Below are 72,089 nucleotides of genomic sequence, written 5' to 3'. Positions count from 1 at the left end.
TTTATTATTTTTAGTTAATATATATTCACTTATCGAAATTTTATCTATAACTTTAATAATGCAAGATTGAAATAATATTCATGTAACAAAAAATTTCGAAAAATCCGACAAAACCGAACCAATCCAAATCGATATAATTGATTTGGTTTGGTTTGGTTTTGATAAAATTTGAACCAACTCGGTTCATGTACACCCCTACCTGTCAATATGTTAGCGTTGAACTACTTGTTTTAGTTTCTAATAAGTTAGTTAATGTTCTTTTTGGTAATTAAATACTCTTACTAATCACCAATGAAACATTACAAAACCACGGTACAACCAGAGGTAGACTCACGATTTCAAGTTTATGGGTTCGTAATTCTATATCGTTTTACAGCTTGTTTGGATAGTTGTTACCCATTGTATCGTATTGTATTGTTATCTCAAAATAATATTTGTTTTGATTGTTTCATTAAAATTGGTTGTATTGTATTGTTAAATCCATTGTTTCGGAACAATGAAAAGTCCCATTTTTTTAAACAACTGATTTGGTGTGGTGAGATTGTTTTCTATTTTTTTTTCAATTATGCCCTAACTTATTACTCCATAATTCTATTTTACCCTTTACTTTTTTTTATTTTAACTCCAAATCTCAAACATATAACATACTTTGTCTTAGTCCCCTTTTTTTTAGAACTTCTGCCGCTTCTAACTCCAACATAAAAGATATAAGTTTTACCTTCTTTTTATTTTGTTTTTTCTTCTAATGTGATTTTGACTCCAATTATAATTACTTTAACTTCAATTCTTTGTTCTGCCAATTCTCATTCCTTTCTTTATCATAGTTCTTTATTTTTTTTAGTGATAGTTAAAGACATATTTGGTGATAAATTAGTAGAAGGGGATTTTCTTAAATTATTTTTTGCGTAATTCATGATAATTTTAATATTTAAATAATTGAGGGTATTTTAGTAAACTTATCAGTTACAATACAATACGATACAGTCAAACAAAATAACAAAATGTTATTTAACAACAAAAAATAATACAATCTATCCAAACATTGTATTTATAAAACGATACAATACAATATAATACAAATACAATACAATACATTATAAAACGATGGGTAACAACCATCCAAACAAGCTGTTAAGTTACTGTGTTCTAAATTAATAATTTATATATATTTAATGAATTTTTAAGACAAATACAATGTTCGAATCAAAGCTACTGATTTTGACCGAACCCGCTTTCGACACTCCGCTGAGTATAACTAGACACAGGTCGCACAGCTAACTACTGCCAAATCTATCGTTGCACAACCAAATAGATCAGTATAGCAACTACCTCCATGTATTAGAGGCACACTTTCTAGGAAGGGTTTCCTCAATACCTTTAGGGGCCGTTTGGTAGGATACATAAGAAAAGTATTGAATAAAGTGTATTAATAATGTTGAGATTAGTAATGCTCGAATTAGTTATGGTGGGAGTATTTTTTATCGGTTGTTTGGTTTGGTGTATTAAGGGTTTTGAAAGGACAGTTCTATCTTTATACATATTTATCCATGTATTAAAAATTACGGTATTACTAAACCATAATTTGCTATGTATAAGAATAATATTGAATACGGTATATAATTAATATTATACATAAGTTAAAAAATATTACTATCAAAGATTAATAATGTCAAAGCTAATAGATATATTATTTTCCTTAATACATCCTACCAAATGACCCCATAATGTTCTAGCAGGGCTTTCAGTTGCCCCATACCCAAGTGCTAATTGATAATGGGCTCTTCGGCGGTATAATTTTTTTTCTATGGAAAGCAAACATACCCTGAAGATGTAAAAAGATTAAGTGAAAACTCGTTAGTTTTACTGCAGTTTGTTGGGTCAGAATAGGTAGGAATGAGTCCTCGAAAATAGCAACAAAAAAAAAAGAATATAAAATATTTATGTACGATAATGTGCAAGTGTAATGAGATTATAACTCTGAAAATGCAAATGCGGCAAATTTAAATATACAATAGCAGGTACTCCTCCAATTGAGATTATATAAATATAATAAACAACATTTAAGTACAAGTAATTCTAAATTCCAAATCTCCCTTTATCTTTTATATAGATGTACAATGCTAGGTACTTCCCTAAAGTAAATCTCACTCCCTTCAATAATTCAACACCTAATACCCACAAAAAAAAGAAGAAAAATCACTTTTAATAATACGGTGTAAACAAAGAACTAACGAATATACTTAATTAAAAGGCTCTTTGAGAGAAATCATGAAGTCTCTGCCAAGATTCTTCTCGTTGCATTTTCAACTGCATGTAGAAATTCCCAATAAATGTTTCAGCTTTATTAAACAACTCTTGCTCGCTTATCTCCCTAATCTCCTCATCTTCTAAGAATTCTTCCTTTACGATCTCGTGATCTTTTGCTTCACTATCCTCGTTACTTGCAATGAAAAACAAGCTTGGTGTTGAAGGACATTCTAGTAATTTCACTGCATCATTCTCCAGTACTTTTGTAACCCCAACTATTTTCTCAGAAGCACATTTTTCAACTACTTTTGTAACGCTAGGGGAAATTATTTGTTGTTGTTGTTGTTTAATAATAATATCAGGAGATGAAGAGTTGTTGTCATGTGGGGATTTGGAGGAAATGAGGCCAGCTTCAGCACCTAAGGAGATGATGAGAAGGTTAACTATGAAATAGAGATAAGGAGTTCTTTGAGATGAGGATAATAGAGGAGTTATGAGTAGAAGGGTGGCTATGAGTAAAAACTTTAGAACTTGGGATTTCATAATCTTGTCCATTTTTGGTGTTATTTTTCCTTCTTTATTTAAAAGGATGTATGAATGTTGGAGATGGCTTGATATAGAGGCAGGTTGGTTGGTTGATGAGACAATCGAATTATAGTTTCAGGTCGACAGACAGGTGGTAGTGGTACTGTGGTAGGGGTAGGGGCCAACCTTCTTATTTATAAAGAAAGATGAAGAGTGTAAAAAGGTTGTTACTTGTCTTTATCCAATTTATTATATGATACATCCAGCTTCGATTTGTCACGAAAAAAAAAGTAATGAGGTAAAGCATATTATGACATGCAAGTGTAATAAACCTTCTTCCATTTTATTAATTAGACTAGACACAAAATTTAAATTTAAGAAATTAAAAAATATATGTAAGAATTGCATTTTGCATATCTTATTTGCTTTAAGACTTAATTTTTTTTTGTATATATATTCTTGATGGCCTCTCTTTATACCCAAAAGTAACATCAGTCTACACTTTGAATTATCTTTCTTTCTTGGATTGGTGAGGCTCGGGCATGATTCAAGTCGGACATTGCCATTAATTTTCATCTTCGTCTATTGGCAGATAAATAATACTCCTATTGTCACGGGCCGACTCCTTTACGCTCGCCAGCGGCACCGACTTGCCTGTGCGGCGCCTGCAGTTTCCCTCGCTGCAGGCCAGCCTTCATCCTTTCCCAGGTTTTCAAGCACGATCTTGTGCCTGATGGTGGAGCTCTCCCATGTGTCGCCCGTAAGACGTCTAGGCACTTGGCCCTAGACATGTCGTGGTGCTTCCGTCTTAGGATCATAATCCATGCGCGCCCTGGGGGTTGGCTTAGGACATGTCTTGTCCTTCGCCCAAGACTGAGCATCGCTCTCGCGTGCACAACTCAATCCTCAAACTTGGCACTTGCCTAGTGCATCCGCAACCGGCTTGTGCCTCGCCAGAGTAAGGAAACCTTTAGTCCTTGGCCATTGTCATGCGCGACTTTCGTGCCATGCCCATACATAGCCCTCGCGACACGCTTCCATCCCGAATAGTGCAGTGTTGCCCCACAACTGCATGTTTAGGCCAACGGACCGTTGCTTGCATGGTTGAACCCAACTCATGCTCACAAGTCGACACATGATGCCCCTAAGATAGGTGCATCAAGTATCCAATCGGCACGGAGGTCTCTTCTAACATTTCGGCAGCCCGCGGGGCAGGCCATCCCACACATCGAGCCTCTAATGCCTACTTGATGCCTAATACTAGCCCGAAGGCGTTGCGCCGTCCATAGAGTTCCCTAACTCATATGGATACCTAGGACACACCTTTGAGTCATCCAGGCAGGCCCTTGAGGTTCCCCCTCAAGGTAGCTCATTCAATACAGCTCGGTGGCAGCACGTATGGGGGAGACAGGTCGGAGCTTTCATCACCTATACCCCCTTATATAAGCTTAAAATTAAAAAGCCCAAGTTGCCTGAGTAGATAGATCTACGTAAGACAATCAGAAGAGCCTTTTCTCACCAGTTCTTGGCCGAAATCACAACCCCAAAGCGTGGGTTGTGACATCCTCCCACACTCATTATGTCATCGTCCCCTGTGATACATCATGATCCATGACATCCCGGAGTCTGCCCCCTCAGGTATGTACATTGTGGCTCCATTGATCCTGTGGGTCGGACTTCCTCGAAGTCCTGCTCAACTTGAAGTTGTGCCCCTTGCACTTCTCCCCCAAGTATCTTCTAAGCGTGCCTCTGCACTTCACCTCCATTCGGTGTTCACTTGGAAAGTGCCTCCGCACTTGTACCCTCTGGTGTCTAACTTTGAGATTGACCCACACTAGTCAATCACACCATGACCCTCACGGCCTTCATGTCCGTCTGAAGCTTTCCCTTCAATGGTAAGCATATCAACGTGCTCTTTGGTGCAACTTTAGTAGCTCAATCGCTCACATAACCTTAAAACGCCCTCCGGCATAGCTCCAGTAGCCTTTCGCTCCCGTAGCTTTTCCTTGCCTGCATTACCTTGAAGATGTGTTAGCTTCCAAACTCACAACTTCGCCCGTATGCCTCTTGCATAGGCGGATCCTCCCACACTCAATGTGGAGGATACTTCTTAGCGTTGTCGTCCCACTTGGCATTCGCCCAGCTCTTGGGACGACACTTGGTGAGTACTACACTCTCAAAGTCATAGCATCGCCGCATTCCTTAACAAAGCTCTTTGTTTTCCAACTGTCACTTCCTCAGCAAGTACCCAATGCTCCCGGTAGTACGTCAATACTTGCCCTATAGACAGGTACTCTCTGGGTCCTGCTAGCACGGCTTCCCGGTTCGGTTGTGCCTCGCACTTGGACTCTCAACGGTCCCCGATCATTCGGCGTACCTCTTTCCAGAATGACACCTTCTAACTTGGAAATTCGCCCAATTCAGAAGCTTCGCTATACCCTCGAATCCGTCTCCTCACTTTGGCAAAATTCCCTCAGGCAACTCACAAGTCTATCCTGTAGGAAAGACACTCAAATGATGTGTTGCACGCATCCTTAGCAAGATCTCCGCTATGATCATGCCGAATATTTATAGTCCATGGATCCCACTCTTTGCAATATGGTTGCACGGTGACTTTCTCTTGGAAAGTCACCTGGAAAACATGACTTTCTCTTGACTATCTTACTCATCGGCATATTACCTCAATCAATAGGAACCAGACTTTCGAAAGACAATGGAACCACCCATTTCTTTCTTCGACCAGCAGTATCGGATTCTCGAACTCCGGTGGCATATGAACATCAATCTCTGCTTTGACATGATCTCCGCACTGACATCCAAAATTAACTTGCCATCTCCACCCTTGCCTTGACATTGTTTCATGGCATAGTTTGGTCTGAATCAGCTCTGATACCATGTGTCACGGGCCGACTCCCTTACGCCCGCCAGCGGCACATACTTGCCCATGCGGCGCTTGCAGTTCCCCTCGCTGCAGGCCAGCCTTCATCCTTTCTCAAGTTTTCAAGCACGATCCTGTGCCTGATGGTGGAGCTCGCCCATGAGGCTCGCCCCAACTTGTGACGCCCGTAAGATGTCTGGTCACCATGCCCATACATAGCCCTCGCGACATGCTTCCATCCTGAATAGTGCAGTGTCGCCCCACAACTGCACGTTTAGGTCAACGGACCCTTGCTTGCATGGTTGAACCCAAACCATGCTCACAAGTCGATACATGATTCCCCTAGGATATGTGCATCAAGTATCCAATCGGCACAGAGGTCTCTTCCAACATTTCGGTAGCCCGCGGGGCAGGCCGTCCCACACATCGAGCCTCCAGCCCCTACTTGATGCCCAACGCTAGCCCGAAGGCGTTGCGCCGTCCATAGAGTTCCCTAACTCATATGGATACCTAGGACACTCCTTTGAGTCATCCAGGCAAGACCTTGAGGTTCCCCCTCAAGGTAGATCATTCAATACGGCTCGGTTGCCGCACGTATGGGGGAGGCAGGTCGGAGCTTTCATCACCTATACCCCCTTATATATGCTTAAAATTAAAAAGCCCAAGTTGCCTGAGTAGACAGATCTACGTCAGACAATCAGAAGAGCCTTTTCTTATAAGTTCTTGGCCGAAATCACAACCTCAAAGTGCGGTTGTGACATCCTCCCACACTCATTATGTAATCGTCCCCGATGACACATCATCGCCTACGACATCCCAGAGTCTACCCCTCAGGTATTTACATTGTGGATCCCTTGGTCCTGTGGGTCGGACTTCTTCGAAGTCCTGTTCAACTTGGAGTTATGCCCCTTGCACTTCTCCCCAAGTATCTTCTAAGCATGCCTCTGCACTTCACCTCCATTCGGTGTTCACTTGGAAAGTGCCTCCGCACTTGCACCCTCTGCTGTCTAACTTTGTGATTGACCCACACTAGTCAATGACACCATGACCCTCAGACCTTCATGTCTGTCTGAAGCTTTCCCTTCAATGGTAAGCATATCAACGTGCTCTTTGGCGTGGCTTTAGTAGCTCAATCGCTCACATAGCCTTAAAACGCCATCCGGCATAGCTCCAGTAGCCTTTCGCTCCCGTAGCTTTTCCTTGCCTTCATTACCTTGAAGATGTGTTCGCTTCCAGACTCACAACTTCACCCTTATGCCTCTTACATAGGCGGATCCTCCCATACTCAATGTGGAGGATACTTCTTAGCGTTGTCGTCCCACTTGGCATTCGGCCAGCTCTTGGGATGACTCTTGGTGAGTACTACATTCTCTAAGTCATAGCATCGTCATATTCCCAAACAAAGCTCTTTGTTTTCAAACTGTCACTTCCTCAGCAAGTACCCAATGCTCCCGGTAGTACGTCAATACTTGCCCTATAGACAGGTACTCTCTGAGTCCTGCTAGCACGGCTTCCCGGTTTGGTTGTGCCTCGCACTTGGACTCTCAATGGTCCCCGATCATTCGGCGTACCTCTTTCCAGAATGACACCTTCTAACTTGGAAATTCGCCCAATTCAGAAGCTTCGCTATACCCTCGAATCCGTCTCCTCACTTTGGCAAAATTCCCTCAGGCAACTCACAAGTCTATCCTGTAGGAAAGACACTCAAATGAGGCATTGCACGTATCCTTAGCAAGATCTTCGATATGATCATGTCGAATGTTTATAGTCCATGGCTCCCACTCGTTGCAATATGGTTGCACGACCTGGCAAACATGACCTTCTCTTGACTATATGACTCATCGGCAAATCACCTCATTCAATAGGAACCAGACTTTCAAAAGACAATGGAATCACCCATTTCTTTCTTCGATCAGCAGTATCGGGTTCTCGAACTCTAGTGGCATGTGGACATCAATCTCTGCTTTGACATGATCTCCGCACTGACATCCAAAATGCACTCGCCATCTCCACCCTTGCCTTGACATTGTGTCATGGCATAGTATGGCCTGAATCAACTCTGATACCACGTGTCACGGGCTGACTCCCTTACACTCGCCAGCGGCACCGACTTGCCCATGCAGCATCTGCAGTTCCCCTCGCTGCAGGCCAGCCTTCATTCTTTCCTAGGGTTTCAAGCATGATCATGTGCCTGATGGTGGAGCTCGTCCACGAGGCTCGCCCCAACTTGTACCGCCCGTAAGATGCCTAGTCACTTGGCCCTAGACATGTCTTGGAGCTTCCGTCTTAGGATCATAATCCATGCGCGCCCTGGGGGTTGGCTTAGGACATGTCTTGTCCTTAGCCCAAGATTGAGCATCGCTCTCGCGTGCACAACCCAATCCTCAAACTTGACACTTTCCTAGTCTATCCGCAATCAGCTTGTGCCTCGCCCGAGTAAGGCAACCTTTAGTCCTTGGCCATTGTCATTCGTGTCTTTCGTGTCATGCCCATACATAGCCCTCGCGACACGCTTCCATCCTGAATAGTACAGTTTCGCCCCACAACTGCATGTTTAGGCCAACGGAGCCTTGCTTGCATGTTTGAACCCAAGTAATGCTCACAAGTCGACACGTGATGCCCCTAAGATAGGTGCATCAAGTATCCAATCGACACAGAGGTCTCTTCCAATATTTCGGCAGCCCGCGGGGCAGGCCGTCCCACACATCGAGCCTCCAACGCCTACTTGATGCCCAACGCTATCCCGAAGGCGTTTCGCCGTCCATAAAGTTTTCTAACTCGTATGGATACCTAGGACACTCCTTTGAGTCATCCAGGTAGACCCTTGAGGCTCCCTCTCAAGGTAGCTTATTCAATACGGCTCGGTGGCAGCACGTATGGGGGAGGCAGGTCGAAGCTTTCATCACCTATACCCCCTTATATATGGTTAAAATTAAAAAGCCCAAGTTGACTCAGTAGACAGATCTACGTAAGACAATCAGAAGAGCCTTTTCTCACCAGTTCTTGGCCGAAATCACAACCCAAAAGTGCGGGTTGTGACATCTACCCTTTATCAAATCAATGTCGTTCTTTCTTTTTGAGAAATTCTATCAAAAGTCTTGTTCCAGAAATCTCCTTAGTAAATAGTGGAAGCTAGAACGTTACTGAAATGGAAAAATGTGTCGAGCCAAGAACCCCAAAAATATTTGTCACGTTGGTCCAAATTTTCCAACTGTAATAGAAGAAAGTTGTTTAAAGTTCAAAAAAGAGCTAATCCAAATAGTAGTTCTTCTCAACAAATAAGCATATTTAGGACGTCGTTCTCCCTTCTTTTTTAAAAAAAATTAAATGTCTCCTATATATTACACAGGGAGACATGAGAAGAGGAATGGCCTAAAGCAACTTTTGAACCCTCTTTATTACAATAGTTTGATTTTTTCTTCATGTAAAACAAATTCAATAGCTCACATATTATCAAAAATATCATTTTTACCTTTGTATAGTATAATTTTCGATAAAGGAGATTCGATAAAATCCCTTCCCTTTACTTAAATTCCCCCTGCCTATTACGTGAGAAATTTTCCACACTATTATTCCTTCTATTTCAAAAAGAATGAATCTATTTGTTTACCCAAAAAACGGATAGAGTTGGATTTGTACGTGGTTCTAAGGGTACGTGGTATAATTTGACACAAATCGTAAGAGTAAATAGGAATATCGAATATTTACTATAAAGAATGAAAATACAAACAAAGTTTAAGGGAGGACGATTTATGAACAAGCAAAATGAAATAATGCCTAAAGCTCAAAAATGATAATTTCTCAATGTGGGAGTGTATCAACAATATCTGAGTTATAGTATATTACTCCTTTCATGGATGATTCTTTATAGATATAATAGCCACCACTCTTATAATAGAGGATCCTACTTTAAATATAATTAAAAATACATAGTAGAGAACCATGATAAATCAATTTTTTCCCTTTTTCTATCGAGATTCTCTCTCTTAGTACGGCTGTAACGGCTCTTGTCTATAGGCTCGATATTGACTCGAGCTCGATTTTGACTCGGGGCCCGGTATTGATTCGGGCTCAGCATTGGTCGGTCTTTGGATCTCAAGATCGATAAAGACTTCGAGCTTCGGTGTTGATCGGTCCCTGAAACGTGAACCTCGGTAACCCGGCTTCAGATCTTATCCCGAAATTATGAAGACACTCTTCGGTTTATTATGTTCCCATCTCGACCAATCGTACGAAGGCCGAAATAGGTTTCGGCCGTATACAGATGTTCCCAATGGCTCGATCAAATATATACCGGTGTTTGCATCGAGCCCGACCATGACGCATGTGCTAGTTGTCCCGTCGGTTCAGTTTACCAAGGCATTAAATGCATGCCAGACGGTGGTCGGCCACTGCTGATATTGAACCGCCATTCCCCAATCCATAAATAGCTTCTCTTTTTACCATTTTTATATCTCCAGATTCCGAATTTTCTAAGCTTTTTCTCGCATCTTCTGAGTTTATCTGCAAACCTGTGATTTTTACTGCAAAACCTTTCTTCTGTGACTTTCACCGCAAAACCTTTCTTCAAAATGCCATATCTTTGTCATCTTCTTCTATTCTCGATCTTCATAACCAAAATGGTGAAAACATCAAAAATCGTTCCTCAAAAAGAAAAAGCTTCTTCCTCAAGTTTGCCGCCGATAAAACACCGGTGGAGCCACGACCTGAGGAGTGCATTCCTGAGGTGTGTGTTCTTACCTCTGATTTAAAGGTCAACAAAGGCTCGTCAGTTCTCGGCCGATGTGACCCAGTATAGAATTAAATGTGTTCGATAACCGAGGGGCATCTCGAATAGATAAAGAAAATTGCAACCGGGAGGACAAATAAGTGGTAATCCCGTCTCCTGAAGAAGATATTACCACTCACGTGAAAGGGTTTTTAAGTGTGTATACTTACCCTTTCACGTTAGGTCCTCTCGACCCTATTATTATTGATTTCTGCCATCAATACCAAATAACCCTAGGCAAATCCATCCATCTTTTTGGCGGATCGTTATTTTGATCCGTTTCTTTGTGAACAAAATCGAGGGGATGTCTTTCACCCTCGACCATCTCATTCGATTGTACATCCCCCACCTCTTTCGAGGTAGTTTTATTAAAACTTCAGCGTCGGGCTACCAAGGTTCTGTTCTCGAGCATAGACGAGGACAAGGATCGAGGTTGGATGGGCAGGTTCGTTTGAGTGAAGACTTCGGACCTCATTTCGACCGAAAAGATGTCGTTTCCCGAGGAGTGGAACTTGAAGCGTAAGTGTAACTCTATTGTTATCTCCTATTATTTTACCCCTTTGTTTCTTTCTTACTGATATCCTCTTTTGTGATACAGCAGTTCCTTGGATGCCTGGTGCATTTCCTGACCTCAATAAATGGGTACGGAACCTAGCTTCGACCTCTACATACACCGTGCGCTCGTGGCGTGATTTGATAAAGGGCGGATAGGAGGCCAAAAATTATGGTAAGCTTCTTTCTCGTATCTATAGTAGTTCGAACGAGATGCTTTCCACATACTTAAATCAATTTTCTTGTATGTAGGCCTGGGAAAAGATGCGGTTTTGAGGCCCCCGTCCGTCGAGGAAGAGGCTTCGACCTCTATTCCAAAACCGGTGAAGGATAATAAGAGAAAAAGGGATTCTGCTTCCAAAGATCCAAAATCGAAGATGAGGATGGCTCGTAAGACGAGGAAGAATATCATCCCCTTAACCATAGAATCAGTTTTGCGTCTAATGGATGAAGACGAAGAAGAAGAAGAAGAAAACAATGGGTCTGTACTGGTGGCTCGAGTGAAGAAAACCATCTATGCCCCAAAGGCAGCTGGATCGATGGTGGTTCATGCGTCTCCACCTCGGACTGAGGTGGGATTGGAGAAGGATTCAGGCAAAGTCTCCGAGTTAATGGAGGTCGAGGATGCCTCCCACCGAAGTCGACAACCGGTGGGTATATCCGTAAGGGTCGATCCCAAAGCTCTCCGAACCGAGGAGAACGCCACAAGCGAAGGCTTAGTTTATCCCGAAAGGGTATATCCCAACTTTCCTCTGCTTTATTCTTTGCCTTGTGAAGATTTTGTTTTATTCATGCCTTATGAAGGTTTTCATAAGGCTTTATGCAATTTGATCGAATTCGGACCTAGTAGCTTTTATAACCGAGTGAGTGTTTACTCGAACTTGAATAAAAAATAGCCCTTAGGCTTAGTAGTCGAGTGAGTGATTTCTCGAACTCGAAATGATACAGCCCGTAGGCTTAGTAGTCGAGTGAGCATTTGCTCGAACTCGAAGTAATATAGCCCTTAGGCCTAGTGGTCAACCGAATGATTGCTCTAACTTGAAATAAGATTAGCCCTTAGGCTTAGTAGTCGAGTGAGTGATCACTCGAACTTGAAATGTTGGAGCCCGTAGGCTTAATAGTTGAGTGAGTGTTTTGCTCGGACTCAAAGTAATGTAGCCCATAGGTTTAGAGATCGAGCAAATGATTGCTCGAACTCGAAATAAGATTAGCCCTTAGGCTTAGTAGTCAAGTGAGTGATCGCTCGAACTCGAAATGCTATAGCCCGTAGGCTTAATAGTCGAGTGAGCATATTGCTCGGACTCGAAGTAATGTAGCCCGTAGGCTTAGAGGTCGAGTGATGATTGCTCGAACTCGAAATAAGATTAGCCCTTGGGCTTAGTAGTCGAGTGAGTGATTGATCGAACTCAAAATGTTGTAGCCCGTATTAATAGTCGAGTGAGCGTTTTGCTCGAACTCGATATAATGTAGCCCGTAGGCTTAGAGGTCGAGTAAGTGATTGCTCAAACTCGAAATAAGATTAGCCCTTAGGCTTAGTAGTCGAGTGAGTGATCGCTCAAACTCGAAATGTTGTAGCCCGTAGGCTTAATAGTCGAGTGAGCATTTTGCTCGAACTCGAAGTATTGTAGCCAGTAGGCTTAGAGGTCGAGTGAGTGATTGCTTGAACTCGAAATAAGATTATACCTTAGGCTTATGTGGTGCTTGATCTCGTTGATTTTTCGGTTGGCAGTCCCTGATTTATGGGGTAATGGTCGGTCCTCGAGCCTGTTTGCATAATAGATAACGAAATAGAGGATGGATTGTGAGATATGAGATATCGGTAAAGGAGAAACTTCTCTTTATGTCATTATACATGTGTTACTGTTTTGTACCATGGATCAAGCAAACTATACAGGCATGGTTCGTTTTGACCATTTGGCTCTTACAATTTTCCTTATCGAAACCATGTTGTCATGAAGTAACTTCCTTGCATCGAACTTGATATATTCAATGGTAATGTCCCCCAATATTTGAGGTTGATTGTAAAGAGGCCTTGGATACTATTGAATTGTTCTAAGTTAGCACGATCAATAGTTGCCTCATTAAAAACCTTGTCGAAAAACTCATTTGGGATAAAACCGGTTTAAAGGAAAAAGAGTGTAACGCGTGCTTTCAGGCCTAAAGGCTTCGGGTAGGACGATCCGTCCTTGTTCCTGGTCGAACTTCTGTAAGGGTTAGTTTCGAAATATAAATGAGAATGGGAGGGTCGTACCTTATCAGTAGTACCGTTTTAGGTGCGACACATTCCAATTGCTTGGTAGTTGTTTGCCGTTTATCACACTGCTTGTAGGATCCTTTACCGACGATTTCGAGAACCTGATATGGTCATTCCCAGTTAGGACCCAGTTTCCCTTCATTTGGATTTCGGGTGTTGAGGGTGACTTTCCTTAGCACTAAGTCCCTGATTTTAAAATGTCGAAGGTTGGTCCTTCGATTATAATATCTTTCTATCCGCTGCTTTTGGGCGGCCAATCGGACGAGAGCGGCTTCTCGTTTTTCATCCAATAATTCGAGGCTAGTATTCATAGCCTCATGATTTGAATCTTCTGTTGTATATCGAAACCTGGCACTGGGTTCCCCGACTTCGACTGGAATCAAGGCTTCAGAGCCATATACTAAGGAGAATGGGGTTGCCCCCGTACTAGACTTTGATGTTGTTCGATATTCCCAAAGAACTTCGGGTAGAATTTCTCTTCATTTTCCCTTAGCGTCTTTCAACCTTTTCTTTAGGTTTTGAATGATAGTCTTGTTTGTCGATTCGGCCTATCCGTTTCCGCTAGGGTGATACGGTGTTGTTAATATCCTTTTTGTTTTGTGGTCTTCGAGGAATTTCGTCACTTTGCTGCCGATAAATTGTTTCCCATTGTCACACACTATTTCGGCGGTTATCCCAAATCAACATACGATATGATCCCAGATGAAGTCTATAACCTCTTTCTCTCTTACTTTCTTGAACGCCTGTGTTTCAACCCATTTAGAGAAATAGTCAGTCATAAATAAAATAAACTTAACTTTACCTGGGGCCGATGGCAGAGGGCCAACGATATCCATTCCCCATTTCATGAATGACCATGGGGATATGACTGAGTGAAGCTTCTCTCTGGGCTAATGGATCATCGGTGCAAACCTTTGACATTTATCACATTTTTGAACAAACTCCTTTGCATCTTTGTCTATATCGATCCAATAATATCCTGCTCTGATTACTTTTCGGACTAATGAATCGGCATCAGAATGAATTCCACGAGTGCCCTCGTGAATCTCACATAGGATGTAGCCGGTGTCTCCTGGCCCTAAGCATACTGCCAATGGTGCGGAGAATGTCCTTCGGTATAATGTTCCATCTTCAGTCAATGTGAACCAAGCAGCTTTGGTTCGTAGGGCCCTCGAATTTTTAGGGTCCGATGGGAGCTTTCCTTTCTTCAAGTATTCAATATACTTATTCCTTCAATCACAGGTTAAGCTTGTAGAGTTTATCTCGGCATGACCTTCCTCGATCACGGATCTCGAGAGTTGAACGACAGTCCCCGAGCTGATCTCATCTTCCTCGACCGTCGACCCTAAACTTGCAAGCGCATCTGCCTCACTGTTTTGTTCTCGAGGTGCATGTTGTAAAGTCCATTCCTTGAAATGGTGCAAGGTTACCTGCAGCTTGTCCAAATACCTTTGCATTCTGTCCTCTCGAACTTCGAAGGTTTTGTTTACTTGGTTTACCACCAGTAACAAGTCACACTTGCCTTCAATGACTTCTGGTCCTAAGCTTTTAGCTAGCTTGAGACATGTAATCATGGCCTCATACTCGGTGTCGTTGTTAGTCAACCTAGTAGCTTTGATGGATTGCCTAATAGTGCTACCCGTGGGTGGATTTAAAATGATGCCTAGCCCGGACGCCTTCACGTTTGAAGCCCCATCTGTGAAAAGGGTCCATACCCCCGATGATATACCCGATTTTAACAAGAGTTCCTTTTCAACTTCGGGTACGAGGGTTGGCGTGAAATCGGTCATGAAGTCCGTTAAAATTTGAGACTTGATGGCCATCCGGGGTTGATATTCGATATAGTACCCACTGAGTTCGACAGCCCATTTGGCCAATCGGCCTGATAGTTCGGGCTTGTGCAAAACATTACGAAGTGGGTAAGTGATTAATACGCATATGGGCTGACATTGAAAGTATGGTATTAACTTTCTAGAGGCGCTTATTAGAGCTAGTTTCATTTTCTCTAAGTGTGGATATCTTGTTTCTGCTTCTCCTAAGGTTCGACTTATATAATAAACGGGAAATTGCATACCTTGCTCTTCTCGAACTAGGACACCACTTACCGCGATTTTCGATACTGCCAAGTACAAGCAAAGTTTCTTGTCTGCCTTTCGAGTGTGAAGCAGTGGTGGGCTGGATAGGTATAGCTTCAATTACTCTAATGCATGTTGGCATTCCGGGGTCCAGGCAAAATCGTTCTTCTTTTTGAGTAAAGAGAAAAATATGTGACTTCGATCCGACGACCTTGAAATGAATTGGCCTAAGGTAGCAATCCGTCCCGTTAGCCTCTGCACATCTTTTACATTGTCCACGATGGGTGATGTCTTCGATAGTCTTGATTTTATCGGGGTTAATCTCGATCCCCCAATTCGATACCATGAAGCCAAGGAACTTTTCCGAACCGACCCCGAAAGCACATTTCTCGGGGTTGAGCTTCATGTTGTATTTCCTTAAAATCTGGAATGTTTCCTGCAAATGAGCCAAATGGTCCTCTGCGCGCAGGGACTTAACTAGCATGTCATCATTATAAACTTCCATTGATTTACCTATTTGTTCCTCGAACATTTTATTTACTAGGCGTTGGTAAGTAGCTCCTACATTTTTTAGCCCGAAGGGCATCACATTATAACAATATGTTCCATACTTTGTGACAAATGAAGTTTTTTTCCGGTCCTCCGGGTTCATTTGGATTTGATTATATTTGGAATAGGCATCGAGAAAAGAAAGGACCTCGTGGCCAGCCGTGGCATCGATCATGCGATTGATGTTGGGCAGCGGAAAAGAATCTTTGGGCATGCTTTGTTTAAATCCTTATAATCTATACACATTCTAAGTTTGTTCCCTTTTTTAGGGACTACAACTACATTGGCTAACCATTCAGGGTATTTCACCTCTCGGATGGACCCTATTTTGAGAAGTGTAATTACCTCATCCTTTATGAATGTGTGCTTTACCTCGGATTGAGGTCTTCTCTTTTGCTTCACCGGTTTGAACCCAGGGTCCAGGCTTAGCCGGTGCATCGTTATATCCGGTGGGATCCCTGTTATATCTAAATGGGATCAAGAAAAATAATCTATGTTATCGATAAGAAATTGAATAAGCGTTTTCCTGAGTTCGGGGGTTAATCCCGTTCCTAGGTATACCTTTCGTTCGGGAAAATTCTCGATTAGTATGACTTTCTCCAGTTCTTCAATCGTTGATTGGGCAGCGTCGGAATCATCGGGGACCACGAAGAATCGAGGAATCCTTTGATCATCATCTTCATCAATCTTCTGATTTTCTAGTCGGGTTGAAGCTGACATCCGTGATTGCTATTTGGCATCTTGTTTCCCTTTTGAGTCCGACCACTTTGTTGACGAAGGTGAGGATATCGAAATTGCTTCTTCGACGGCAAACATTTCTCTCACGGACGATTATTCTCCGTACACTGTTTTGACTCCCTCCGATGTTGGGAATTTAAGAACCTGGTGGACGGTCGAAAGTACAGCTCTCATATTGTGGATCAATGGCCTTCCAAAAAGGGTGTTGTACCTCATGTCGCCTTCAATTACGTGGAACTTCGTTTCCTGGATGGTCCCGGCCACGTTTATCGGCAGAATTATCTTGCCTTTGATGGTTTCACATGCCATATTGAATCTGTTTAGAACCAGGGTCGCGGGTACAACCTGGTCATGTAGACCGAGTTGTTCTACAACCTTCGATCTAATAATGTTGGCCGAGCTACCTGGATCAATTAACACATGCTTGACTTTAGTTTTATTCATAATTACAGATATTACCAGTGCATCGTTGTGAGATTGCATGACTTCTTCTGCATCTTCATCATTAAAGGACAAGGTTCATATGAGTGCGTAATCCTGAGTTCGATGTCGCTTCTCTCTCATAACCGATGTATTAGTGCGTTTAAGCACCAACCCTTGAGGGGTATCGACGCCACCGAAGATCATGTGACAGAGACGGATCCAGGATTTTAGGAGGATGGGTGCACCAATATCCAACCACCGTTTGATTTGGTCCTTTAAAATTTTTTCATGACAACAACTTGACAAGTAAACAACAATCAATATTGTTATTACAGAAAATTATCATTCCATAGACAAATGTCTAAATAGTTTCCCTACCTCAATGATAGCATCATTATTTATAGTTACAAATACTGAGCTCGATATATTAAAATTAAATAACTATTCAAAAAAGAGTGGTAGTTGAAAAAAGAGGGAACTTAACATTGGAAAGATTCAAATTAATTCAAAATTTATTTTTTAGTTTTTGAAACTCAATGATTGAACCAAGAAAGAAAATGAAGAAAACACAAAAGAAGAAAAAGAAAATTAAAGAGAATCCCAAAAAAACTAAAAATTTAATTAAAAGATATGTCACAGAGTGAACCAAAAAACAAAAGAACGCATAGATAAAAAAGAAAAACAGAAAAGAAAGATTGGGCGGATTTCAGTTGAAACAGAAAAGAAAGAAAAAGAGAAATAGAAAACTGGTTTTTGAGGTTATACGGAACAGGATTCGAACACTGGACCTAGGGGCCAAAGGTGCGTGAAGCCACCACTAAACCAAATATTGTTTTGAGCATGGATTCCGACATGGATTTATAAGTACTTTATCCGATAAATACCATTGTAATACACAGTCTAAGGAAGGTAGCATGGGTTCACGTGCCTCATGCCCTTCCACGTTGATCCTCCCCTGCATGTGGATGATGTGCTGTCGTTCTTCATGTTCGTTTTGTTTACAGAAATCCCTATTTTTGAAATGGTTTTTGGCCCTGTCGCTTAATAATTCTCGAAGGTGCCCTTTACTGAATAACCGGGATACCTCCTCTCTTAGTTTCCTGCAATCTTCCGTTCTGTGGCCATGGGTTCCATGATATTCACACATTTGATTGGGGTTCCTCTGGGCAGGATCGATCTACATGGGTCGAGGCCATTTAGTGTCTTTGATGCATCCGATAGCCAACACGATGGCGGATACATCGATGCTGAAGTTATACTCTGATAACTGTGGTGCTTCCTTAGGTCTGGTAGGCCTATCAAACCCATTTCTGTTACGTCTCGATTCATTGATCATGTAGTCTCCACTATATGGTCGGTATCGGTCCCTGATCGAACCTTGTTCTCGATTGATGTCCCTTCTAACAGCGGGTCCAGTACCCAATTGATCATTTTCGACTGATATCGATTATGCATGTCGGCCCAAGTAATAGCTGGGTACTCGATCAGGTTATGCTTCAACCGCCGTGAAGTCGTCGAACTTCGTTCGTTCAAACCTTGAGTGAAAGCCTAAACAGCCCAATCGTCTATGACTGGTGGAAGATCCATTCGTTCCATTTGAAAACGAGATACGAACTCCCTTAGCATCTCGTTATCCTTTTGTCTTACTTTGAACAGTTCCGACTTCCTGGTCTCGACCTTTATGGCCCCGGCGTGTGCTTTTACGAAAGAATTTGCAAGCATAGCAAAAGAATCGATAGAATTAGATGGTAAATTATGATACCATATCATTGCTCCCTTTGACAGGGTTTCACCAAATTTCTTCAATAATACGGATTCGATTTCATCGTCCTCTAGATCGTTCCCTTTAATGGCACATGTGTAACAGGTGACATATTCTTTGGGGTCGGTAGTTCCGTTATATTTAGGAATCTCGGGCATTCGGAACTTCTTTGGGATCGGTTTAGGAGCCGCGCTTGGGGGGAAAAGCTTTTGTACAAATTTTTTGGAATCTAAGCCCTTCAATATCGGTGGTGTACCCGGGATCTGATCAACCCTGGAGTTATATGTTTCCACCTTTTTGTCATTTGCCTCGATCCTCCTTTCTCCTGATTCTATTCGTTTGGTCAGTTCTTCGAACATCTTAGCAATTTCGGGATTAGTCCCCGACTCTTGCTCAATTTCGGGGACGTCTTTGGTTCTGTTCTGTGGGCGATATCTCGGGGTGGACTGGGCTCCGGCCTGCTCGGTATCTGGGTTTGACTCTACAACTGAGCTATTGCTGCCTGTTGAGCTTGCAACATTTTGAAAATCATACGCAAGCTGACGCCGTTTTCCTCGACGTTATGGGTACCTCGAGCTGCAAATTGAGTGCCACCATGAATGCTATTTTCAGGTTCAGAATGTAGGTTTGGATCAATGTCCACATGCGAATTAACGTCTAATGACACTTCGACTCGAGCTCTAACGGCATCGACAAGCGGCCTTTCGGCCCTGGGCGTCAAGTTGTTGTTCTCATCTTGAAGACCAGCTTCGTTGCCGATAGGTAAGGCCATTTAATTGATAGCTCGTCGTTGCTAATCCAAAATCAAAGACACTTCCGGAAACAAGCGTAAAATGGCGTGTTTTGCAGATTCGTATCAAATAACCACTGTTATCCTTAGCCCTGTTGTGGGCGCCAAATTGTTTACTCGGAAAAACGGATAGAGTTGAATTTGTACGTGGTTCTAAGGGTACGTGGTATAACTTGACCCAAATCGTAAGACTAAATAGGAATATCGAATATTGACTATAAAGAATGAAAATACAAACAAAGTTTAAGGGAGGATGATTTATGAACAAGTAAAATGAAATAATGTCTAAAGCTCAAAAGGATGATTTCTCAATGTAGGAGTGTATCAACAATATCTGAGTTATAGTATATTACTCCTTTCATGGATGATTCTTTAGAGAGATAATAGCCACCACTCTTATAGTGGAGGATCCTACTTTAAATATAATTAAAAATATATAGTGGGAAACCATGATAAATGTCACGACCCAAACCGATGGGCCGCGACGGGCACCTGATACCTTACTCAATCAAGTACCAACGTAACGTATCTTTCGTATCATACTATAATAGGTAATTGAGTCGGAGAGGCTGTCGTGAGATAAGTAGAATAAAACATGATGAAATACTTAATATAGGGTGACCCAACTTAATATACTGAGTTATACATATGACGTACTGGCCTATAAAGCCATACCAGTATCCGTATACATGACATCTGTCTACAAGCCTTTAAGAGTACATAAATATCATAAAGGTTGGGACAGAGCTCCGCCATACCAAACAATACATATTCAAATCATACTGACCAAATAGGCAACTCCGGAGCAAGTGGAGTGCATAAACACCTTCCGCCGAGCTGATAGCCTACTAGGAGAACTCTCAACCTGTCTATCGGGACCTGCAGGCATGAAACGCAGCATCCCCAGGTAAAAGGGACGTCAGTACAAATAAAGTACCGAGTATGTAAGGTATGAAAGTAGTATATAAAAGACATGAAAGAAACATGGAGTAAAGAACTCAACCTGTAATTCTGAATAGCTATGTGAATCATGAAAATTTATAATGTCATGCATGGGCGTATAAATACCATACCATGCATAGGTATATGCGTTCATAACATCATCAAGCCTCTGAGAGCATCCCATCATATCATCTCGGCCACCGTAGGCAAAATCATCAGCGTATACCAGCTGATAAGGTGGTGGTGCGTATATAATGCCATAACCTTTTCCCATATCCCATATACATATAATATACGCATATATAACGCCTTCTGGTCATGGGTCAATGTACATGTATAAATGCATGAAATGCATAAGAAATACGTTAATAAAATTTCTCGAATATCATAAAATCAATATGCCTTTTGGACAAACTTTATCAAATACGTATTTTTCTGAGACCCATAAACAGAGGATATAATAATAATTCACATGGGTAATCAAGAATATAGACACCTCTTGTATTTCTATGAATAAAGTCATTTATGAAAGTTGTGTATTTTGCTCGTTTCGTTTGTATCATTTGGATCATGCCAAAAGGAAAGAAGAGATAGCCTTAACATACCTTAACTCCGTTGAGTCCTTAGTACCTTTCAAGAAATTTTTCGAACAACCCAATTCAATCTACTACATCATAAGGAGATTCAAAATCAGTGCTGAGTAAAGGCTATGTCCTCAACTTAAACTAGTAGCTCGTTTACGTAAATTTGGGCAGCATCTCCCCTGTAACTAGGCCCTCCTCCAATACCATATACCAACAACTACAAGAACATAACAATAACAAAATGTAAGAATCATTTTCCAACCTTATCTCCATCACAATATACCACAAAACAGCCCACACACCCTAATCACTTCATACATAAAACGACAACCAAAGTAATGTCAAACAACTTAAAAAAATATAACGACGAACGACCAGCCCACCATTTCGTCATTATATGATATTTCTCCACACAATTTGTCCTCCAAAACTCCATTAAACAGTAGAAAAATATACAGCCCAAAGGCAACACGAAACAACCCACAAAATAGTCCACTACAAGTCAAATAACTCGAACTCACGACTTTCGATCACCGTCCTGTGAGTTTTAACTATTAGGAAATGAATTTATCAACATTTCGTGATATTTAAACACTTAAATACAAAAAGTATACGTTTTATTAACTATGAAGTACCTTCCAATACTCAAACTACAAAGAAAAAGAGAGGCGATATAGCGATACTTACGTCGTAGGGATCGTTTTAATGTTATCGCTTCTTGATTCCGTGCCCGGGATGATAATATTATTTGAAGCTCTTGTAGAGAGCTTAAGAGTAAAGTTAGGGGTGTTATTTGGGCGAGCTCTCTAGAAAAATGGAGAAAGAGACGAGATGGGATGTAAATATCCCATTTTTTTAAAAGTCAAAAAGGTGCTACTTGGCACCCTATGATTGGCCCTTCTTCCAACACTTATAACGTTTTATCCGGGTGTCGTATGAGCGAACGGTTAAGTGCGTTGGAAACTACATTCTAAGACCTTAAATTTGGTATATAATATGTCCCAAAAAGACCTCATATAGAACACGAAATATATTTCTCAAAAAGCTCTATTACATGGCAAATCCTTAGTCGGTGTTTCCGCAACTTTAATCCGATTTTTCCCAAACTTCATATTTTCTATCCAAACATCATATATAGCCATATTATGACTTTAAAATCATTTAAATCATGATTAACAAGTCTCATATCCATTACGTCACCTTGAGACGCACAGGGTGTAACAATAAATCAGTTTTCCCCCTTTTTTTTGCCGAGATTCTCTCTCTTAGTGCGTCTGTAACAGCTCTTGTCTATAGGCTCGATATTGACTCGAGCTCGATTTTGACTCAGGGCCCGTTATTGATTCGGGCTTAGCATTGGTCGGTCTTTGGCTCTCAAGCTCGATAAAGACTTCGAGCTTCTGTGTTGATCGGTCCCTGAAACTCAAAGCTCGGTAACCCGGCTTCGGATCGTATCCCGAAATTATGAAGACGCTCTTCGGTTTATTATGTTCCCATCTCGACCAGTCGTACGAAGGCCGGAATCGGTTTCGACCGTATACACTATTACAATTGGGGAATCAACCAAAGTTTTCTTTGGCTTTTTTTTTTTTTTGCAAATAACTTTTAAATATTTTAAATTGTTAATTATTGTGACTTATAGTACTTTTTATATAATTCTTAAATATATAAATTTATTTGAAAAAACTTAAAGAATCTATATAGAAATTCACACGGAAATTAGTTAATTTGACCTTGTACACCGAAAAAAATCAAACAAATTGAAACAGAGGGAGTAATAAACTATAAGCCTCGATAAATTTCATTCCGTCACGAGCAATTTCTTGATTTCGTAAGGGAGATATCATTAACCCTTTGGGATCCACACATAAATATACTCGATCATGACAACTCATGCAGAACAGATTATACGGTATCCTTTTCAAAAAACGAAAGGGCCTTAGATTTTCACTAACAGCAGACAAGGAAACATGCCAAAAGGAAAAACATACAAAAAAATTTAAAATAAAAGGTGAAAAAGAAAATAGTTCAATTCTAATTGGACAACTGTTGATAAGGTCGGTGCGGAGGCAATATTCCCTCTCTTTTTTGTCTCATTTTCTCGTTTGGAGTAAAAGGTAGAGCGGTAGCTTCTTGCTTTTTGTATTATGGTTACTGGAAATGTGGAGGTCTAAAAGGGAGAACCTCGCTTTTTGGATCTTTGTTTTGGACTCTTGGCACATTGGCAAGGTAAAAACTCATTTGCGCCAGAGTGTTCACATAAAATTATATTAATTTTCTACGGTTAAGTCATAGATTAAGATAGAAATATTATTAATTAATTTAGTGATAGGAGTATGTATAACAACATGTGACATGTATTAATTGAATTCGTATAAATATCGAGTGCAGGTAATGCCGTGGTGCTTAAAAATTTCGATGGAATCTCTCAAGCCACAATAAAAACCCACTTGCAATGGTGTTTTTATGGTCCCCTTCTTACTTCTTTATACAACTGGCAATGACCACAAATAAGTATATTTAGCTAATGAATAATTAGTATAATGATATAGCAACCCTCGATATTTTGTTAATTGAACATTAACTTCTTTGACAAGAGTGGTTACTCTAGTGGTGAGCACCCTTCTGTTCCAACCAAGAGGTTGCGAGTTCGAGTCATCCCAATAGCAAGGTAGGAAGTTCTTGGAGGGAGGGAGCCGAGTGTCTATCGGAAACAGCCTCTCTACCCCAGGGTAGGGGTAAGGTTTGCGTATACACTACCTTCCTCATACCCCGCTAGTGGAATTATACTGTGTTGTTATTGAACATTAACTTCTTTCTTTCTTTTTTTTTTTTTTTTTTTGGTTTTTATCCTATTAACATCACGCTTGACACTGTCTTCTTTAGGCTTTTCGAAGTCATCCTGTAGTCATGGTAATTTCAATTGTGATAAATTATATCAAAATTGTTCTCCACTTTTTGACACTCCATTGTTTTAGAGCTTGTTTGGATTGACTTTTAAGCTGGTCAAATCAGTTTTTAAGTCATTTTTTAGCTTACTAGTCTCTATGTTCGTGCGATGCACGAAATATTTTAGCCAAACTGTCACGATCCGAAATTTTTCACCGACGGGACCGTGATGGAACCTAACATTTCACTTGCCAGGCAAGCCAACGTTAGAGAATCATTAAAACAATTCCTTATTTCCATTCAATAAATAACAATAATTAACTAAGATGAAATATAATAAGTGCGGAATATCATAAAATTGTATTAATTACTACCACCCGGATCTGGAGTCACAATTCACGAGCATTCTAGAATTTGCTACAAGTAATAGTCAGAAAGAAATACAAATATCTGAATGAAAGAAACAGTAGAACAGAAAAGATAGACGGAAACTTCAAGGTCTGTGAACGCCGACAGATCTACCTTGAGTCTCCGGACAGCGGACCAATAGCAAAATCTCGATCAAACTGAGCCGGTATCAAAATCTGCATAGAAAATGCAGAGTGCAGTATTAGTACAACCGACCCAATGTACTGGAGTGTATATGCAAATAACAGAAATGAAGAACTAAACCGAAAATATCGGGAGGGGAACATACTGAGGGGAATACAAGATAAAGAACTACAACAGAATGATCACCGGAGCAGCCAATATACCATAAATCAACAGGGATAATGAATACAGTAAGAAAAAGTGCACGACATCACCCTTCGTGCTTTTACTCTCAATCTCACCATAAAATTAATAGAAACGGCACGACGTCACCCTTCGTGCATTAACTCTCATATCATGGCACGACATCACCCTTCGTACATTAACACTCACAATATGGCACGTCATCACCCTTCGTGCATTAACACTCACAATATGGCACGGCATCACCCTTCGTGCATTAACACTCACAATATGGCACGGCATCACCCTTCGTGCATTAACACTCGCAATATGGCACGGCATCACCCTTCGTGCATTAACACTCTCCCTTACCATAATGCAATGCATAAATAACAATATGGAGATAGAATAACAAGTACAAACCTTACTTTAACATTTGGTTCCATAATATCAATCTCAACTTTGAAATAAAAACTCAATTATCACTAGAAAATTCGTAAACATGATAAGAACGATAAATTGAACAACACTAGTATAACACGTAGCAATTTGGCATAGGAATGAGACAATATAAGAAAAATAGAGAAACATGAAAAACAGATAAATTGGCGGTGCATAAGTACTCGTCACCTCACATATACGCCGCTCACATGAATTTCACTTAGCAAATAATCTAAGGTTCCTAATTCTCTCAAGTCAGGGTTAGACACAACACTTACCTCGCTCCGAAGACCACTTAATTCTCAATCACAGCTTTTTCTTTAGAATTCACCTCCAAACTACTCGTATCTATTCAAAAATGACTCAATAGTATTAAATATTGCTAAAGGAATCAATTATATTGCAAAAATTAAATTTCTCAAATTTTCCTCCAAAAAGTCGAAAAATCGACCTCGGGGCCGCTTGGTCAAAACCCGAGGTTCGGACCAAAATTCTTTTACCCATTTACCTCCGAGCCCGAATATGTAATTAGTTTTGGAATCCGACCTCAAATTGAGGTCTAAATCTCCAAATTTCCGAAATTACTAGTTTCTACTCTAACCCCTAATTCTACCATGAATAACTCTATATTTTAGGTTAAAAATTCAAGAAATGTAATGGGTAATTGAAAGAAAATAATTTAGAATTACTTACTAATAATTTGGGAAAGAAATAACTCTTGAAAAATCGCCTCTCACCGTTTGGTTTTTGAGAAAAATGAGTTTTTGGCTAAAATCCCGTTTTTGGGTTCTGTTAAGTGCTGGGCGACAGTGTTCATCGTGTTCGCGAAGTGTATGGTCGGCCAAGACTTCGCGTTCGCGAGACAGTGATCGCGTTCGCGTAGGCTACCCTTCCCTGGCCTTCGCGTTCGTGAGTCATTGTTCGCGTTAGCGATGAAGAAAAAGTTGTCTGCCCCTCCCCAGTGCCTAATGCTACGCGTTCGCGAAGGGTAACGCCCCCATCGCTTCGCGTTCGCGACCAAGCCTTCGCATTCGCGAAGAAGAAATCCTCAACTGCCCAGTTTCGCGAGAGTAACTTCGCGAACGCGAAGAAGGACATGCCAGAACACAGACTCTGCAGAAAAACCAGATTTTCAAAGTCCAAAACATCTCGTGGCCTATCTGAAACTCACCCGAGCCCTCAGGGCTCCAAACCAAACATGCACACAAGTCTAAAAATATCATACGAACTTGCTCGCGCTATCAAATCTCCAAAATAACACCTATAACTCCGAATTTAGCACCAAATCGAATAAAATTCTCAAGAACACTTTAAAATTTCTATTTTCTCAACTGGACGTCCGAATCACGTCAAACCAACTCTGTTTCTCCCCAAATTTCACAGACAAGTCTTAAATATCATAATGAACTTGTATCGGGCTCCGCAACCAGAATACGGACCCTGCACTAACAATGCCAAATATCAATCAATTCTTAAAAATAATTAATTTTCAGACTTTTAATTTTATTCAAAATTCATAACTCAAGCTAGGGACCTCCGAATTTGATTCTGGGCATACGCCCAGGTCCCATAATTCGATACGGACCCACCGGGACCATCAAAACATGGATCCGGATCCGTTTACCAAAAATATTGGCCGAAGTCAACTAAAATCAACTTTTAAGGCAAAAATTCTTATTTTCATTAGTTTTCAACATAAAAGCTTTCCGGAAACCTACCCGGACTGCGCACGCAAATCGAGAAGGGTAAAAATGAGATTTTAAAGGCTTAAGAGCGCAGATTCGAGTTCTAAAACATAAGATGACCTTTTGGGTCATCACATTCTCCACTTCTAAAATAACCGTTCGTCCTCGAACGGACATAGAAAAGTACCTGGGCTGGTGAAAAGGTGGGGATATCTACTCCGCATATCGGACTCGGACTCCCAAGTAGATGCCTCAATAGGCTGACCTCTCCACTGCACTCGAACTGAAGGGTAACTCTTTGATCTCAACTGGCGAACTTGCCGGGCTAGAATTGCCACCGGCTCCTCCTCGTAAGTCAAATCCTTGTCCAACTGGACAGAGCTGAAATCTAACACATGGGACGGATCGTCATGATACTTTCGAAGCATGGACACATGGAATACCGGATGAACAGCTGCTAAACTAGGTGGTAACGCAAGCTTGTAAGCCATCTCTCCCACTCTCTCAAGAATCTCAAAAGGTCCGATATACCTAGGGCTCAACTTGCCCTTCTTTTCGAACCTCATTACACCCTTCATGGGTGATACCCGAAGTAACACTCTCTCTCCGACCATGAATGCAACATCACGAACTCTACGGCCAGCATAACTCTTCTGCCTAGACTGAGCTGTGCGAAGTCGATCCTGAATAATCTTGACCTTATCCAAGACATCCTGTACTAAGTCTGTGCCCAACAACCGAGCCTCCCCAGCTCGAACCACCCAACTGGCGACCGACACCGCCTACCATATAATGCCTCATAGGGATCCATCTGAATGCTCGACTGGTAGCTGTTATTGTAGGCGAACTCTGCAAGGGGCAAGAACTGATCCCACGATCCTCCGAAGTCTATAACACAAGCGCGGAGCATATCCTCCAAGATCTGAATAGTACGCTCGGACTGCCTGTCCGTCTGAGGATGGAATGTTGTGCTCAACTCAACATGCATACCCAACTCACGCTGTACTACCCTCCAAAAGTGCGAGGTAAACTGCGTACCTCGATCAGAAATAATAGACACGGGCACACCGTGAAGACGGGCGATCTCACGAATATAAATCTCTGCTAACCGCTCCGAGGAATAGGTAACTGCCACAATAATGAAGTGCGCTGACTTAGTCAGCCTATCCACAATAACCCATACAGTGTCGAACTTCCTCTGAGTCCGTGGGAGTCCAACAACAAAGTCCATAGTGATACGCTCCCACTTCCACTTAGGAATCTCCATCTGCTGAAGCAAACTACCGGGTCTCCGATGCTCATATTTTACCTGCTGACAATTTAGGCACCGAGATACGTAAGCAACTATATCTTTCTTCATCCTCCTCCACCAATAATGCTGCCGCAGGTCCTGGTACATCTTGGCAGCGCCCGGGTAAATAGAATACCGAGAACTGTGAGCCTCCTCAAGGATCAACTCCCGAAGCCCATCCACATTAGGCACACAAATACAACCCTGCATCCTCAAAACTCTGTCATCTCTAACAGTAACCTGCTTGGCACCACCGTGCCGCACTGTGTCTCTAAAGATAAGTAAATGAGGATCGTCATCCTGTCGATCTCTGATGCGCTCAAACAAAGAAGACCGAGCAACTGTACAAGCTAGAATATGGCTGGGCTCAGAAACATCTAACCTCACGAACTGGTTGGCCAAGGCCTGAACATCCAATGCAAGCGGTCTTTCACCAACTGGAATATATGCAAGGCTACCCATACTAACTGACTTTCTACTCAAAGCATCAGCCACCACATTGACCTTCTCGAGATAATACAATATGGTGATATCATAGTCTTTTAATAGCTCCAACCACCTCCTCTGCCTCAAATTGAGTTCCTTCTGCATGAACAAATACTGCAAGCTCCGATGATCAGTGAATACCTCACATGGCATGCCGTAAAGAGAGTGCCTCCAAATCTTAAACGCGTGAATAATGGCTGCCAGCTCTAGATCATGAACAGGTAATTCTTCTCGTGAACCTTCAGCTGCCATGAAGCATATGCAATAACCTTGCCACCCTGCATCAATACCGCACCCAGACCAATATGAGATGCGTCACAATATACTGTATAAGATCCTGAACCTGTGGGTAACACCAATACCGGTACCGTGGTCAAAGCAGTCTTGAGCTTCTGAAAGCTCGCTTCACACTCGTCTGACCACCTGAACGGGGCACCCTTCTGGGTCAATCTGGTCAACGGGGCTGCTATGGATGAAAACCCCTCCACAAATCGACGGTAATAGCCCGCCAAACCCAGGAAACTATGGATCTCTGTAGCTGATGTGAGTCTAGGGCAGTTCTGGACTACCTCAATCTTCTTAGGATCCACCTGAAAACCCTCTGCTGATACAACGTGACCCAAGAAAGCAACTGAACTCAACCAAAACTCGCATTTTGAGAACTTACCATATAACTGGCTGTCTTTCAGAGTCTGAAGAACGATCCGAAGGTGCTGCTCATGCTCCTCTCGACTGTGGGAGTAGATCAAGATATCATCAATAAACATAACCACAAAGAAATCCAAGTAGGATTTGAACAACCGGTTCATCAAATCCATGAATGCTGTTGGGGCATTTGTCAGCCCAAATGACATCACTAGAAACTCATAATACCCATACCGAGTCCGAAAAGCTGTCTTAGGAACATCATATGCCCTAATCCTCAACTGATGGTAGCCAGATCTCAAATTAATATTTGAAAATACCTTGGCACCCTGAAGTTGATCAAATAAATCATCAATCCTCGGCAATAGATACTTGTTCTTGATGGTGACTTTGTCCAACTGCCGATAATCTATATACGTCCTCATCGATCCATCTTTCTTCTTCACAAACAACACCGGTGCACCCCAGGGCGAGACACTAGGTCTAATGAAGCCCTTATCAAGAAAATCTTGCAACTGCTCCTTCAATTCTTTCAACTCTGGCGGGGCCATGCGATATGGCGGAATGGAAATAGACTGAGTGCCTGGAGCCAAATCAATGCAGAAATTAATATCCCTGTCAGGTGGCATCCCCAGCAGGTCTGCAGGAACACCTCTGGAAACTCACGAACAACCGGCACCGAATCTATGGAAGGAACCTCTGCACTAGAATCACGGACATAAGCCAAATAAGCTAGACACCCCTTCTCGACCATATGCCGAGCCTTCACATAAGAGATAACCCTACTGGCAGAATGGCCAAGATTCCCTCTCCTCTCTAATCGAGGCAACCCCTGCAAGGCTAAGGTCACCGTCTTGGCGTGACAATCTAATATAGCATGATAAGGTGACAACTAATCTATACCCAGTATGACATCAAAATCAACCATGTCAAGAAGTAGAAGATCTACACGAGTCTCAAGACTCCCGATGGTGACCACACACGAACGATAAACATGATCTACAACAATAGCAGCTCCCACTAGTGTGGACACATACACAGGAGCACTCAAAGAATCACAGGGCACAACCAAATAGGAAGCAAAATAGGATGACACATAGGAGTAAGTAGATCCCGGATCAAATAGGACTGAAGCATCTCTACTGCAAAGTGAAACCGTACTTGTGATAACAGCGTCAGATGACTCAGCCTCAGGCCTAGCTGGGAAAGCATAACACCGGGGCTGGGCCCCACCACCCTGAACTACGTCCCTGGGATGGCCTCTAACTGGTTGGTCTCTACCTCTAATGGCCTGACCTCCACCTCTAACAGTCTGGCCTCTACCTCTGGCTGCCTGACCCCTGCCTCTGGCTGGCTGAGCAGGTGGTGCAGCAACTGGTGCCGGAACCATGGCATGAGAACTCTGCTGCCATGAGCTGCTCGTTGCCTGAGGGCAAAATCTAGCAATGTGCCTCGGATCACCATAAGTATAACATAGCCTCGGCTGTTGTGACTGCTGACCCTGAAACTGACTATGTCGACCTGAATAACTACCCTGATAACTATGGAGTGGAGGTGCACTAATAGGAGATGGTGGTGCACAGTAGGCTAGCTGGTCGGAATAATGCATCTGAGGGACACGACCACCTGAGGCACCGTGGGATGTCTGGAGCGCTGAATGAAACGGACTGGGAGGATGGCCTCTACCAAAAGTACTCCTGCCTCTAGATGAGGCACCGCTGAACTCACCGGAATGACGAGGCCTCTTGTCAGACCCCTGACCTCCCTGAGTAAGAACCATCTCGACTCGTCTGGCGATATTAGCAGCTGCCTGAAAAGATATCTCACTCCCAGTCTTGTTAGCCATTTGCAATCTGATAGGCTAAGCAAGTCCATCAATAAACCTCCCCACCCTCTCTCTCTCGGTGGGAAGCAGAAGAATGGCATGGCGGGCCAAATCCATAAAATAGGTCTCATACTGAGTAATAGTCATATTGCCCTACTGGAGACGCTCAAACTGACGGCGACGCTCTTCTCTCAATGTGATAGGCAGAAACTTCTCTATGAAGAGTTGAGAGAACTGGTCCCAAGTAAGAGCAGGCGACCCAGCTGGTCTGGTCAGCAAGCAATCTCTCCACTATTTCTTGGCAGAACCAGTCATCTGAAATGCAACAAAATCAACCCCATTGGTCTGCACTATACCCATGTTCCGTAGAACCTCGTGACAGCTGTCAAGATACTCCTGGGGGTCCTCTGAAGGAGCACCACTGAAGTGAACAGGAAATAGCTTGGTAAATCTGTCCAATCTCCATAAAGCCTCAGAAGACATAGCTGCCCCATCTCCGACCTGTGCCGCAATAACTGACTGAACTAATCCGACTGGCTGAACTGCTGGAGCTTGATACTGGGGAGCAATCTGCTCCGTAGCGAGAGTGGTGGGAGTCTGGGCTCCTCCTCCAGCCTGAGAGACTGCTGGTGCCATGGGAAATGCGCCAGTCTAGGCCACCAAACGGATCAAAGCGTCCTGAAGTACTGGGGTAGCAATGAACCCCTCCGGAACCTGAGCTGGTTCGGCAGGAATAGTCTGGGCTGGAACCTCCTCGTCAAGCTCTATCTGAGGCTCCACTGCTGGGGCTGCTGCTCGGGCTCTAGGCTGCGCCCTGCCCCTGCCTCAGCCTCGACCTCTACCCTGCATAGGAGCTGCCACTGGAGGATCTGGCTGCTGCTCAGTTGAGGAAGTGGTACATGTTCTCGCCATCTGCGAGAGAATAAGAGTAGAAGAGTTCAATCAGCGTTGAGAAAGCAAAATCGCACGACAGAGAAGAAAAGAAGTGAAACTTGTTCCTAAACTTCATAGCCTCTAGAAGATAAGCACAGACGTCTCCGTACCGATCCTCCAAACTCTACTAAGCTTGCTCGTGAAACGTGAGACCTATGTAACCTAGTGCTCTAATACCAACTGTCACGACCCGAAATCTTCCACCGACGGGATCGTGATGGCGCCTAACATTTCACTTGCCAGGCAAGCCAACGTTAGAGAATCATTAAATCAATTCCTTATTTACATCCAGTAAATAACAATAATTAACTAAGATAAAATATAATAAATGCGAAATATCATAAAATTATATTAATTACTACCACCCGGATCTAGAGTCAAAATTTACGAGCATTCTAGAATTTGCTACAAGTAATAGTCAGAAAGAAATACAACTGTCTGAATGAAAGAAACAGTAGAACAGAAAAGATAGACGGGGACTTCAAGGTCTGTGAACGCCGACAGATCTACCTTGAGTCTCCGGACAGCGGACCAATAGCAAAATCTCGATCAACCCGAGCCGGTATCAAAATCTGCATAGAAAATACAGAGTGCAGTATCAATACAACCGACCCCATGTACTGGTAAGTGTCGAGCATAACCTCGATGAAGTAGTGACGAGGCTAAGGCAAGACACCTACAAATCAACCTGTACAATTTAACAGTGTATATGCAAATAACAGAAATGAAGAACTAAACAGGAAATGTCGGGAGGGGAACATACTGAGAGGAATACAAGATAAAGAACTACAACAGAATAATCACCGGAGCAGTCAATATACCATGAATCAACAGGGATAGTGAATACAGTAAGGAAAAGTGCACGGCATTACCCTTCGTGCTTTTACTTTCAATCTCACCATAAAATTAATAGAAACGGCACGGCATCACCCTTCGTGCATTAACTCTCATATCATGGCACGACATCATCCTTCGTACATTAACACTCACAATATGGCACGACATCACCCTTCGTGCATTAACACTTACAATATGGCACGACATCACCCTTCGTGCATTAACACTCTCCCTTACCATAATGTAATGCATAAATAACAACAGGGAGATAGAATAACAAGTACAAACCTTACTTCAATATTTGGTTTCATAATATAAATCTCAACTTTGAAATAAAAACTCAATTATCACCAGAAAATCCGTAAACATGATAAGAACGATAAATTGAACAATACTAGTATAACACATAGCAATTTGGCATAGGAATGAGACAATATAAGAAAAACAGAGAAACATGGAAAACAGGTAAATTGGCAGCGCATAAGTACTCGTCACCTCACATATACGCCGCTCACATGAATTTTACTTAGCAAATAATCTAAGGTTCCTAATTCCCTCAAGTCAGGGTTAGACACAATACTTACCTCGCTCTGAAGGCCACTTAATTCTCAATCACAGCTTTTCCTTTGGAATTCACCTCCAAACCACTCGTATATATTCAAAAATGACTCAATAGTATCAAATATTGCTAAAGAAATTAATTATATTGCATAAGTTAAATTTCTCAAAATTTTCTTCAAAAAGTCAAAAAATCAACCTCGGGCCCGCTTGGTCAAAACCTGAGGTTCGGACCAAAATTCTTTTACCCATTCGCCCCCGAGCCCGAATATATAATTAGTTTTGGAATCTGACCTCAAATTGAGGTCTAAATCCCTAAATTTCCGAAATTTCTAGTTTCTATCCTAACCCCTAATTCTACCATGAAAACTCTAGATTTTAGGTTGAAAATTCAAGAAATATAATGGGTAATTGAAAGAAAATGATTTAGAATCACTTACTAATAATTTGAGGAAGAAATAACTCTTGAAAAATCGCCTCTCACCGTTTGGTTTTTGAGAAAAATGAGTTTTTGGCTAAAATCTCATTTTTGGGTTCTGTTAAGTGTTGGGAGACAGTGTTCATCGCGTTCGTGAGAGCACTGTCGCGTTCGCGAAGTGTATGGCTGCCAAGCCTTCGCGTTCGCGAGACAGTGATTGCGTTCGTGTAGGCGACTCTTCCCTGGTCTTCACGTTCGCGAGTCATTGTTCTCGTTCGCGATGAAGAAAAAGTTGTCTGCCCCTCCCCAGTGCCTAACGCTACGCGTTTGCGATGGACATGCTAGAACACAGACTCTGCTGAAAAACCAGATTTCCAAAGTCCAAAACATCCCGTGGCCTATCCGAAAGTCACCCAAGCCCTCGGGGCTCCAAACCAAACATGCACACAAGTCTAAAAATATCATACGAATTTGCTCGCGCGATCAAATAGCCAAAATAACACCTAGAACTCCGAATTTAGCACCAAATCGAATGAAATTCTCAAGAACGCTTTAAAATTTCTATTTTCTCAACTGGACGTCCGAATCATGTTAAACCAACTCCGTTTCTCACCAAATTTCACAGACAAGTCTTAAATATCATAATGAACCTGTACCGGGCTCCGAAACCAAAATACGGACCTGGCACTAATAATACCAAACATCAATCAATTCTTAAGAATAATTAATTTTCATAAAAATTTATAACTCAAGCTAGGGACCTCCGAATTCGATTTCGGGCATACGCCCAAGTCCCATAATTCGATACGGATCCACCGGGACTATCAAAATATGGATCCGGACCCGTTTAACAAAAATATTGACCGAAGTCAACTAAAATCAACTTTTAAGGAAAAAATTCTTATTTTCATTAGTTTTCAACATAAAAACTTTTCGAAAACCTGCCCAGACTGCGCAGGCAAATCGAGGAGGGTAAAAATGTGATTTTAAGGTTTAAGAGCGCAGATTCGAGTTCTAAAACATAAGATGACCTTTTGGGTCATCACACAAACATTAAGCATGTACGAAAAGTAATAAACTTTTAACTCCATAAACTGCTGATTAGTAAATATGTACGAAGTTCAATAATTAGTTTCTTAAAATAAAAAATATAATATATATAATTGAAACCACTCATTAATAAAGATTTAGCACAATTAAAGGATGAAATCTGTTTCGAGTAGATATATTTTCAAGTTATTTTATTAAAATTGGTTAAAAGTTGACTAACTTGATAGCAATATAGATAGGAGCTTTAATGTTTTTTTAATATATTTGTTACGCATTTCCTTATTTGTTACGCATTTCCTTTACATGGTTATCTCCTCATAACATTTGTGTTATAGATTTTTCATTTCAGAGTATTCAACGCATAAGATATTCCTTTTTTGATATTGATGCATCAATTAACTTTCTATTATAGAATTATTTATATAAGTTTAGTCAATTTCAAAGTTCAAAATATAAGGCAAGGGATTGTATATTTCAATTTTAAATTTTTAAGTATTAAAAGTTTTATTTTAGTTAATTTTAAAGCTTAGATATTAGAAAGAAACAATTGGACAACAATTTTGTCGAAGTCAAAACTATTTTTAAAGGTAAGGGGACAAACAGTGTTAGCCTTATAATTCACCGGCTTTCTTTTTTCTTCCTTATTTTTCCTTTTCCTTCCCAGCTATGTTATTAAGAATATTTGAGTGGTTATTGGTTTCGATTAATTATGTATTTTAGTTTTGGTTTAATGAACACATAACGAATAAATAGGGTCAAAAGAATTTAATATATTTTTTCTCCGTCGGTTATGTATTTGTTTGTGACCACAATGCTAATGATATCTCATTAATCCGATTATTTAAATTGTGTAAAGCACATGAAAAACAGATAAATTACATATTGGAGTTTTACTTTCACTTGAACTTAAAGACCCTCTAGCTTGGCGACATCGGTTGCTATTGATGTATTATACCTTACACATACATGATGTGTCCTCTTTCTACCCCCTCTTCTGCCGAATGCAACAAATATGGCCATGACAATTATTTAAACATATATACTAAATAGACCATGGTTGATGTTTCATAAAATAAATAAATATTCAACTTGAGATGCATGAATTTATACTATATTTTTAGGAAAAATACATAAGTACACCCGACTTATAGCCGAATTTCCAAAGGCTTAACTCCGATCAAATTGCTTTTATAAGAAATATTAAATAATAATAATAGATAAATAAGAACATATTTATTTTGACAATATCAATGTCTTATTATTTGGTAAGATAAGTTTTAAATCAAATATAGGTGCTACAATGCAAAAATTAACCAAGTAGATCTCTACCAAACTTTCTTTTCACAAATATAATTTAACTGTGATGAAATTCTAAAAAAGTCAGAGATGGATATACCCATTACTCATTAGAGAAGGGCAGAACTGGTTCAGTTTTTTATACCTATTAAAAACACATAAACCTTTAGAAACTTTAAGGTGGCAAAATCATATTCATAAAGTGACGAGAAGTCTTTTTTTTTTCTTTTTCCAGAAGTGATAATAAATTTTGAACACTATACTTTACAGTAAAAAAATCCTTAATTAGCAGCAAAGGAAATCAAACTTGTAAAAAAATAGCCGAGTATAAAATTTTGGCAATTAAAAATCGTGATCAACTCCATACCATTAAAAGAGTCTTTGCCTATTGGCATCAAGTGCACTTGCGATATTTGCCAGATTTTTTCTGCAGAACCAAAGACACAAACAAAAAGAAATTAAACGCAAAGCGTAATCTTCATAGACAAAAAATAATATTTTCTCATATTAATTTGTCCGTTTGTTATCTTTCGACGAAGAATCATCTCTTCCAATTAAGGTTCCGCACATAAAACTTACAAAAAATAATATATTTACGTATGTTTATATTCATGTTATGTTCACATACACACAACCCAACACAATCCACCCACCTTCAACATAGAAGGGAAGCACGAGAGTCTTGCGTTTATATAGTATGTAGTCACATAGGTTTATATTCACATACATTTGATAGAAAAAAATAAATAAAACTAAACCAACTCAACCAAACACAACCGTAAGTAGAGAATGATATGAAGCACCGGAATATTTTTTAAAGTGAAACTATTACCGAAGCTCAAACAACTCCTTGGTATTGAATCTTTTTTCTTCTTTAAATATTCAGCCACAACTCTTTTTTCTTGGTAACCCCATAAATATTCTGGCATAAATTTCTCTGACTATGTTACTAAACATGTCTTATAAGCATTTGTAATATGAATCCTGATAGTAAATAACTTCGTTGAAGAATATGAATCCTAGTGTGTATCATATATAAATTTTTGTTATTACAATTTTATCCGATGTGGAATAATTTCTTTTGGAGAAATATTTAATATTGAGGGGCATAAAAGTCCCTTAATATTTTAGGTATATTTTTGTCGCTCAATATTTAGCATAAATTATTTGTACTTTTATAATAATATAGATATAGATTGAGGTATTTGGCAAACTTAGAGCCCGTTTGGATTAGCTGATTGTAAATAGCTGATAAGCTTGTAGTGCTGAAAAGTTTTTTTAAATGCTGAAACTGCTTTTTAAAATAAGCATTTACGTGTTTGGATAGAAGTGCTGAAACTGATAATAAGCAGTTGATGTGTTTGATTAAAAAATGCTGATAAGCTATTCTTTTGTTAAAATGACTAAAATACCGTTGAATCTTTTTCAAAAGATTATAAATTAAAATTTTCTTTGTAAAGAAAAGAATTAATAACGAATATGGAATGAAGAGAAAGTTAAGAAATTTATTTTGGGAAAAGTATTTTGTGAATTAGAAAATATTATTAAGGATAAACTAGTAAAAGTGTTGGTCAAACTAAAAGTGCTTATAAGTTGAAAAGCCATAAGTTGGGAGTGACCGGCTTATGACTTATGGCTGATTATAGCTTATAAGCACTTGGCTTATAAGCACTTTGAGTGTTTACCAAACGCGTAGATAAGTCAAAAGGTGCTTATAAGCCAGTTTGTCCAGCTTATAAGCTTAGCCAAACACCCTCTTAAAATCTGCTTAAAGGTCAAATGCTTTTAAGTCAAAAGGTCTAAAATAAGCCAAAGGCGATAAGGGTAATCCCAACTTTTTTTTTTATTTTTAAGCTTAAAAGCCACCCCTCTTTGACCAAGTATTTTACATTGATATCCCTGATACTTATGTATAATTCCCAAAATACTCCAATCTTTTAGTTTTCTCCTTTCCTCCGCCATTTTCAATCGTTGCCTTCCAAATTTCATCTCTGCCGAACTGAAGTCCTTGGTGCCTTTTGTTTTTCTTTAAGCAAATCTTTGGTTGCTTATTTTTTGCCTAACAGATAAATTAGTTCTAGTGACTCTTTTGGTTTTGAATTCTTGAGAGTGAAAAATGAACAACGTTTTGTTCTTTGTAGAGTTATCTATTTCCTTTCTCGTGGTGGGTGGCTTTGGGTGGGGAAGAATGGAGCTTTTAAGTGAGACAAAAATTAATTTATATTTGAATTAAGTTCAAATTAATTTTAGTTAATAACCTGCGTTTCTTCTGGTAAGTATAAATACCTCTTACTTTCAAGAAAATAGAGTTTAGCAATCAACTTGATTTGAGAATCTACACCTATTCATTTGTTTTGACCCCATGAAAAAAGAAAGAAAGAAAAGACATTACGAATTGATTTAGTTTTGATAGTTTCAGGGTTCAGAAAAAGATCTTATGAGCATATTTTTTCCAAGCACATCAGTTGCTTATTTTCAGCTCCAGCACCTTTATCCAAACACATCAACTGCTTATTTTCAGCTCCAGCACCTTTATCCAAACACATAACTGTTTATTTAAAAATTAAGTTCAAGCACATAAAAAATATTTTTTAGCACTTAATGCTTAAAAGCTACTTAAATTAAGACAATTCAAACGGCTCTTAGTCTTTAGTTCAGACAGTAGAAATCTTAAAAGGCAAAGAAATTATAGGATAACGCCTTTGTTTTACTAAGGTAATTGCAAAGGAAGATTCCCATATCCCTTGCTTCCAAGTAATTCATTTCATAATGTTCTGAGAACAGTTGCTGGTTCTCCCCGGGCAGATTTAGGGGCGGGGTTTACCCGAATTTCTTTGCCGAAAAATTACATTGTATATATAAGGTCAAAATTGTGTTTTACCTTTATGTATTATGTTTTGAATCTCCTTGACACAACCCATAAACATAATTTAGTGGTCACGGGAGTTCAAAATATTTGTGAGATCACTACTTCAATTCTCAATGGCCACAATTTCTTTTAATATTTTACCTTTTTTTTTTTTTGAACCCATTTAGCAAAAATCTTAGCTCCGCCGTTTTCCCAAGTCTACAAGAAGCTATATTTGAAGATGAAAAGCAATCCTCAATTGTTTGTCATTATCCTTCAGTTTCCACAAATTGCTTTACAACTAAAGTTTGCAAAACAGTTCGTCTAACTTATCCTTTTTGAAGTTGACGAAATGTAAGAATATTTAGAAAAAATGGCTGTCAGGTTGACATATACTAATCAAGCCCGACAAACTTCAAAGAAAGTTGCAATTATAGACAATTGAAACCATTTCTTATCATCTTCACCTCCCTCGTTCTTTTTCCTCTTTTGTCCTACTATAAGCAATGTAAATTTCATAAGAAAAGGCTCTTTCTCCCCCTCTTCACTATACTCCGAATAAGATAAAGCTTTTTCAAAACCAAATGTTTAAGTATTATTTATATCAGAAACTCACGTTCCAGTGATAGTTAGGGGAAAATACCATTCATTTGTACCGGAGAAACTTTAATCGCTCTACCTATGAATAAAGAGTAGTAATTTAAGCAATGCTAGCTCTATTATTTGACTCGTTTTAAGTTTTTAACTTGCTGTGATTAAGACTTAAGAACAAAGAAGAGTAATTTGAGCAATACTAACCCTATGATTTGCTGCGTGCTTGCTCTTAATTTTGGCAAAGCAACCCAAGGAAACAAGAACCTGATGGTGTTCAACAATCGTCCTGTCCTGGACATTATTTTGGCTCTTCATCTTAACGTGGATGTAGCGAAGATTGACATATTAACAGAGTTCAATGAAAATCTGATGCAAATACTACGTCAACTTGCGAACAGGGCTACCATTTCGAGAAACACCAAAGTTGCACTTAAACTTCCATTGTGATTTCCCCATTAGAAGAATCGCATTACAATATAGCAGGTATGTTCGAAAACAGGATAGATAAACATGGGGATAACAGGGCGAGCTATCATCGGGCTTCACCACTCAGTTAAAGCTATAGCAGTTCAGTCAGAACATAAATTAGAAGTTTGACCAAAGACATTAGAGGATAGTCAAGCACTAACAGAAGAATGGATGACATTTTTGTGTATATTTAGTATGTGGGGAACTTTGGATCCACATTGTGCGCCCACGACTCTAAGCCCCCTATTATATCCTTTGCTGAAGTGAAACCCGCCTTGTGAAGCAATTGAACAGCCCTTTGTGAATCATTACCTCTTCTGCATATCATATATAGAGAAGCACCGGAACCACTGTCGAGCGTCTCTTTATCTGCCTCTTTTTCCAAGGCAGCAGATATTTCAGACAACCTGCCTTCCAACGTGGATAGAGGGATGTTGATAGAGTTGGGAAGTGAAACAATCTTATAGTGATGAGCTGGTCGAACATCTACTAATACATGTGCTTCACCTTTCGTCACTCTCTCGTTGTACTCTTTGCTGCTGATTCGAGCATCCTGTGAAAGAAGGTTCAACTTCAATGGGCCCTGAAAGAATGGTCAATTACATGGATAATTAGATCAGCAAGAAATCAATAAAATGAGTCATTTTACACTTGAATGCTTCACTATGCCTTTAGTTGCATACAGAAAAGATACACAGGTTCAGACAGAGGGCTACAAATATTAGATACAACTGAAAAGCTGTGAAAACGAAATGCACCGTGGATAGTGGAGTTTGAGTAAATTTTTCATAGTCGAAATCCGGAAATGTCTGCCTTGTCAATACTGGATGTTCTCCACAAGCTTCGCACTGCAATGACCTTCCACGAATTTTGACCTAAAATTGCAGGTGATGATCTGAGATGATAACCAATGCCGACAATTGGCGACAAATAAGTACAATATGTTGAGGAGCAAAGGAAAACAAATATTGAATACAAGATATTCCAGATCAGTTGCCAACACGAGCAAACAAATTTTGAGTGGCCTAATTAAACATAAATCTTAAGGCTTCTTTTACTCAAAGTAGATTAGATATAAAATATGGTTGTCTTTAAGCAGAGAAAGACGTATCCATTTATTATTTTATTTTTTTGTCGGGCTCCTTCGAGAAGTATCTATCTCGAACTACGTTTTTTCAAGGAGCCCTGAATTTCAAATGTTGTCCACTCAAAAATTTCTTATCAAAATTAAAATTTATTAAAGGGCCCTAAAGCTAAGTTGGGTGGACTCTTCGTTTTTGGTGCCGCACCCGTCTCGACACGGGACGGGAGCGGATGCGGGTACAGGATACGGCCCGGATTCGGTCAACTAACTTCGGATACTTTGACCTGAGTCCATCGACAAATTTGGTGGGAAATTAAGATTTTGATTTCTCAAAATTAAAAATAAAACAGATTTAAGATAGCAAATTGGCATACCTTCAATATTGTAGTACTTTTGTCTCATATTTGCTGCTTTGTGTTCCAGAAAAACCAAGAATTCAAGGGGGTCGTGTTTTGAGTTCGGACTTATAGCTCTATTTTTTATAATTTTGAATTTTTTTAGCCGAATCCCCGCACCCGTATCCATACCTGGATTCGCACCCCCGAATCTTAAAATTTAGATTTTGTCGAATCCAACACTCGGATCCGTGTCCGTATCGGATGCCCGCACCCGAGTCCGAGCAACTTTTCCTTAAAGTTAGCTAATTTCATTTTTCTAAGTGCTAGTAGAAATTGCAAAAATGGAAGACTGCAAGATCTACTTTCCCCACAAAGAATAAAGAACTGTTTCATAAGTAATGAATGGAAGTATGAGAAATTAGAATATCAAACGCACAATACGAATCCGGCCTGACAGGGCATCCAAAAGAAGCATCCTCCCAGAGAGTGGTTCTCCAACCAAGCTAGCAACTTTTATGGCCTCCAAGGCTTGAAGACATCCAATAACACCTGGAACTGAAAGTAAAGAAAAAATATAACTGAGAATAGGAATGTAAAGTAGCACCATATGTTTTAAAACAATGTGAATCCTACAGATTTTACATAGAAACAGATACAGCCCAACCAAAACGAAAGTTTTTCAGGTTTGACATGACATCAATAAAAAGTTTTTCAGGTTTGACATGACATCAATACTTTCCTTTCTAACTATTGTTATAAACAAGATACCCAATAAACAGACCAAAGAGAGAAGTTTGCTTTCCGGAAAACTAAGGGAATTTCACACATTAGAGAGATAAGTATGAGATAATCTAGACGCTTCCTGAAAAGGGACAGGAAAAAAGTTATTTGTAGAGAAAAAACACAGCTTACCAACTCCCAGTACTCCGCTGTCAGCACATCTCTGACATGCATTTGTGGGTGGAGGAGTTGGAAACAGGCATCGATAGCATGGACCTCCATTGTAATTGTAGACTGTCAGCTAGATAAACCATTCAGAGCACAGAGTTACCAACCAATCTGAACAGCTATAAGCAATTTATATTGGTTCTGGGGAAACACAAGTTAAAGGCTCTGGGAAAGGATGACTGCTTTCAGCAAATGGTACCTGCCCTTCTAGTCCTAGAGCAGCTCCAGATATAAGAGGCTGTTAACACAAATAAGCCAGTAATCAGTTCAGAGATCCAACATCCAAATGAAATTATCATCCAATTTCACACTTGCAATAGGAGATTAGTGTTTGTACATCCAGGCATTAATATCCTCTATCATCATTACATGATCATACCAGAATATTATTATTATGGGAGGAAAGAAAAGTGATTTATGTGTCTGTAAAAAGTTTATAGAAAAGCTGCCTGTTAGATTGATTTGCAGCTTTACAGGTTAATACCAATTTTCTGATAAGGTAAGGTAATTTTATTCAATAACAGAACCAAGAAGGTACTGTAATCAGTACCAAAAATTGAACTTGTTTTGTCCTACAAAATAAGGGAGTCAAACAAATCCATAGTATCAATAATGCTAGTTACAAAATTTTCTTTCAGCCAATACACTAAATTTTGCATGCATCTAAATTTACAGTTTTACACAAGTAATAGGATACTTGTGTAAGAACCTGGAATACATAATTCAAAGGAACGGAGAAGTTATTGCATCAGAACGCAATTGTATAGTGTATAGTATATTGAAATCCAGCTTAACATATCATTGTTACCAGCAGAATTAGTGTAAAAAGCGAACATCACAAGAAACAGCTGACCTCTTCACTACTTATCAAAAAGAGAAACAGCTAACCTTCCCAAGCACAACGCAGCAATCATTGATCATGTAGCGGCTTGGAGCATTGTCTGTTGCATCTACTACCACATCATATCTGAAAAAGATTATTAAGCAAGGAAATGAGAAAATCACCGCTTTAATTAAGCAAAAGTGAAAACAGAACCAACACAAAACATCAAAGTAATACAGATAGGAAATAAAATCATGTAACCCTATATAAAAAAGTGTTATTAAACCATACTTGCTCACGATCTCTAAAGCATTGGACGTGCGGAATGCTTCTTTGTGCTCCACAATCTGAGTGGAGGAGTTGATCCTAAAACAAACAAATACATTAGAATATTATATACAGGTTCCAATGCAAAATAAGTTTATTCTATACTTGACTTACGAGCGACAGGTAGCAGCAGCTGACTCTACTTTTGACTTTCCAATATATGCTTCAGTATGAATTATCTAGAATACAATGTGAAATGCCATAGCCAATTAGCTTATTAACAAAAACTAAAATCTCAAAATCACTAAGCCAAACAGTATCCACCAAAATCATTTTCAGCACATAAAAACACATTATACTAAACAAACTACCTGCCAAAATTTTGGATTAAAGAAGACGTTCCTTGATGAATTATTTTTCAGTTCATGTTGTGGAAATTAGTATTGAGTTAGAAAGGTTGTAAATCATATTGAGGTAAAGTATTAAATTGTGAAATATTATTCTGTTGAGTTGTTCACTCCCGGACATTTTTATTAAGATTTGTGCACATTATGGTCGAGGTATGGGCTCCTTATTGTGAAAATTAATGTATTGTTGATTTCTGTGGCGAGTTGTAATATTTGAGCACTTGATGTGCAATTTGTGATGTGTTGTGATAATTGAGCACTTAAGGTGCAATTTATGAGATGTTGTGATATTGGCGCGTGATATTGTTGAGAGGTTTGTTCGGGTGTTTGCACGAGGTTTCTGCCGTGCTATTGTTACTATTGATATATGCACATGCGGCGTAACAAGACGGGCTATATATGTGGGTATGCGCGTGTGGCGAGACAAGGTAGGAATATTATTATGCGCGTGCGGCGAGACAAGACAGGTATTTACTTTATTATTGCGCACGTGGCGAGACAAGGTGGGCTATATCGGGGATTGATTTGTGATGACTTGTGATGGCTTGGGGGCATTTTTGTTGTTGGTATTATGATTTGGGACTACGAGGCGGTACCTCGAGAGTGCCCTTTTTGTTGATATTTCTCTATGGCTGTACTTGCCTTTGGTTTTTTTGTTTTTTTTTTATTTTTTTTTTGTAATATGTAAATTCATGTGTTCTCCATGATGTATTATTTGACTCGATATTAAGTGTTTTGTATTTCTTGTAGTATTGTGTTGGCTTTGGCTTTTCGTACTAGACTCTGAGGATTTGTATTTCTGGTTTGTACTTCTTGATGATTGAGTTGTTTTAAATAAAAGAAATTGCTATTATGTTCTAATTTAATAAGTTTTACATCCAAATCAGCAGATTATCTGATGCTTTATTTTAATTAAAATGTCATTTTCTTCACTCAAACTATTTCTAAAATAAACTCACTTCTTTGTTAAATACTTGCTTGGTTTAAGAATTGTAACCTTATTTTATTGAAAATAAATTGATCGGGCAGATTTTACGTATTGATATATTTGGCAGGAGAGTTGTCAGTGCAGTTGTGACTGAGATATGGGCACGAAGTGCCGTGAGGATATGAAAGGGGGCTGAGACCCGTATTTCTAATTATGATATAAGATATTTAATTGAAAGGATTTTCTTCCAAAGATTTTTATTTGAAAAAAAAAACTAGTAGATAAAAGGTGTATATTTTGAAGGACTTGATTAATTGGTTGTGATTGTGATCATTATTCGTTTGGGCAATATTTATGGTGTTCTTGCTGCCTTGATGTTTATATCGCTAATTGATTATTGTTGCTATCACTGCTATTTGTTTTCGATTATTTTTAGAATGATATATTGCTCAGGTTATTTGACTAGTGAGTGTCTTGACTGTACCTCGTCACTACTCCACCGAGGTTAGTCTTGATACTTATTAGGTACCGACTGTGGTGTACTCATACTACACTTCTGCACATTTTTTGTGCAGAGTCAGGTAATTTGGAGTCAGTTGAGCACTAGCTAGCTATACGGATCTTGCTGTTGAGACTCAAGGTAAACCTGTTGCTGCGTTCGCAGGCTTCGGAATCACCTTCTGATATTGTACTTGCACTGTTTTATCTCTACTTCAAAACAGCTGTACTTATAGGCTTTCTAGTAACTCAGTAGAGTTTATGACTTGTACTATCGGTTTTGGGATTGCAAGTATTGTATAGAGATTTCTACTTCGCATTTGTCGGTCGTTATTTAATATTGTTATTATTTCGGTAAACGTTAGGCTTACCTAGTCCCTAAAACTAGATGCCATCACGACATCTTACGGAGGTAGATTTGGGTCATAACACTAAGCCAAACAGTATCCACCAAAATCAATTTCAGCACATAAAAACACATTATACTAAACAAACTACCTGCCTTTGCAGATTGTTAAGTTCCACTACATCATGATCAACGATACCTATTCGACCTGCAAAATATACCAGAAAATATAATATGCTTCCTAATTTATTCCAATAATACAGACAAAATATGAGAATTAAATAACAAATTACCAACTCCACAGGCAGCAAGATAAAGCAGAGCAGGTGATCCTAGACCTCCAGCTCCAATAACCAAAACTGAAGATTTCAATAGATTCGCCTGACCTAATGCCAATAATAAATTTGAAGTATAAACAAAAATGGTTGTTTTGTCAAGTCAAATTAAGTAAGTTCACAGCAATTCGGACCGAACCTTGAACGCCAAATGAAGGAAGCAATAGGTGGCGACTGTATCTATAAATCATATCGGGCGATAGACCATTTGAATTCCCTAACTCTCCGTTAGAAAGCGGCGAAGTACATAGAGCATTGCAATTGACTTCTCTTTCTTCAACCTGCTTTACTTCAAGTTGATTAAGTTGAGCTTCGAGAGCTGAAATTTGTTGTTCTATATTTCTCTTGTTAGCCTTTAGAGACTCGATTTCCTCGCGAATACGAGTTGCTTCAGCACCATTGGAATCCATTACAAAAGCCAGGAACAATCTGAATACAGTACCCAAAGACGCAAACTTTGGCTTAGGCAAGACAGAGGAGTCAGAGGGAGGCAAATTATAAACCCTATATCTACTGAACCCCCTTCTAATTTTTTTTAATGCAATATTTGGCCTAATAATGTTACCACTTACAAATTACAACCCTCGACATGTTTGAGACGTCTCAATTTCATTAAAAAAAATGTAAAAAGGATAACATACCACACGAAAAGGAAACCATCTCAAAAATTTAGTTTTGTAATCCATTAAATATTATTTTAACTCTATAATTATTTTCGTAGAAAAATAGTAAAAATACTATATGTAAATAAAATACAAAAGATCTTTGTAAAATTATTTTTTTCTATTCAAATCAAAAAGGACATAAGAAATTATTTGTTAAAAAAAAAAATCTCAACTCCATTACGTTAATTGGGAAAATATTTTTATGAACAATTATCTAAACAATAGAAACATAATTTTCCGACCTTTTGAATGAAAACAAGGAAATAGGTATTCTTGAAACAGAGGATTTATATTTTTTTTTTCTATTATAATATTGCGTTAGAGAAAATGATCTCATATGCCCGCTTACAATTTGAATAGAAAAAAAATTACTCTCTAAAAATTTCTAGTGTGTATAAATAAAAATCTTTTGCCAAAAAAGAAAAAACACTAGAAACAACTTTGTATTGTTGAGTGTCACGCTTGAGAAATCTTATAGCTTATCAATTTCTTTCTTTTATTATTTTAATAGCTTTTTAAGTCTATCCCCATCTTCTTCCTTCATTATTTGAATCTTCAGTTGATTTTCTTAGTTATTAGTTATAGTAAAAAACAATTTCCAGCTAACTTCCGTTCTTACAATGATTTACAATTGTCACACCTCCTTTTTACCCACGGGGATAGGGGAGTTTTTCCAATTAAAGTGACATTGTTCGAAATGAGATTTATTTATTTGTCAGAGTCGCTACTTAGAATAATTTATGGTGTCCCAAGTCACCAGTTTATTTTAAATCCCAAATCGAGAAAATTTGACTCTATTTATGGTCCGCGAACACAGAAAATCGGATAAGGAATTTTGTTAACCCGGGAGAAGGTGTGAGGCACTCCCGAGTTCCGTGGTTTTAACACGGTCGTTTAACAATTAATACTTAGCCTAATTATCTGATTTAATACATATTTGAGACCTATTGTGCATTTTACCTTTAACCGCTTTTAATTATGTATTTAAACGCTTTTTAGTATTTATGGAGTTATTTCTTAAACAAGTTACGATGTCGTACACTTATCGTTTTGGTATACATTGCAAACCGCGCCACGTGAAACGTACCCGCGATTTACAACATGTTTATTATTATTATTTGAATTTGTGGTCAAGTCGCGTGAAACGCGCACTTGAGTTGGGATTTACATATCGTCATCATGCCACGGGAACCGTACCCATAGTCACGATGATTTATTAATCACGCCTAAAGCAAACTACGATTGTTCATGAATTATTTTCCTAAACTACTTTGAGATTATTGTATGGGTCATGATTTATGGAATCATTTGGAGAAGTATGTACATTAGTAATTTACTAAACTAATCTGTGAAGTATTTTAGTTCTTTGATTTAAGAATTAGTATATTCGAAACACATATACATTTTTAATACTGAGTGTACAGCTAAACCAACTAACGCAATGAAAGTTCGTTTGCCTTAAGGCCTACTAGTAAAAGAAAACGGCTCAATTACTGATTTTCACATTTGAATCAAATGGCCTAATTTCCTAACTAGCGGATGGCTCACTATCCTAACAGATGTTCTCAAAACTTCACTGCTACAATCTAATATATGCAGATTCTTTCAACAAATTTATTAATTATATTTTATCATGGTTTTATCATCAAAACAGATCCTCCACTCTTCCAAACTAATCATGAAATCAAACGAAAGCTAACGAGCTATTTCAACAAGACAAAAGGAAACAAACAAAAATGAAATCCTAATAAATACTAGCAAATCAATATGAACCAACATTTAAGCACACGATCAGCGAATCAAGGCAGGAACATGCTTGAAGATGAAACAGGGCATGCTATGGTGAAAATAGATGAAAAATAAAAGGTGAACCTCAATGACTTTCTTCTGTATTTGATTTATCAAACAAAGTTCCAAGTGAATAATCCGACAGTACACGTTGCTCTGAATTGAAGACAGGACTTTTGACCGGAACTTCGACTAACGACCTCGACTTCGAACCAAAGAGAACCTCGACTTGACTCAGAAGCTTTAGCTATTTTGGAGTCAGTTTACAGCTGGGCTTGGGATGGATTTTAAAGGTGATTCATGGCTGATTTTGCTGAGTTTCGGCTGGAAAACAGAGCTGCTTTTTGTGGATTTTAGAGCTAATTTCGGGATTGTTTGCCCGCCTCTATGTGTGCAAAAATGTGAGGTTTTATTGCTGAAAATGGGGTATGGGATTTGTGATAGGAGACAAGCATGTGGGACAAGGAGTGGAGAACAATGGAGAGTGGAGTAGGGAGCAAAGTGTGTGTGTGGGGACAAGCATGGGGGACAAGCATGGGGGACAAATGAAAGTGGAGTGGGGACACGCGTGAAAAGATGGGAGCGAAAAATATTCAAGTACGATAAAAAATTAGGTGCTCACAACAATATCGTATATCGGCCTCTTATGTTGGCACTTGGCACCTCAGTTTAAAGTTGGAGAATTCAACACTTTGATGAGGTTCAGCTAAGTGAATGTCTCTCAAGAAAATATCTTGAAGAATCCTTATAAACAAATCAGCATATCCAAAAGATATACTCCTATTAATATGTTTACAAAGAAAACATCGAATGTAACTTAGTAAGAGAATGCACTTATATGTGAACCAACAAAGAGAGGAAGTATTAGACCAACAGGTGAGTCAAGATGGATTGTCCATCCAATTCAAAATTACTTTTCAATTTATTTGTTTATTCTCCTAGTCTTCAATCATACATGGAGTTGCTAAGAAAGAGTTGATTTGAACGAAAACTGTACTTAACTAGATCCAACAGTTAGAATGGCTTAATTCTAGGTAAAACCTATTCCAATCCTAGTTATAAGGAGTACACCATTTATCTGATTCACCCAAATTTAAACGAGTTGCAAAAGTTATAAATTTATTTGTCAAGAAGATTGACATCTTACGGGAAAATAACAAATAAAACTAAAAAAGGGAAAGATAATCCCAAAGAGTTGGCTTATCTTTTTCTTCCGATATATGTTATGCTGCAGGGATGTGACGTGGCAGCAAACTCAGTAAATGGTCCGCCACGTTTCGGGACAAGTTCAACGTGTTAAAAGCTCATAAGCTGTACAAAGGACTCTTGCCCTCTAACATTTTTATCTTTGCCAAAGGACTAGCTCAGAAAAAAGAGTGTTGTCCTCTGTTAAGACCTCTCTTTGTTGTGAGTTGTAAAAATTAGGAAGAAGGAACATATATCCATGGCCATGAGTGGTTATAAGCTTCTGTACTTTTACAGTACATCGCATGTATCTCGATTGAAACTACGCCTCCTCCCCTTTGTTCCCATATCTATACGGGTATATCTCTTTCTCCAGTTTCTTCCTTCTTTATTTATTGATTACAACAAAGAATTAATGGTTTCTCCAAGGTTAATTTTGGATAGTTATAATGTTAAGTTATTTTTTTATAGTAACTTAACATAGTTGATCTATACTTTGTATAGAAAATTAAAAGAGCTTGCGGCAGGTTAATGATCAACGTGAAAATAGTTTATGTCGATCGGTAAATCAGCGAAGGAATCACACAGCCGAATTGGAGGAGGTTGTACATAGCCGATCCAATTAATTTGGAAATGACATGTAGTCGATCAGTGAAAAATTCAGAGATTCTCACAAGAGGATTCAAAAGTATATAAAAAATATCTAAGGAAATAACAATTAGAATATGAACTTAAGACGAGAGCAATACTTTTTGGTCACCTTTGCACTTTAGGACCATGTAGCTCGGCTCCTCTAGTCAATTGATAGTGATCGACGACAATTAATGTTCATCTTTCTTACTCCCCCTGTCAGAGGTATACACAATCAATAAAGGAAAATTACGAACACCATGCAGAAGAAAAAGCACCTACAACAGCTGAGGAATTCATGAGAGTGGCAGATGAGATGGCGGAAGACAAAGAACATTTAAAAAGAGTTGCAAAAGAGAGAGATGGGCAGGGTTTTGCCAGCCAAACAGTGGACAAGGCAATGGAAGAGGCTACAATAGGCGACTCTAATTTAAAAGAGCCAGCTCCTGGCAAAGGGAACTTTCACAAGAGGGGCGATGACTCTGATGACCTCCTTAAAAATACCCACAAAACCAAATAGTGAGTAATTGAAGATCATGAGATCGATTAAAGTTGTAATTAGCCTAGTAATGCAACTTTTTCGTGATACGTGTTCAAAAGTAAATAACTAGTACTCTTGCTAAATAATACTCTAGCCTCATGACGTGTACATTCCCTTGCTTGCATTTCCTTTCTTTTCAGCTGTATCCTGTATCCATAAGACTAGTTCTTTGAGGGAACGTTATATTTTGCCTAGAGTTATGTACTTTAATAATCTGGTTTTAGTTCGGAACTAGTTACTCTGCTTTACTGGTCTGATTCACCTGATTATATTCTAGTGATGGAAAGTTCACCGTGGAGTGTTTTAGCGCCGACTCCATTCCTAGATAATGTATATCCCTATTATCATTTTTTCCTTCTTTCTTTTCTTGCACGTTTTTGGTTTGTGGGTTCGCTACATATTGCGAGACTTTCGACGATGAAGGCTCACTAATAAAGATGATTTTCATATTTCGACTTGATACTTGCATTTATTTCATTTGAGCTTTTACCCCCCCCCCCCCCCCCCTCTCTCTCTCTCTTTCCTTTTGTCCTCGGAATGGCAAATTTATTTTCTATTTATACAACAAAATGGTTCGAATTGTATGCCCAAATATTTGGGTGACAAATAAAAGTCTTGTGCATAGATAAGTCAAATGGCAAGCGGAATTTATGATGCCACACATTAGCTCATGACGCTTCCTTGAAATACTATGGCAGACAGAAATGTCTTATGTATAAGATTTTTTTTCAAGGGATATACATGAGATGCTCTCCGAATTTGTCCAGATAAATGAGTTTCCTACTCAACCTTTAAGGGTGTCCTAGTATCTCCCTATCGTTTACCTAAGTAAATTTAATATTTCTCTGACAACCAAACTTTATCTTAGTTGTGTAAACACGCACATGTTATTTGCATGATTTTTACTTTTTTCCCCAGACTAATTCAACAATAACCACCACCACCCCCTTCCCGAAAATACTCCAACATCCCTAAAACTCAACAGTTTCACATCCTTCACCGTTTTTGTTCAATTCATAACTCCTTACAGAGAGCAACCATTAGACCATTTTTAATTAAAAAGATTTTCAGATTTCAACAAATCAGTGTTTTAAAAGGCGTGGGCGTAAGGCGGTGTGTTTTACATATATCTTAGCGAGGCGTAAGTTCCGAGGCACGATGCGTAAGCCCCATAGGTATTTAATTTTTAATATTTTATAAAATAATATAATGACAGTAAGTATTTATAAACAGGTTATAAATACTTACTGTCATTATATTATTTTATAAAATATTAAAAATTAAATACGCGCGCGCGCACGCTCTCTCCATCGCCACAAAAAAACTAATTAAAATAATCTATTATACGCTACTTACAAGCACAAGTAATTTGAGTCTAAAAGAATAAAGTTTTCTATATGGAGGAACAAAAAGGATGATTAACCTACAATTTGAATTTTGAACTTGCTGCCATGAAGGAGAATGCAGTTTTCTTTGTATTTGTAAAAAAATTAAATATTTGTTGCTTTTGGGAGATAATAGCAGACTAGCAGACAAGATAAAAAATTGGAAAAGACCATGAATTAGGGCTTCAATCAATAAAAAAAGATCTTGACTTTTAAATTTAATACTTTTGAATTCCTTTTTAAACCTTTTGAGTAATTATTAAACTGACTTTTGAGAATTTGGGTATTATATGAAGGACTTATTCAACAAATTTGTTTTAATTTGAAAAAGTCTTTGGGGCTTACTGCTCACTAAAAAACCGCGCCTTGAACGCCCAGGCGTACGCCCCAAATTGCTGGGTGTACGCCTCTTGAGACTTTCGCCCCACACCATGGCCCTGGGGCGTTTTTGGTACGCCTCGCCCCAGGGCTCGCCCGAAAACGCCTTTTAAAACAGTGCTACAAATTATAATAAATCACCGTCCAATTTCTTTCAACCATTTTTTGCCATTGAAGACCGTCCAACTAGCTTCAATAATCAACAATACAATCCATTTATTTTTAGATTTTATCATCTTTTACCTCTTTTCATTACCAATATGAACTAATGAGTGTCAGAAATTGGAAGAGAAAACAGAGAAAGTAGAAATTGGGTTGCCTTTAATAATGACATTTGTAGAATTAAATATGTACCAAATATTAATTAAGGAACATTGTGAAAGAATTAAAGAAGGAGTAGTAGACTAGCAATAACGGGTTAATTTCGCTGATGGTCATTCAACTATCTTTTAATTTCACTAAAGTCACTTAACTATTTTTTGTCACTTAAAAGTAACTAAACTTTATCATTGTTACTTAAAAGTCATTTTGGCTCAAACCCTACCATAAATATGATATAGCATAAAATTTAATGAGAAAAATCCAAAAATAAATACCACATAAGCTTAAATGGGTCATAGCCACTAAATTAATTTTTTCCTTAATGTGATTTGACCCATAACCTAAATAGGTTTCAACCTAAATGGGTTTCAATAGAGGGAAAAACACATATCCCTCATAAAATTAGGTCTTGTGATTTTATGGGGGGTTTTGATCGTACAGATATAATCTTTCGTTTGTCTAAACAATTGCAAAATGTTGTCTATAATTACATGTCTATTGACAATTTTTGTTATGCACTTTAATTATATGTGTTGCTTACTAAGCAGGTTATTTGTATGATGGTGTTGCTTAATAAGCAATATTTTGAAATTAATAGAATGGTAGTTTGTGAAAATATATTCTCATTAGCCTTGTTATTCTTGTATGCTTATGATACACATTAATATGTTATGTGAGATGGATACAATACTATTTTAACTTCACTAGAAAATTATAAATATGTTATGTGAGTTGGATACAATAGTATTTTAACTTTAATAGAGTTATAAAACGATTCGAATGGGGCATACAAACAAGAGAATTTTTTTTAGTATAAAATAATTATAAATGGGCATTATGTAACAGAAAAGGCAAAAAATTTGTAGTATAGAATAATTATTTTAAACTATTATAGATTTTTTTTAAAATCGAAATCATTTGGGTTATGGGTCAAATAACATTAAGGGAGAAGTGGATCTAAAGTGGTTATGGTCAATTTAAACTTATGTGACATTTATTTTTGAATTTTTTTCATTAAATTTTATGCCATGTCATATTTATGGTAGGGGTTTGAGCCTAAATGACTTTTAAGTGACAATGATAAAGTTTAATTACTTTTAAGTGACAAAAAATAATTGAGTGACTTTAGTGAAATTAAAAGATAGTTGAATAATGATCAGTGAAATTAACCCTAGCAAAAACTAAGGAGAAGAAAAGGTGGGAGAGAGAGAGAGATTGGCGGAAGGTGAAGTTTCGACTTTGATTTGGAATTTGAGAATAAGAAGAAAACAAAGAAAATAAAGAAGAGAAAATATATGGGGATTAAGTAGAGAAAGAAGAAGAGGAAACGAGGAAGAAAATAAAGAAGAACAGAAAGAGAAGAAAAGGAAAAAGAAATAAAATAACAAAGAATAAGAATATAAACAATACATAAAATATTAATAATAAATATTTAAGTGCAATTAGTTGATAACATCCAATTAAAAGATAGCACTTGCCTAGTTTAATTATTTTTTAATATTTTTTTTGCCTTTCACGCGCATATAGGAATGTGATAACACATTCTTTGTCAGATCAACTTTGAGGGTGGTATTAAATTCACTTTGGACAACAATAGGGAGGTATTAGGATACCCGTAAAGGTTGAGTAGGAAACTCATTTATTTGGACAAGTTCAGGGAGCATCTTATGTATTATCCCTTTTTTGAACGGCAAAGGGCCAAATATACACATATACTATGAGAAAAGGTTTAAATATACCTTTCGTTATACTTTGGGTCCAAATATACCCTTCCCGTAATACTATTGGTTTAAATATACCCTTCTTCTGTTAAGTTTATTTAAGGTGGACATCTAATCCTATGTGGCACCGATATTTGATGAGGTGAATGCCACATGGCATGCCACCTCAACGTCCTTAATCCATATTTAAAATTTGAAATACAATATTTTTCATGGTAGGTAATGGTGGCAATAATGGTGGAGGGGAAGAAAATTTTAGTGGTGGAAAAAAAAATAGAAGGGAGGGATATATTTGGCCCTTTTTCGTTTTCTTAATGAAAATAATGTATGAGTCGATATTTGTCTCAGTACTTGGGACTAAGCAATATCGAGAAAAGAGTCAGCCGAGGTCGACCAGAAGATGGCGAAACCCATAGTCGAGATGCAGAAGATGGTCGGTGTAGAGTGCCGTAAAAAGAGCTGTAACGGCTAGTTTATTCGGGCAGAATATTAAAAAGAATATTCTGTTGGATATTCTTTGTATTTGTACTACTAGAATTTATTGGGGGTATGTCCTATATAAATATAAAAAAAGATAATGAATAGATGCATGCGAAATTTATTGTGATAAGAGCAGACCTTGCTAAAAGATTCTCTCATTGAAAAGATACAAAGAACACTTTTTTTCTCAAGATTCTTGTTCATATTATCCTACACTTTTTCATTAGATCCGAGAAGATTTCGAATGTTCTAAGATCTGTCTATCACTCATCATTGTCGGGAGAAATAATCACCTACCTCATCATTTATTGGGTGAATCACTCCTCCTATTTACTCAAATGATATTTATTGCTATTCATTTTTAGTCATTCTCTCATTATTGCTTATACTTCATGACTATTTAATGCTTATTATTGTCAACCCAATATTGGATCTGTCCCACCTCATACATGTTTTCAAGATTCGCGTCTAGAGATATTATCATTAACTAGGTTTAACTCGTTATTACACAAAAATAATAGTTTCAGCCGAAAGTTACACTCTTTGGTCAAATAATTTGGCGCCGTCTGTGGGGATTATATAGTTAAATCTTTTAGTTTCTTCTAGATCTACTACTAACACTGGTGACTAACGTAAAAGAAAAGAAAAAAGAAAATAAGAACAAGATCCTACTCTCTCTGCATACATAGATCTAATATGGCAGGTAACGAAAAAGAAAGAATGAGAATAATGAGTACCTCCCAACCAACCTCATGAACATCATCAATGAGAGCTGTGAAGCAGTGTACGGGGACGTAACGCCCAATGCCTCCCCCGGACGAGGTGGGTCACCCCTCCCCACAGCAGCAACATAAAATTTCTTGGTAAGGGAGCCTCAACATCCGTGGCGAAGGAGGCGCCACCAGCAATAAAAAAACTCCTAGAGGCCTGGCTAACCGACACACTAATCAGCGTCCTCCATAAACCCGCTCAGTACACGGCTACAGAAAATGCAAGAACTTGCGTTATACCACCAGCGGACGAGCAGCATGATCAATTCCCTCTTCCTCCCCCAACGATAGGTATTGCTCACAATGTCATTAATGGTGCAAGTAACAACACTCTCGCGGCCATTTTGAAAAGGATGGAGGAAATGAAAAATGAGGACAGTGCGCTTCGGGACCAACTGAGAGAACACCAAGAAAGGGTCGATAAGATACCGGGCGCGCCCAAGCTCTTGCCGAAGAGAGATGCCGGTCGGTTCGTCGAGCAGCCTTACAGCGAAGATGCCGCCTCACATGCCATACCGAAGACCTTTAAAATGCCGCCTTATCTGAAAATATATGATGGCACGACCGACCCCGAAGACCATGTGACTCAGTACGTCACCGCCGTGAAAGGCGTTGACCTCGCCAAGGAACAAATATCCTCCATTTTGTTAAAAATATTTGGCGAGACCCTCACAGGAGGAGCATTAACTTGGTATTCACAATTGCATGCGCGTTCTATTGAGACCTTCGAAGAAATGGTTGATAAGTTCGTAATGGCCCATGCTAGGGCCAAAAACGTGGAGGCGAGAGTAAATGAAATATTTGCCATTAAACAGCCTTCGGGAGAGGGATTGAGGGATTTCCTCGCCTGGTTCAACCGAGTAAGAATGACCTTGCCAAATGTATCAGAAGGGATGGCGGTCGCAGCTTTTCAAAACGGGCTGAGTAGAAACGGTTCGAGGGCAACAAGAAAGCTACTGATTCGACTTATGAAGTACCTACCAACTACTTGGGATGAGATACACAATGCATATTGCGCCGAAGTCCGAGCAGACGAGGATGACCTCAATGGGCCGACCCATCGACTGACCTCGATGCAAGCTGAATCCAGGAAAGATCGAAGAAATAATATCAGATGAGATCTCGCGACCTAGCGACCCAACCGGGAACGACATCTACCATATGTCAAAACCACCACTGCATCCTTATCTCGCCATGAAGAGGGCCCACCCCGATCAAGCACAGGGACTCACCGGAATGAGAGAGGTATGCCTCATTTATTATCCGCTCACAATTTTTGTATGTCACCCACAGAAATAGTCTACGCCTTGGAGAAGCTCGGACCGAAGGTAAAGTGGCCACAAAAAATAAGGTCAGACCCGAATACCAGAAAATCAGACGCTCTCTGCGAGTTCCATCAAGAGAGAGGACATAAAAACGAAGATTGCATCGTGTTGATACCCAATTTTGCCCTCATATTTTTTTCAAATAGTATATATACTTTTAAAATATCATTTTGCATCATTACTTAATTTACAAGAGTTATACAAGTATTTTCTATAGTTTTTATAATTTCTTTTTTTAAAACAAAAGGTTTAAAATCGATTTTCTTGCATTTAAATTACTTGAATATTTATTAATTACCCCTTAAATTATTTTTTGATGACTTAATTATCCATATTTATTATTTTCATCAACATATATGTTTCAGAATATTTTACTTTATTTTATATAAGTATATTTGTATTTTTAAGCTATTTACATAATTTGCAATAATAGCCTATATGTTGTGCATAATAACATTTTTATTACATTATTTGTACCCAAATAGAATTTTATATTTTTACAATGTTAAATTATTATTTTCAAGCATCTTACTACACAAACAATATTTCTATTATTTGTTAATTACTTTTTATAAATAGTTTTTATAATTTTTCGTGTATTTAATTTGTAGCCCAAATTTGGGGCTAATTTCGGACCAAACAGACCCAAATCACTGGCCCAGAGATCCCCAATCCTTAGCCCAACCTCCTTTGGCCCAAACCAAATGACCCCTCTCCCAAACCCGATCGGGACCCGTTACAACGACCCGCTCCGTTTTCTTCTAATCCTAATCGTTGATCTCTCAAGATCAACAACCCACAATCACCCTTCTGCTTTAAACTAACCAAACCCACCCGAAACGCTACCATTTCTCTAAGACCGTCGCCCCTAAATCCTCTCTTCTCCTCTCCTCTCAAACCCTAGCAGCCGCCTCCCTTAACCCACTTTAACGGACCTTAATCATTGTTATTCTCTCATACTCTCACTCATTCAATACTATTCTGAATCTATTGCTCTTGGCCGTCTGAAAGCCAAGGCCATCGGAACCCTCTCTAACGACCTCCCTAGTGCGAGCACTGCTCGGGGCTCAATTGAGGCTCCTGTGAACTCTGACGCACTAGGATTTGGGTCTTTTAGTTGTTCTCTTTGCTAGTGATATTCGAGTTATTTCTGACAGTTAGCCTTCTCTTTTATTTTTGTTTGTTGAATCTGCAAACTGGTGAGTGTCTTGACTTTTCAATTCTATCCTCTTTTTCTTGTTTCCAGTGCTTCACATATCCATGTTGTTCGAACCAATATGACTCCAATTTTGTGTTGTAATCATTGGCAACTTTATTTGCATTGTAGCTATTCTGCAATTCTGAATCTCCTAGTGTCACAACCTGCCTAATTCTGTAAACTCCTTTGTGTTTAGCTTGAATGACTATGTATCTTTAAGTTTGCTTTGTTGTTCTGCAGTTTATTGTGAGTTTGTCTCATGCCTTGTTTTGGATTCTCACACTGAAATTCCTAGGGAATCATCTCTTACCCATAATTTGCCTTAATGAACTTCTATTAATAATTCCTTAATGTGAACTCTGTTTTTTACCTGCTTACATGAACCATATTTATTGTCGCAATGTTTTAACCAAACCTGTTGCTTTGTTCTGGTGCTTGGTCAATCCTGCATACTTTGGTATTGCTTATGCGTCTAGTTGAATCCCAATACATTTAGGTTCCATGATTATGCATAGTCGACTAGCTTAAGTTCTGAGTCTGCCTGTTCTATTTAACTTTAAGATAATATGTCTTCCTGCCATGACACCTTTGGACTTTGAGATCTTTGTGTTATACTCAGCATGATTAGGCTTCTCATCGATTGCTTGCTTGCCTGTTTGGCGTGTGTAATTGTCATTTCCTGACTATGACTCTGTCTGATCATTCATGACTTAGACTCCTAGGTTTTAAAATCCTTTTAGGCCAATGCTCTATTCTGAACTCATTCTGAAAAAATTAGCATGTTCACCTCTCCTAGTGTTATGTCTATCTTTAGCATGTTGTCACCTGCTTAATGATGTGACCTATGTTGCATTTACCATGTTTCAAGTCGAGTCTATTTACTCTTCTAGTTTACTGTTCTTTGTTTAATCAATGTTGTCACTTTTGCTTCTGAAATGCCAATGTGTTTATGAATCCTGCTAAATGTCATACAACCCCGTCTCTATAAGGTGTTGCTTTAGAACTGTTTGGTTGGTTTTCATGTATGGTCTATTAATTTATTTGGTAAATTGGTCAGTATTGGGCTAGATGTGAGTCCATGTGTGGCTTTGGGCTCTGCAAATGGGCATATTCTCCTGTTTTTTTGAAGTGTTTAGATCCGGGCATGTTATCCGAATGAAAGATTCTATTGAAGGCATAAGCAGTGCTGGGGTTAACTCTTCTTAAGTCTGCCCTATTTGTTCGGCCTGTAATCATCGTGGTTCTGTAATATTCGAAGTCTGTTTCTTTCCTTTCTTTTTTATCTTTGGTCATGTAATAATTTGTAAACAAACGATGAGGGAGATTAGTGAAAAGGGTTAGGGTATTCTAATGCTTGCATAAAAGGGTAGAAAACATGCCTATAGGGTCTATGTGTTCTATTTGCTATTTCGTTCAGCATGCCTTATATGTTATTTAGCTTAGTGTGTTGTACACTAATAGAATAGAAAGCATGCCTATAGGAATCACGCACATACTTCACTTAACTTGTTGAAACATGTTGGCTCAAGTAATTGCTATATTTGTTTCTATGTGTACTACTAAACGTTTCTAGATAGCATGCCTATAGTATACAATAACACATGTTTTGCTAATGTCCACCTAGATACCATGTCTATAGGGTTTCAATTAATTAATCAATCAACTGCTTCTATTGCTCTTAGCACTCTACTCCTTTAGACATCATGACTATAGGATCTTAATCAATTAATCGACTACTTTCGTTATTTTTATTACACTGCCCCGCCTAGATTGACATGCATATAGGGATAAAGTATTATAAAATCAAGTTCAATTGTCAATCCTACCTATGGGATATTATCACTCTTCTAGAAAACATGTTTATAAAATCAAACGTCGTTAATTCTGAGCTTTCAATAGTTTTACTGCCCCATTGTATAAACAATTTAGAGATCATGCCTATAGGAGCTCTTTTACACCTTTAATCTGTGAATTCATTAGGCAGAAACAACAATGATGTTTGCATGATGTTGGAGATAAGAATCGCCTAAAAATTATGCCTATAGGATTTGACAACTCTAATGCATCTTAATTCCCTAAAATATGTACTGCCTAAACTTCCCGCGTGCATTTGTTGTTTATGTGTGGAAGCTAATTTAGCCTTTAATTGTCTTTACGTGAAGTCCTATCAGTTTTGAATGCCGCCTAGTTTTTATCATTTTGAGCAACCTAAGCTGAGTCTAGAACCACCTAATAGAGGTCCAAAACCTCCTGGACCATAGGCATCAGACGGGTAGTGCACGCATAGGGTACAATTTAGAATTGAATTAGAGCGCCTTTAAGCAAACAACTTCAACATAGTAATTGGGTAGCAGGATATGATAGTCTGTACCCACTGAATAATATGAGCAACCCCTACCTTAAGGGAGTAGCAAAGTATCACGGGGTGATCCTTTAGGCTAATAAAAGTTAGGACCCCCCCTCCCCTTATGTATTTTACACTCAGTCATTTAACATAAATCAATGTAGTTGTATCCTTATAGTCATTAAAATTTATGCCTATTCTCATATGTCTTTATAAGACTCTTCGACTTCTAAATTTTTCTTTATTTTGTTTAATCACCTAGCCTAATTGCATAATCCACATAATTTAAAGTTCGACCGAGACCCACAGTTATGGACCTCGAAGAGTGCCTAATACCTTCCCTTTGAGGTAATTTGAGCCCTTACCCGATATTTGGTGACACAGACTAATCGAATATAGTTATTTGCAAATAGGTGCCCTAACGCACCTCAAAATCGTTAGGTGGCGACTCTTCTTTTTTAATACCCATTTAAAAGAGTTGTCACACATCGAAACCTGCTTTCGCAAGAAAATGGGGAGCGACAACATGGCAACTCTGCTGGGAAATACTTAGGCTTTTACCATAATAAACTTGACTTATGTGGATTACTTTCTTTTTCTTTATTTGTTTTAAACTGCTATTACATGCGCATCCCTTCCCTTATTCGCCTTTATCTGTTTTAAATTGCTATGACATGCACATCCCTTCCCTTATTCTCCTTTATTTGCTGGCATGTATGACCTCTCTCCATCTCCTTCATCTTGTCTAAGATTTCTATATTATGACTCTCCCATACCTATTTCCCTACCTGCTTCATTACGTTCTCGCACATTTTTTCATGAGCTAAATTGACTTCTCTTTTGTCTTTCTTTTCTTTTCTTTTCTCTTCATGTTCACTTTTGCTATTTTATTTACTACTTTTACGTACTTTTATAATGTAAATACTTGGCAATGTGTTATTATTTTTGCATAAAGCATGCTCCACATCATACTCCACTCGTGCCGATTATCAACATAGCGCGCTTGATGAGTGTCCGCGCTTTCCTAAAATCACCCTTTTTAAATCGGAAAGGCTTATTTGCGATAGACTAGTCGATCAGCGGTGCAGCCGACAATCCCGTGCCTTTCCCTCTCAAGTTGTCCACTTGGGAGTACCAGTCTAGACCCTTCTAGAAACCCTACTCCAATTTGAAATGTACATGCATTTTGCTAAACCTAGAACGGGTTGAAGCGTTGTTAACGTAACAACCCGCTAAGATGAACTTTGCCCAAAGTCCGTTGGGAATTCCACAATCCCAATGGACACTATCATCTTATATGAATTACTTGGAGAAAATATGCCAACGTGTTGATCATTATCGCATAAGTAGTCTAATCTGGAGGGGGAAAGGGCTAACCTTTGTTTGTTTGCAGAAAATGAAGCACGAAATCCCCAGGTTCGGTATGGTCCAGAATATCCCGCCTTTGCTACTTGACTGATGGAAAGATCTTGCGCCTTGTGAAATGAATCATGTGAGGAGAGTACTTGGTGACCTGCCATATTTGTTGAACATTCAACTAAATAGGGAATTGATCGAGGCCGCTACCATATTCTGGGATGAGAATCGAGCTATTTTTCCGTTTGACAATATAGAAACGACTCCTCTCCTAGAAGAAATAGGAGATTTCGCCAAGTTACCATGGGATAGTCCGGGACTTCTAGTATCATAGAATCGCTCTCCCTGCAGTTCCCTGAAAATGTTGGGTTTTAAGAAGAATGACAAACTGCTCTGTCTAAAGAAATCATACATCCCTTTTGAGTTTCTTTACGAGCCTTATGGGTATAGCAAGTCATATCATCTTCATCATGATGAACTAACCATTACTTCTTTGAGATGGGTGCATCGCCGGGTTCATATTTTAATTGTCTGCTTCCTGGGGTTGTTGACCTTTCCTATTAAAGGAGGAAGAATTCATACTCACTTAGCCATGGTCGCTAGGACTTAATGGATAGTATCGCAGGAAAAACTTATACTATCATCCCAATGATCTTAGCTGAGATGTACCACGCTCTAGATCGGTGCAAGCAGGTATTCAGAAGGTCTGGAGGATGATATAATACTTGAGGAAATCGTCAAAGAAGTAGAGAATTTTGAAAACAAACCGAAGTCTAATTTGGAAGAAACTGAGGCTGTTAACTTAGGGGATTCTGAAACAGTCAAGGAAACTCGTATAAGAATTCATTTATCACCGTCAGAGAAAGAAGAGTATATCAGATTCCTAAAGGAGTATGGAGACATCTTTGCATGGTCCTACAACTATATGACTAGTTTGAGCACATCCATAGTAACTCACAAGCTACCCATCAATCCTATATGTCCACGGGTAAAGAAGAAGCTCAGAAAGTTCAAGCCAGATATGAGTTTGAAGATAAAAGATGAGGTCACCAAGAAAATCAAAGCCAAGGTTCTACGAGTGGTCGAATACATGACCTGGTTAGCCAACATTGTGCCAGTTCCGAAGAAAGATGGGAAAGTTAGAGTATGTGTCGATTACCGAGATCTGAACAGAGCAAGTTCTAAGGATGATTTCCCGCTGCCTAACATACACATACTAACTGACAACTGCGCCAAGCATGAACTCAAATCCTTTGTGGATTGCTTCGTAGGATATCGCCAGATTTGGGTGGATGAAGAGGGTGCCGAAAAGACCGCCTTTATCACACCGTGGGGGATATATTGTTACAAAATGATGCCGTTTAGTTTGAAGAATGTTGGGGCCACCTACATGAGGGCCATGACGACTATCTTCCACGACATGATACATAAGAAAATAGAGGTGTACGTGGATGATGTTATCATCAAATCTAAAAGGAGTTCAGATCACATAGCAGACTTGAAGAAAATTTTCGACTGGCTTCGAAAATACAATTTAAAGTTGAATCCTGCAAAATGTGCCTTCGGAGTCCCTACTGAAAAATTGTTAGGTTTTATCGTCAGTCGCCGAGGTATTGAGTTAGACCCATCAAAAATCAAAGTTATCCAGGACTTGCCACCACCAAAAAATAAGAAAGATATGATGAGTTTTCTAGGGCGACTCAATTATATCAGCCGTTTTATAGCACAATCAACGGTGATATGTGAGCCAATCTTCAGAATGCGGAGGAAAGATGCTGCAACAAGATGGACTGAAGAATGCGAGAAAGCCTTCGACAAAATCAAGGAATATTTATCTAAACTGCCCATGTTGGTCCCACCAGAACCAGGATGACCTCTGTTGTTTTATCTGTCTGTTTTGGATGGGGCCTTTGGTTGTGTTCTAGGACACCATGATAAAACTGGAAGGAATGAGCAGGCGATATATTATCTGAGCAAGAACCTTACGAAGCCCGGTACTCTTTATTGGAACGCACCTGCTGTGCTTTGACATGGATAGCCCAGAAGTTGAGATATTATTTCTGTGCGTACACTACATATCTCATATCAAGAATGGATCCGCTAAAATACATCTTTCAGAAACCCATGCCTAAGGGCAAGTTAGCAAAGTGGCAGATATTACTGAGTGAGTTCGGCATCGTCTATGTGACTCAGAAGGTAGTCAAAGGGCAAGCATTGGCGGATCACTTGGCAGAAAATCCCGTAGATAGAGAATATGAACCATTGAAAATGTATTTCCCTGACGAGGAGGTATCGTTCGTAGGAGAAGATATTACCGAGGCATACGATGGTTGGAGGATGTTCTTCGATGGAGCAACAAACTTTAAAGGAGTGGATATCAGAGCTGTCTTAGTATCAAAAACTGGTCAACACTATCCAATATCCGCAAAACTTAGGTTTTCGTGCACCAACAACATGGCGGAATATGAGGCCTACATCCTGGGACTCAGGTTGGCCATTGACATGAACGTTCAGGAGTTGCTGGTAATCGGAGATTCAGACCTATTGGTGCACTGGGTTCTATGAGAATGGGCTACGAAGAACACCAAAATATTTCCATACTTGCACTGTGTACAAGACTTGATCAAGAGGTTCACAAAGATAGATTTCAAACATATTCCAAGGATTCAGACTGCGTTTTTAGATGCATTAGCCACTTTGTCGTCCATGATACAACACCCAAACAAGAATTTTATTGATCCTATCCCAATAGGATTTCATAAACAGCCAACTTATTGTGCTCATGTTGAAGAAGATATTGACGGAAATTCATGGTTCCACGACATCAAGGAATACTTGGAAAAAGGAGAATATCCAGAGCATGCTGCGCACACCTAGAAGCACACGCTTCGAAGATTGTCTAACTATTTCTTTCAAAGCGGAGGAATTATGTAAAGAAGGACTCCTGACTTGGGATTGATGTGATGCGTCGATGACAAGGAGGCGTCTAGATTGCTCGAAGAAATACATGCCGAAACTTGCGGAGCCCACATGAATGGTTTTGTTCTGGTCAAGAAGATATTAAGAGCTGGATATTTCTGGATGACTATGGAAACATACTGCATCAAATATGTTCAAAAGTGTCACCAATGCTAGATACATGCTGATATGATATGAGTGCCGCCCAACGAACTCAATGTAACGAGTCCTCTCTCTTGATGTCATCGAACCAATTGAACTCGCTGCTTCAAACAGACATAGGTTCATTCTGGTATCTTTACACTACTTCACAAAATGGGTTGAAGTCGCATCCTATAAGGATGTAACTAAGAAGGTCGTAGCAGATTTTATTTGGGACCGCATCGTTTGTCGATTTTGAGTACCCGAGTCAATCATTACTGACAATGCCCCCAATCTCAATAATAACTTAATGAAAGACATATGTGAAACATTCAAGATCAAGCATCGAAACTCTACAGCATACATGCCACAAATTAATGGAGTCGTAGAAGCTGCCAACAAGAACATCAAGAAGATATTAAGGAAAATGGTAGACAATTACAAATAATGGCATGAGAAGCTACCGTTTACTTTGCTCGGGTATTTCACCACAATTCGTACATCCACTGGGGCAACTCCCTATCTATTGGTTTACGGTACTGAAGTTGTTATTCCTGCCGAAGTACAAATCCCTTCCTTAATAATCATACAGGAAGCTGAGCTCAGCGACGCAGAATGGGTATGGAGCCGGTATGAACAACTATCTCTCATTGATGGAAAAAGAATGAACACAGTATGTCACGGTCAACTCTACTAGAATAGAATGGCAAGAGCTTTAAACAAAAAAGATTAGGTCAAGGCAATTCACACCGGGGCAATTAGTACTAAAAGGGATTTTCCCACATCAGGATGAAGAAAAGGGGAAATTCTCACCCAACTGGCAAGACCCTTACATGGTTCACCGAGTATTAATAGGAGGAGAACTTATACTTGCAAAAATGGATGGAGAGATTTGGCCAAAACCTATCAATTCGGAGTCAAGAGATACTATGTTTAAGTTTATGTTTGCACTTTCTATTTGATGCAACCGAACTACGCTTGACCTGATTCCTGCTTAAGAGGGGATACGTAGGCAGCCCTGTGGGTTCGGTCATATAATAATAAAATCTTCATTCCCCCTATGGTCAAGAACTGGGGCAAGAAATCGAGTTTTCTCGATCTCATCATGTTCGGAACCGCCAAGGAATGTATCGCCAGAAGTACGCATTTAAACTGGGGCAGAATTTTGAGGAGGATCCCCAAAATTTCGAGTTAAGGAGGTTTCAATGTCTTAAAAACATGTCACAGTCATCAATTCACCAAATTATTTGCTCTCGTGCATTATCACATATTCCAAACAACTGCATTTTTAAAAATAATTTATCAAACGCATGTTTTTCTAAAATTTTGTTTCTATAGCAGCCAGACTTTACTCGGGGTGACTCAAGCAGGGCCTCCAGACAAAAGCAAAGGAAAAAAAAGGAATCGAGAGCACGAACCAACCTCCCCCTCCCCCCCGCAAAACTCACGATTTTTCTTTGGATGCATGCACAATGAACATAACAGGAACGTCCGCAAATACATACATATAGCAAGATCACTATCTTCACACCGACAAAGGGCGCCAAACGCAAACACATCAAGCTAAGAAATACTTTATGCTCTCACATTTAGTCATTGCTTTTCTTGTATAGGGCTAAGCATTTCCCTCATCATTGCATAAGGCTAAGCACTGGCTTTCTTTGTACGAGACTAAGCACTGTATCCATTTTTTGCATGAGACTAAGCACTGTCTCCACGTTGCATAAGGCTAAGCACTGCCATTCTTTGCATGATACTAAGCAATGTCTCCACATTGCATAAGGCTAATCACTGCCTTTCTTTTCATGAGACTAAATACTGTCTCCATTCCTTGCATGAGGCTAAGCATTGCCTCCATTATTGCATGAGGCTAAGCATTGCCTTTCCTTGCCAGAGACCAAGCACTGTCTCCGTTCCTTGCATAAGAATAAGCATTGTCTCCACTCTTTGCATAGGGCTAAACACTTCCCTCATCATTGCATAAGGCTAAGCACTGCCTTTCCTTGCATGGGACTAAGCACTGTATCCATTCCTTGCACGAGGTTAAGCATTGACTCCATTGTTGCATATGGCTAGGAATTGTCTTTCCTTGCATGAGACTAAACATTTTCTCCGATCTTTGCATCAGGCTAAGCATTGCCCTTATCTCATACAAGACTAAACCGTGTCTCATCTCGTTCTCGTATATGACTAAGCATTACATGTTTCCTCTATCAAACGATCGATATCACCGCATCTTTGCATCTCATGGGCTGAAACATCACCATATTGTCCGGAGGGGTCATAGTCTGAGGGCATCATTCCATAGCCCGAAGACATCATGCCATGGTCATAGGATCACTCGAAATTGCATATCATTATTCAAAGGCGTCATAGTCCAGAGGCACCATCTTCATGGCCCGAGGACACCATTCCATGGCCTGCAAATCCCTTATCATATGCTTCATGGCCTAGGACGTCATGGTGTAAGGATATCATCCTCATCGCCCGAAGACAACCCTCATGGTCCAAAGGGAATTTGCATCATGTTTAAATTTTTGCAATAACCCATATATATTCGCATGCACCGTATTTTAAGTCTTGCAGGTAACTCGGGAAGTAACCGTTCTACAAACAGGAGCAATTCTTGCTCCGGTTTCCGTTCACAGTGTTCACATCCTTCGATCACCTCAAATGTAACCGATGATCAGTAATTGATTACCCTTTTGCTCTATAACTGTTCAAATATTTGCCTTATACATCCGCAACGTTCAAATTCTCATTCACGACTCCACCTAAATTATCCGTTACCTACGACACTACCCTACCCAAAAGATCCTTTGTTCGAAGCATATGACCACTCTTATAACAACTCCATCGGTTTCGTTCGCCATTGGATCCAGAACTACACACGACCTGATTTCCGTAACACCAGGGATAGGTAGGCAACTCAAGAACCAGGGTTCGACCCCGATTTTTTCAAAATAAATCATTCCTCACTCACTTCGGACAAAATTGGTCATCATTTTCTTTACCCGACAACTCTTTCATCATTCTGGGGGAAAGAAGGGCAATTGTTGATACCCAATTTTGGCCTCATATTTTTTTTAAATAGTATATATACTTTCAAAATATCATTTTACATCATTACTTAATTTACAAGAGTTATACAAGTATTTTCTATAGTTTATTATATATATATATATATATATATATATATATATATATATATATATATATATATATATATATATATATATATATATATATATATATTTTAAAAAGTGTTAAAATTAATTTTCTTGCATTTAAATTACTTGAATATTTATTAATTACCCCTTAAATTATTTTGTGATGATTTAATTACCCAAAGTTATTATTTGCATCAACATATATGTTTCAGAATATTTTACTTTATTTTATGTAAGTTATATATTTTTAAGCATGCCATATATGTTATTTAGCTTAGTGTGTTGTACACTAATAGAATAGAAAGCATGCCTATAGGAATCACACACACACTTCACTTAACTTGTCGAAACATGTTGGCTAAAGTAATTGCTATATTTGTTTCTATATGTACTACTAGACGCTTCTAGATAGCATGCATATAGGATACAACAATACATGTTTTGCTAATGTCCACCTAGATACCATGTCTATAGGGTTTCAATTAATTAATCAATCAAGTGCTTCTATTGCTCTTTGCATGTTGCTCCTTTAGACATCATGACTATAGGATCTTAATCAATCAATCGACTACTTCCGTTACTTTCATTACACTGCCCCGCCTAGATGACATGCCTATAGGGATGGAGTATTATAAAATCAAGTTCAATTGTCAATCCTGCCTATGAGATATTATCACTCGTCTAGAAATCATGTTTATAAAATCAAACGTCATTAATTCTGAGCTTTCAACAGTTTTACTGCCCCATTGCATAAACAATTTAGAGATTATGCCTATAGGAGCTCTTTAACATAGTAATTGGGTAGCAGGAGATGATAGTTTGTGTCCGCTGAATAATATGAGCAACCCCCACTTTAAGGGAGTTACGAAGTATTATTTATGTTGCATGGGGTGATCCTTTAGGCTAAAAAATTTAGCCCCTATATATTTTACACTCAGTCATTTAACATAGATCAATATAGTTGTATTCTTGTAGTCATTAAAATTTATGCCGATTCTCATATGTCTTAATAAGACTCTTCGATTTCTAAATTTTCCTTTATTTATTTGATCACCTAGCCTAATTGCATAATCCACATAATTTAAAGTTCGGCCGGGACCCACCATTCTGGACTTCGAAGAGTGCCAAACACCTTCTCTTTGAGGTAATTTGAGCCCTTACCCGATCTTTGGTGATACGGACAAGTCAAATAGAGTTATTTGCAAATAGGTGCCCTAACGCACCTCAAAATTGTTCGGTGGCAACTCTTCTCCTTTAATACCCATTTAAAAGAGTTGTCACATGTCGAAACCCGCTTTCGTGAGAAAATGGGGCACGACACATCGACCTAAGATAGGAGGTCGTAAACACGCTACGACAGGGACACCTCAAAGAGTTGTTGAGCGGCCGGGGAAGGACCAACTTTGCCAGAGGAAGTGAACAGCATCAAGGACTGCCGAAACCACCCTTGCCGACCCGTACTATCCACATGATCATCGGTGGAGTCAATGTTGCTTCCATCAATAGTGTGAAGTTTACCAGAACCCACAAGCTCAAACAGTCGATCACCCACAAACGATATGATGAACTCGAAGAAAGTATCATCTTTGATAAGTCAGATACCAATGGTTTGGTTTTGCCTCACTATGATGCTCTTGTTATCACTTTACAAATTTTAGATATCGACGTGAGGCGCATTATGGTGGACGATGGGAGCGGCGCATGCATTATCCACTCTCGAGTACTTGCACAAATGAAACTCGAGGATAAGATAGTGTCGTGCTGCATCACACAAACGGGTTTTAACAATGCAGTTGAGCAAACATCCGGTGAGATCACACTCCTCGTCCTAGCCGGTGGCATCATTCTGGAAACCACATTCCATATCATGGACCAAGACACAATGTACAACACCATAATAGGGCTACCATGGATATACACCATGAGAGCCATCCCCTCCAGCTTATACCAAGTCATCAAATTCCTAACTCCCATAGGGAATATTCAGTATACGAGGGGAACAACATACATCTCAGGAATGCTACCGCATCGCCCTAGACTGTACAACCACCCAACAAACAAAGGACAAAGAAAAAGAGGCATAACAATCAATAGGGTCGAGGTCGATGTGGGATGACAGCGAGGACGTCATCAGAGACCCCGATATGGTCGAAGCTGCAGGATCAATTATAGAGGACCTCGACCTCGTTCAGTTAGATAGCAACGACCACACCAAGAAAGCTTACATTGGCTACAAACTTCAAGAACCAGGTAAGTTTCGTCAATTCTTAACTGCTAACGCGGACTTGTTTGTTTTTAGCCATGCAGATATGCCAAGTATCCCAAAGAAGATAGCCACACACAAATTGAACATCGATCTATTCCACCCCCCGATGAGGCAGGTTAGGCGTAAGTTCAACTCCGCAATTAATGATGTAGTATGCGAAGGGGTGGAAAATTTGTTTGAAAATGGCTTTATCAGGGAGTCGAAATACCCCCAATGGGTCGCTAACATGGTCATGGTGAAAATAAAGAATGGAAAATGGTGGATGTGCGTAGATTTTACTAACCTGAACAAAGCATGCCCCAAAGATTCGTTTCCACTACCCCATATCGACCAACTCATCGATGCAACGGCCGGGCATAAACTACTAAGCTTCTTGGACGCCTACTCGGGCTATAATCAGATCCTCATGGAGGAAGAGGATCAGGAAAAAAACCCCTTCATCACCCATCAGGGGATGTACTGCTACAAGGTTATGCCCTCTGGGCCAAAAAATACGGGGGCGACTTATCAAAGGTCGGTGACGAGGATGTTCAAAGACCAACTCTGTAAAATTGTAGAAGTCTATATAGACGAGATGCTGGTCAAATCCAAAAGGAAAAAAGATCACATCGACCACTTGAGAGAAACCTTCGGCATACTCAGGCAATATGGAATGAAACTGAACCCCCAAAAATGTGCATTCGGCGTGGCCTCAAGAATATTCTTAGGTTTCCTAGTGTCACAACGAGGTATCGAGGTCAATCCTGACCAAATCAAGGCCATCTAAGGAATACTGGAGCACTTGACCACCGAAAAATAGGTTCAGAGGTTGACTGGCCATATCGCCACCCTTTCAAGGTTCATTTCGTGATCATCTGATAGGTACCATAAATTCTTCGGCGTACTCAAAGAGGATAACAGCCTCCAATGGACCACTGAGTGCGCCCAAGCCCTGAAGGAGTTAAAGGTGTACATGTCATCGCCACTGTTGCTTTCAAAACCAGAAGTGGGGCAGCACCTCCTCGTCTATATCGCCGTGTCCGAAGTAGTTGTGAGTGCAGTCCTGGTCCGAGAAAATAAAGGTATGCAGTCTCCCATCTATTACATTAGCAAAACACTAGTCGATGCCAAGACAAGATACCCCCACCTCGAAAAGCTGGCTTTGGCCTTAGTCGTAGCTTCACGAAAGCTTAGACCATATTTCCAATGCCACCCCATCTCGGTCGTCAAGACTTTCCCCCTGAGAAGCATTTTGCATAAATCCGAGCTATCGGGCAGGTTGGCCAAATGGGCCATCGAATTGAGCAAGCACTATATCACATATCGGCCGCGAAGAACGACAAAGTCACAAGTCCTTGTAGGCTTCGTCGCTGACTTCAGCGCAAAAATAATGCCCGAAGTCGAAAAAGAAGCCATCCATGCTTCTCCCCAAACGCAAGACCTCTGGAT

At 39.3% G+C, this 72,089-nt stretch overlaps 1 protein-coding gene and 1 long non-coding RNA gene across 2 annotated transcripts; one reads left to right on the top strand and one right to left on the bottom strand.

Annotated features, from left to right (window-relative positions):
• Positions 1 to 40,024: 40,024 nt before the first annotated feature.
• Positions 40,025 to 46,562, bottom strand: LOC107801328 (adenylyltransferase and sulfurtransferase MOCS3). The gene is made up of 11 exons (XM_016624634.2): positions 46,179 to 46,562; positions 45,998 to 46,090; positions 45,857 to 45,912; positions 43,700 to 43,764; positions 43,550 to 43,624; positions 43,324 to 43,402; positions 42,635 to 42,673; positions 42,400 to 42,508; positions 41,924 to 42,042; positions 40,824 to 40,940; positions 40,025 to 40,648 (listed from the first exon to the last, which is right to left on the bottom strand). Exons 1-11 carry the CDS (start codon positions 46,447 to 46,449, stop codon positions 40,256 to 40,258), a joined length of 1,416 nt encoding a protein of 471 aa, XP_016480120.1. The 5' UTR covers positions 46,450 to 46,562; the 3' UTR covers positions 40,025 to 40,255.
• Positions 46,563 to 49,747: 3,185 nt separating this feature from the next.
• On the top strand, positions 49,748 to 51,300 carry LOC107763597 (uncharacterized). Its single transcript, XR_012701447.1, has 2 exons — positions 49,748 to 50,035; positions 50,531 to 51,300. It is a non-coding gene; the product is annotated as an uncharacterized LOC107763597 (long non-coding RNA).
• The last annotated feature ends 20,789 nt before the right edge of the window (positions 51,301 to 72,089 follow it).

Source organism: Nicotiana tabacum, chromosome 2, assembly GCF_000715075.1.
Source record: "Nicotiana tabacum cultivar K326 chromosome 2, ASM71507v2, whole genome shotgun sequence".
Taxonomy (NCBI): domain Eukaryota; kingdom Viridiplantae; phylum Streptophyta; class Magnoliopsida; order Solanales; family Solanaceae; genus Nicotiana; species Nicotiana tabacum.
The sequence above is the reverse complement of the archived record's forward strand: the minus strand, read 5'-3'. Positions and strand labels throughout refer to the sequence as shown.

Bases quoted from the DNA above. Each gene is read 5' to 3' on its own strand.
- LOC107801328 (XM_016624634.2), bottom strand. From the start codon at position 46,449: ATGGATTCCAATGGTGCTGAAGCAACTCGTATTCGCGAGGAAATCGAG. The intron at 43,625-43,699 runs GTAAGTCAAGTA...TGTTTGTTTTAG, and splicing joins GCTGCTGCTACCTGTCGCTC to GATCAACTCCTCCACTCAGA. The intron at 42,043-42,399 runs GTAAGCTGTGTT...CTTTACTTTCAG, and splicing joins CAGCGGAGTACTGGGAGTTG to TTCCAGGTGTTATTGGATGT.